The 72,089-nt window shown below is 29.8% G+C and overlaps 3 protein-coding genes and 1 pseudogene across 4 annotated transcripts in view; all 4 read right to left on the bottom strand.

Annotated features, from left to right (window-relative positions):
- Positions 1 to 3,112, bottom strand: part of LOC130975771 (proline-rich receptor-like protein kinase PERK1) — a 12,039-nt gene extending 8,927 nt beyond the window's left edge. The window contains exons 1-3 of the mRNA XM_057900510.1: positions 3,074 to 3,112; positions 647 to 985; positions 88 to 171 (exon numbers count right to left, since the gene is read on the bottom strand). Of these exons, the coding sequence (XP_057756493.1) occupies positions 88 to 171; positions 647 to 971 (409 nt within the window). The 5' untranslated portion in view covers positions 972 to 985; positions 3,074 to 3,112. The remainder of the gene's footprint in view (positions 1 to 87; positions 172 to 646; positions 986 to 3,073) is intronic.
- A 17,941-nt stretch (positions 3,113 to 21,053) lies between these two features.
- On the bottom strand, positions 21,054 to 27,038 carry LOC130976944 (proline-rich receptor-like protein kinase PERK1). 2 transcript variants are annotated; one of them, XM_057901903.1, is made up of 8 exons: positions 26,638 to 27,038; positions 24,082 to 24,420; positions 23,541 to 23,624; positions 22,715 to 22,785; positions 22,569 to 22,645; positions 22,340 to 22,472; positions 22,062 to 22,223; positions 21,054 to 21,308 (listed from the first exon to the last, which is right to left on the bottom strand). In XM_057901903.1, exons 2-8 carry the CDS (start codon positions 24,404 to 24,406, stop codon positions 21,171 to 21,173), a joined length of 990 nt encoding a protein of 329 aa, XP_057757886.1. In that variant the 5' UTR covers positions 24,407 to 24,420; positions 26,638 to 27,038; the 3' UTR covers positions 21,054 to 21,170. The 2 variants fall into 2 exon arrangements, with proteins under 2 accessions (XP_057757886.1, XP_057757887.1); XM_057901904.1 differs by lacking the exon at positions 26,638 to 27,038 and adding an exon at positions 25,747 to 25,785.
- On the bottom strand, positions 25,732 to 25,941 carry LOC130978486 (small nucleolar RNA U3; annotated as a pseudogene).
- Positions 27,039 to 32,825: 5,787 nt separating the features above from the next.
- Positions 32,826 to 38,407, bottom strand: LOC130976849 (proline-rich receptor-like protein kinase PERK3). Its single transcript, XM_057901785.1, has 8 exons — positions 37,981 to 38,407; positions 35,233 to 35,571; positions 34,842 to 34,925; positions 34,417 to 34,487; positions 34,271 to 34,347; positions 34,041 to 34,173; positions 33,759 to 33,920; positions 32,826 to 32,939 (listed from the first exon to the last, which is right to left on the bottom strand). Exons 1-8 carry the CDS (start codon positions 38,294 to 38,296, stop codon positions 32,907 to 32,909), a joined length of 1,215 nt encoding a protein of 404 aa, XP_057757768.1. The 5' UTR covers positions 38,297 to 38,407; the 3' UTR covers positions 32,826 to 32,906.
- Between the last annotated feature and the right edge of the window lie 33,682 nt (positions 38,408 to 72,089).

Here is a 72,089-nt window from a genome sequence, read left to right as displayed (position 1 = left end):
TTAATTAAATATCCATTAATAATGTTGAATGAGTGATATATATATCGAATAAGTAAAATCTTTTAAATTTCATATGAAAGGACATACATTCCTCATGAAGATATGCTAATCCCTTAGCAGCTCCTAGAGCAATCCGCATTCTTGTAGGCCAATCTATAGTAGGATCTTGCCCTGTCGTTCAAATAAGTGAATAGCCATTATAATTTATATCCAATCCATTAAAAAGTTATTAATTCAACCACAAAACAATTTTATTAATATTGTTATTTATTTGTACTATTATAGAAAATCTCTTGGTAATAAAAACCGATAAATTTTTTATACTCGAATATAATTTTTCTATGACCTTTTACTAGTATATTTATGTAATAAAAAAATACTATTTATACATTAAAATCAGTTGTTAAAATCAACTATATATTATATATTTACATAAAAATATATCTATAATTTAACTCATTTTTAATATGTATTTTATATTTTATAATAGTGATTAATTTTAGTGTATATCTAATATGATTGTTCTGTAATATTTTATAATAATTATATTATTAAAAAGATATACATGATAATTTTTTTAATTTATACACATTATTTGCAAATAAAAACTAACATACCATTGTATTATTCAACTTTAAAAAAATACCATGTAGATGGAACTCTAATGTATTGTTTGGAACAAATTCGTAGACGAGAAGCCTACGGTGGCCGGCGATGCAATATCCAAGCAAAGAAACGAGATTCCTGTGATGAAGCCGAGTGATTATGTCTACTTCAGCTTGGAATTCACGCTCTCCCTGCCTACTTCCATCCTTGAGCTGTTTGATGGCAGCCTCCTTGCCGTTTGGAAGAACTCCTTTGTGGACATAACCGAATCCACCTTCTCCAACCAAATTTGCTTTCGAGAACCCATCTGTTGCAACTTCCAACTCCTCGTATCTGAATATTCTGTTCTTTGATGACATTTCCATTATGCCGTTATTGCCTGTACAATAATTAGTAAGAAGCATGATAACTACAATGGAAAGAGCGTGCATTTGCATCATTGCATTTGCATGTAAGCAACGTGCATATACTATTCTATTCTAATTTTCTAAAGTTGCGCAACGATTTCAAAACCAATATATTTATAGGATTCGCAATACTAATTCTATTTATAGATATTCGACCCCAATTTAACCAGTTTGTTTTAATAGTCCAATCCACAGCGAATTGAATTGTTAGATCTAGTGTGGATTTAGAGTAAGTCTTACCCAATCTATTTATACTCCTAATATATCATAGTAAGTTTTTAAAACTATTAGAGAGAAAGAGAGAGTATTATTGCAACAAATTAAGTTAAAGAAGAGTGACAAGAATTTTATTGTTGTTTGTGTTATTATAATTTTAGCAAAGACTTGATGATGAATTGATGACTATGTTATTTGTAATTTTAATATTGATTTTATTATAATTTTATTATTTTTAATTTTAATATAGACTTAATTTTGTATTTTATGTTTTACCAGTATGTTTATGAAATATGAATGTATCGAATAAAATATTGTGTTTAATTGAAAAAAATGATTTTAATTTGTTGCAAGATCAAATAGGGTTGAATGGAGAATTTTAAGTTACAAATGAGGTTAGAGTTAAAAAATTATCAACAGAGAGATAGAAAAAAAGGTTGAATGTTAAAAAGATTTTAAATCTACTAATAGAGTTAGAGTAGTAAAGTTTAAATACTATTCTACCATAATTATTGGCAACACCTTAGTTCTCTTAAGCATAGTTGTCAGAACCGAATCGGTGATCGAACCGGTGAGGTTACTGGGTCACTGGGTCACTGGTTCAACTGTTGGGTCATTGGTCGAACCGGTTAACTCGGTATAATTAAATAATTATATAAAATTTAATTATTTTTTTATTATTAGTATTTTATTTTTTCTTTATAAAAATAATTATCATTTTTAAATTTTAATACTTTATTAATTAGTTTATATTTATTTTATTGTTATATTATTATTGGTGAAAAGTCACATACAATTATTTTTTTGTGAAGTTGATATTTAAGAACCGTTAGATGATTTGACTAGTTTAACTAAATATCATCTAGCGATTTTCAACTATCAACCTCATGAAGATAAAAAATAAAATAATATATTAAAAAAATAAATTGTGGTTAATTAAATTTTTTGTTTATATTTTTAATTTGTATATATTTAATAAAATTTATAGTTAAATAAAATGTAATTGATTTAAAAATGAGTGACTTTGAAATTAAAATAAATTGAATAGAAGTAAAAAAGAAAGAATGCTATATGTATTATAATTTGTCTATTATTTAATGAGAATCACTCTAGCCTGGTGGAAGAAGCTTGGTGGCTTTATGCTGGAAGAATGGGTTCGAGTCCCATTGGAAGCATTTTGGAAAATTTTCCAAAAATCATCACAAGCGACACTTGGCAGCGCTGGAGGGTGTAGAGCATCGTGGAGTTGCATATCGCTAGTCCATTGTAGATTCACCTTCAACGTTGACCAAGTGACTCGAACCAATCCGATTTTCACCGAATTTGACCGGTTTTCACCGGTTCACACCGAGTTTGACCGGTCCATACCGGTTCTCAACCTTATACAATCTAAATATCAGACCGGATCGGTATATGGTCCGGTTTACCAGTTTTTCGGTCGAACCGGCCGATCCGGTCCGGTTCTGACAACTATGCTCTTAAGTAATATTTGTTTTTAGAAACTAAAATTAGAATGAAAGTTTGAAAGTTAATATTATATTTAGTTGCGAGAGATTATAACTAAAATTTTAATTCTTAAATACAATATTTTAATGTCTTCGAAACCACCAAAAAATGAAAATAGACTCAAATTTTTAGATATAGAAAGAAATTTTAAAAATATATTTTTTAATAATTAAAAATATTTTACTAAATATTATTATTTTATATTTATAATTATCTTCAACCAAATAAAATACTAAAACATAATTATGTTCTACACATTTCACATCAAACATAATATAAAGATTTAATTTAATTTCAATCTTTTCGTCTCTCAATTTCTCTGTGTCTTAAATACGTACCTTTAAGTCCGAGGCCTTTATCATGTTCTCTCTTCCTATTTTTCCAATGAAAAATGCCAAAAGTGCAAAGCACCACAATCAAAATGGCAAAAGTGATTGCTGCCGCCATTTCAACAATGAGGCCACTTGACGAAAAAAATGGTGCCGGAGTTGAAGTTGGAGGAGGAAAACGTAGTACCTGGGTTGGTTTAGAGGAAGGTTTCGTCGGCAGAAAAGTTTGAGGAGGCGGAGAGTCGGGAGAGAAAAATCGTGGTGGTGGCGACATTGGTGGAGAAATAGCTAGTGGCGGTGACGGTGACGGTAGCAGTGGCAGTGGCGGTAACAATAATGGAGGAGATGGTAACGGTGGTGGTGGCGACGACGACGGTAAAGACGGTGGATAAAGAAGAGGAGGAGAAACTAGAGAAGCATGAAAACAATCACATCCTACTGCTAGACAAAGGTTGGGATTTATTTGAAAGAATCGACCGTAGTTAGCACAGAGAATAGGATTTGGTGGTCCCAATTTGGATGCCATTGATCTTTCTTTAAAATCAGAGTGTTGTATATCTCATAAATAATCAGCTTAGCGGATATATATATATATATATATATATATATATATATATATATATATATATATATGCGCCTTTCTTTCTGTCTTATTATTATTAGATTTTATAATATATTTAAAAAAGTTTAGAGAATCCATTATAATATATTATAAGTCAATTATTATTTTAATTTATTATTTTTAATTATATTTTAATTATTAATTTAATTTTTTTAAATTTAATAATATATTTTTATTTATTTATATTTTAATATTAATAATAAAAAATAATAAATTTTAATAACCTTTATAACCGAAAAAATAAATGAATCCAAATGGTAAGAAGAGGGGCTAACATAGCCGAACGAGGGACTAATATATACATTCATAATCCATTAATAATAATAATAATAATAATAATAATAATAATAATAATAATGTTAATTATAACTTATTATCATTTTATTCATACTTTTGCCGGCCTCTTTTTTTTTTCTTTATGCATATCTACCACCAGAGCTGCAATATGATTGTGTTATTGTGTATAAATAATAATTTGTCAAAACAAATATTTGTAAATTTTTTTTTGACACAGATCCGTCAAGTTAGATATTGATTTTCTTTTCTATTCTTGCGCATCAATAAATTTTTTTCTACTCCTACTCTATTTTCGTTGTTAGTAAGACTAAAAATATGAGAAAAATAATTACTTTATTTTTGTTGGTAATATGTATAAAAATGAAAAAAATATATTATTTTTATTGACTATATTACGTGAACTGTTTAATTTTTCTTTTTACTTTTAGTAATTACGAAAATATAACATAATGTTTAATTTTGTTGATCTGTTCATCTACTTATTTCAGTTTAAAATGGTGAAAATGTATTTTTTTATTTAAATAAAATAACCGTTATGATTATTCACCTACAAGTAGCAAGTATCATCAACATCAACCGGCTTATAATAATAATACATTCAAGCGAGAGTAAATTATAAAAGATGCCTCCAATTATCTTAGCGCTAAAAAAAACATGTCTATAAATTTTATTATTAATAAAAATATTTTTAAATGATTTTAAAATATATCAAAAATATTTAGTTGTGATAAAAAATCTGCACTATTAATAAAAAAACGTTATGTGACTTACTAATATTAGAATCTCACTTATCACACATACATAAAAAGTTCTTTTTGCCAAATCACTCTTTCCAGTTAATATAGAAACTCTTTGTTCACACGTGTAATTTTACCATGTTTTTAAATAGTTTAAATATATTTTTGTTGATAACAAAATTTGAGAATATTTGTATCAATAATAAAATATTTCAAATGTATTTTTTGTGATTTATCTTTCAAACAACTTAAAAATTGACATGAGCTAACTATTAAAATATTAATGAAAAATATTTCTGATGCACTTTAATTTCAACTCTCATCGAAATCGTTTAACCTTTTGAAACTAAATAAAACCCAAAAAAAGGAAGAGTTTTGACTTATGGAAGAGTGATTATCCTTGATAATTATGCTGAAGGGGATTAATTAATTGAATATAAATTATATCATGAATCATTCCCTCCAATCCGTATGGATCGATCTTTTACTTAAATTATCGGAAAAAAAGGAACTAACAGAACTCGTGCGTCCTTTTCTATTTCTTCAAACTTCAAAGAAAGACATACGGGTGGTCGCAATTTTAAAATATTTTTGTTCTAATACATTCCTAAATGTCTTTTCGAAATTCAAAGTAGTAGAGAATGTGAGGAATGGATTTTGAACTTCGAAAGGTTAAACATGTTATTTTATTCTTTTTCAACGTAACTTTAATGTAATTTCCTTTAGTGAAGCCTTGAAAACTAAAAGAAATTAAACCTTCGCAGTCTTTCTTTGTTGGGCCTTGAAAATTTTTCAAACCCCGGGTGTCAGTCCCGATTCTAACTTTTATAGCAAAAACCAACTTTTGCTCGACAAACAAAAAAATTGGATGAATTTACGGTAATGGAATTTGATTATGATTGCAAATTTGTTTTATTATAAATTTTGATTTTTGAGTACTATAATACCATTCCGTATTTCTATTCAAAATGTCTAGTGATCATTATTGCATACTCATTAATCATTACTCATCATGCACATAGGAAATTAAGGAAAAAGGATTACATAATCTAGCTATGTCTCGGACTTGAATGCGCTTATTTTAAGATGGAATATCATCCATCAAACCAACGCCAGGGCTACCTTGTTGATGTGAACAATTTTTCCTCATCCAAACAAACATCTGAGTTCAAGAACTCACTAATAAGAATAGAAATGGTTGGGAAGTTTTTATTTACTGTTCCTTAATCCTTATAATGTTGGAATGATATTTGAAATGAGGATTAGGATTAGGATGTAGAATAAAGGATCAACCGATTTCAGAGAGATGAGAGAAGGAGTGAACTAGAGGGTGAAAAATACAGGGTGGATTACAACTAGGAAACATGCAAAAGATTTCAGGATTTGGAATCGAGAAGAGTACCAACGGTTGGAAAATGAGTCTTTCTCTATTTTTTTTTGATAATCTCCTTAAAGACATTTTGAAGAATGAATTATTCCATCTGTTTAATTGTACTGGATGCATTAACGACATCTATGTATCACGAAAACAAAAAGGTGTGGTAATATGTATGTTTTTGCGTTCATCCGATATACAAAGAAAGATGGAGCTCTGAAGGCTATAGCAGAAATGAATCGTATGAGATTGAGAGGGAATATTGTATACATGGGAGAAGCAAAGCATAGATGAACAACTGAGACAAAGGTCCGAAAGACAGCTCAGGAAGGAGGTGATAATCGGAACAAGACAAATTCTCAACCTTAGGGAGAAGATAACCAAAGGCAGATAGAGAAACTAATAAGACACCAAAAAGAATCAGACCCGCATGGAAATGGGTGGACGAAAAAAGTGGAAGTACTGGTAGTGAAAGAAAATCTGGACAAGCTACAGAGAAGTCTGGTCAGCGGTACGACGAAGGCAATTGATTTTAGTTCATTGAAGAAGATGATTGGAAAAAAATGTCCTCAAGTTGTCCTGTAATATCCGGTCTAACCGAAATTAATTAAATAATAAGTTAAGTAGGAGCGAATATGGTTGGAAGATTTGGCAATTGGAATTTGATGATTTAAATATGATATTTGGATTCAGTGAATTTTTCCGAGTCGGAAAACATAGTTTTCTGCGTAAAAGCGCGCAGTGAAATTTTGACCGGCAGTACCAGCTGAGACCTATCTGGTACTGCAGTTGAGAAAATTGATTATGAGTAAATAAGATTAAGAAATGAGGAATTATAATTAAGGGAGGTAGAAATATTTGAAGTGCGATTTAAAGCGCTAATCTTAAAGGTTTTGGTCCAAAATTGGGCCAACGGACAAAAATAAGTGAACTGGGCCTAAGTGGGCCCAAGACCCAACATATATAAACATTAGTTATGAGTATTTCAGCTCATTTTGCCCTAAAGAAGGGGTGTTGGGCGCTGAATTGAGAAGAGAGAAGAGAAGAGAGAAAACCTAACTCTCTTTGATCTTCAAACCACCATAATTTGAGCTACGGAGTTTCGATTGACGAGCCGTTTGTGGCCACGCATCACTCTTCTCATCCTCTACAATTATATCTAAGTCTTGTGGTCAGTATTTCATTCATCTATGCCCAGTTTTCAAAATTCTCCACTGTTATACATTTTTGGGGAGTTAGTGTTGAAATCTTGTGATTTTGGGTGTTTAGGGATACTCCAACATGGATTCCAAGTGGGTTCTATCCCTACTTCATATGGGCTGAGGTAAGAAGTTCTCAAACCCTTGTGATTTGTCATTTTTATGAGCCCTAGGTTGATGTATGTATGTGATATTGGTTATGTTAGTGTATTTGGTGATTTTGATGCACAATTGGGAGGTTGGTGTTGCTTGTGGAGCTTTGGTGCGGCTTGGAGCTAAGGGTTGGTGGAGACTTCCATAGAATAAGCTCAATTGGTTTGGCTACAAGAGGTACGGTTTAAGTTTCATTTAAGTACCGTGTGGTGTGATGAGAATTCCTAGGCTAGATGCCCCTAGGATTAAGTTTTGATTGTGTAAATGGTTGGTGCTAATATGCATAGTTGGTATGTAATGTGAATTAATGATTGGGTTGAGAATTGTGTGGCCTTGTATGCTTGGTGTATTGAGAATTTGATGTATTGGGTAATGAGTATTGATTTATGGTTTATGCATTTAAATTGTGAAATTGGGCCAGAGGCCGTGAATTTCGGGCCGGAGGCCGGAAAGAGGTAAGGAAGGTAAGTTGATGTGTGCATTGTATGATGACATAAGTGATTGGATGAATTTCAGATAATGAATACATGAATGATTGGGTTGGTTATTGAATAATAAGGTTTGAGGAGTTGAAGTGTGGAATTTGGTAATTTTGGGTGAAATTATGTAGATGAGGTATGTTTGGTTTTGGTTGAGATATATTATGTGGTCATATATGTGATTATGATTATTGATGCCTTGATGGTATGATGATGCATGAGAGATATGTATGTTGTGATACATGCTTGAGAAATGATTAAGGTTGATTTGTGGGTGAAACCATGTGATAGTGAGTATGATATTGATTATGTATAATGATGATTAATTGGAAATAGTATTATTGGAAATTGGGATGAGGAAGGATGTATGACATGTTAATGTGTTTGTAATGTAGCAATTTGTTTGAAATAGGTAGAAATGGTTATATGGCGGTTTTGTGAATTGTGGTAAGGTGTTAATACATGAGTTGAGGAGGTTTGATGTTGATTTTGGTATATTTTGATTGATTTCAAAAAGGGTCGAAATTGGCATGCTTTGGTTGATTTTGAAAAGGGTTGAAAATGACTTATTTTGAAAATGGATGTCCATGCCGTTTGAAGAACGGGTGGAAAACGATTTAAAATGAGAAAGTTATGTCCGTCGGAAGATTGGGGGTTGAATCTGTGAATTCTGCAGCTTTTAACTTAGAAAAATTTTAGCAGAATGACCCCCCGCGCGTAGGCGCACATGGCGCGAGCGCGCCGTTCTTCTAGAAGGTACTATCCACGCGTGCGCGTGCGCGTCGATGCGCTGTACCCAATGCCCAGCCATTTTCCCGAGAGTTGTGCCAGAGTTGTGCCCGTTTTGTGCCTAGGGCGCAAATGCACCCACGCGTACGCATGGCTGACGCGTACGCGTCGTCTGGCTGTGTTTCATTCCGCGCGTCCGCGTGTATGACGTATACGTGTCGATGAGCTTTGTAGCCATCCACGCGTGCGCGTGAAGTACGCGTGCGCGTGGCCCTGTTTTCATGCCAAAGTTGATTTTTGAGTTTTAAAAGCTAAAATCTCATATTTCTAAGCCTCCGATCTCATCCCTTATGTATTAAATCATTATGATATGTCTAGCAATGAAAAAGGAGCTAGGGGATGTGGTAACTTGCGAATGAAGCAAGGGGAAAAGTTATGATCAATGATGATCAAAGATGATTATATGAGATATGGAGGATGACGGTGGAAGTACCGTGTATGCCATGAGCCGAAGGGCTATATTTATTGATAAATGGATGGTTCTTGATTGAACCATGAGTCGGATGGCTGAGTTATTGCCGGACACGGCAGAGCCATGTTGATAAATTGGCTAGTTCTGGATTGAATTGTGAGCCGGATGGCTGAGTTATTGCCGGGTTACGGCAAAGCCATTATGGATTATGGCTGAGTATAAATACATATATGATAAATGAACGAATATGATAAATGAATAATGATGGAAAATGTTGAATGTAAGCATGCTTGTGTTTTCTCTCTGGTTGTAAGGGTGACAGGGCACCGATACCCTCTAATGGCGACAGGGCACAGATACCCTCTAATGGTGACAGGACACATATTCCCTCTAATGATATTAATGCGCAACAGAGAGACTGTGCCCGGGTTAGCAACCGGACACTTCAGGTTGGCTATATAACCGACAGATGATATCATCAGCCATAGGACAGGCATACATCATTTGCATATGTTTGAATTGCTTGGGTTTGCCTATTTGTTTTGGATTTCTACATTATATATGCTATGTTACCTGATTATGTGCTACTTGTTCTACTTGTACCATAATTGTGTACTACTTGCCTGTATTGCTTGTGCTTGTACAACTGAGAGGCCCTTATGCTGGTGTCGGTGGATGTTGGGGGTTGTTTTTGATGAGATGAATTGATAATACGATTGCATGATGATGATGATCATTGAATGAGATAATTTGAGCTCCCTGGGAAGACGCAGTGATGTGATTTCACTAGCTCCAGGTGAGGGTATGATGTATTGATACAAAATTGCTGAGGTGGAACAACTGGTGATGGTTTTGCTTATGATTCTGAGTCTGATTCGTGGAAGAGTCAGCGAGTTGGAAAACATGTGAAACATGAATTAGAGTTACCACTCCCTTATGACAGTTGCCTATTCATGGATTAGCGAGAACCTAGGATGGATAATTGGTGAAGAAGTTTAGGATGCTTAGTGAGTTTTTATTGCAGTGCATTGTATTTATTTGGCACTTTTATCATACTGGAAACCCATGGGCCCGAGATTCTCATTTCGTATATATCTCTTGTTTTTCAGATACAGGTCCAGGTGCTTAGAAGTGAGCTGTGGTTCGTCTGAGAGACGGCGAAGATCTTTATTTTCTCTACTTTGTGTTTTGCTTAGAATCTTTCCACCTTTGTTTCGAAAAGATTATATTATGTATTGAACTCTTTTGAACTTGCCTATAGAGGCTCTCATGTTTCCTTTGGGAGAGAGTAGGATATACTGTTGTCAACTACTTTCATATTGTACCCTAACCGGCCTAAACTTCGCGGGTCGCGATTAGTGGCTATTTACTTATGTTATATATATCTATTTGTTATCTATCTCTTAATTTCTTTTATGCCTTGTCCGTATATCACTTTCGGCTTCACGGTTCATCTTTTTGTTGTCGAAACGTGAGTGATACGTCTTTGTAATTTTATTTCTACTATTTTTAGGCTTCTCGATTAATACTCCTTTCGAATTTACCTATATTTATATATTAAAAATCCACCTGAGAGTCGTACCACCGTAATATCATTGACTTATGACTCGAGCATAAGGATTTGAATATTAGGGTGTTACATGTCCAAGTACGGGAACTAGGAGCCTATAAGGTTCTTTTGACTTTTGATTATGTATTGAATGCAGAAGAACCATATACGTTTAAAATGCATAGTCTCTTGCAATTCTTCCATAGTATATGGAGATAGGATGAGACGGAGCAATGTGAAACTCGAAAAGTGTGATTAGAATGCTACAGAGTTCTGTTACATGCGTGGTCAGCAGATACCTTTAGTATGTTAGGAGGCCAATGGGGGGAAGTAGTCGGTTGTGACAAAGTGACATAATCGTGCATGTCTTTTAGTATGGGATGAGTGCAAATTGATACTTGTATCATGGATATGATTAATGAATGGGTCCATATCACAATAGGTATCAGTAGATTCGATGTGCTAGTGAAAGCAGTGGGACGAGAGGCTTTTGGATTGAATTGTTATGAAGAAATTAATAAAAAATGTGACTATAGCTATGAACAATGAAGAACAGTTGCGAAAAGGAAGTGTGCAGGTACGAGCTTAAGGAGTGCACGGACTACAAAATTGACGATTTTCAAAGACCAAGCAGCCGATGTGGTGATAGAGAAGCTAAGGGAAGACGGAGAAGATAAGGGCAGGTTGGTAATTCTTGAAATTATTTTGAATGAGTGGATTAATGATCATTTAAAACATAATCAGGTATAAACGGTAACAAATCAACCAATTTATGAAGGAATTAAAGGGAGAGCGGATTGTGTGGGATATGATTATATTAATTATGAAGCTGATTCTGAAAATATAATTACATGGATTTATGAATGTAACTTTAATGGACTGGTAAGGAGGGGCAAAAAGAATACGAAAAAGAAGGTTCTTTGTAGACTTGGTGCTAGGCCCAACAATTCAAAGATGTCCCAAAAAGGTAGGAAAGGATCCTTGAGTCCGGGCTCCTCAATCAACCGGTTCGGTGATGTTGGGTTGGGTCTAGAATCCGGATCAGGCTTGATGGAAATGGAGCACGGTTTTCACGATAGGGATGGGCACGCTAGGGAAGGGTCTACGGCAAGTGTGCAGAAAGCTGCATCTGCAAAACTTGCGCTGGAGACCGGCACGGAGATGACTAAGGGAGACCGAATCGGTGTTGAAGGAGGAAAGCTAAAAGCTGGCCAAGGCAGAGGAGGCTCAACGTGTGGCAAGGGAGATGCGCAACCCTGACGCCACCTACGTTGAGTCGTGAGATCGAGGAAGAGTTGGTGGCAGAGAACCAAGCTGCTACTCTCCTGGAGGCGACATTGAATGGAGGGACTGGTGGGTTGGGTGTGTATGTTAATGACGATGGTGCGAAAGACGTTGATGAAGGAATGGGTGATAGGGATGATATTGTGAATGATAGTGGCATGGATTCCTGCACAAAGAGAACAACATTTACAAAGGGACTAGAGGAGCTATCGGAACACGATAAAGAAGTGGCCGGGAAGAGGATTGTTGATGATGGTGGTTCGGATATGAATGAAGGAAATAAGGCGAACCGAGATAGTATTTTGGAGAAGCAGATGCTTAAAAATAGAAAAACTTGGGACCTTGCATTGAAATCAGGTATAATTTTATACAATGAAGATGATATTATGTCTATTCTCCAAGCACAGAATGAAAAAATTGCTCAGAAAAGAAGATTGGCAAAATAGAAAGAGAAAGCAAGGTGCTGCATGCCCAAAAATAAAAAATAAAAATGGTGTGTAACAATTTTTAAAATAATTTTGTTCTTGGATGTTAGGGGGTTGATGGGTGATAGAAATTTGAGCATGGTCAAAATCTCAAGAAACAAATTAAAATTGAATATGTTAAGCTTGTTTGAGACTAAGTTGCAGGTAGTAACGAAGTTTGATGTAATAAAAATTTGGGAGAGTGATGCTGCGGGATGAGAATATGTTGAGTCAAAGGGTGCCTCAAGTGGTTTACTGTTAATTTAGGATGAAATAATATTTAAAATGAGTTACTGTCATAAAGGGGAGCTTTGGTTGTGTGTTTTGGTTATATGTTGACAGGGTCTTACTAAAAATAATTTCAATTATTCTTTCTTTGGTGCATGGGGCTCATACAAGAGAAGAGAAATTTGTTGTGTGAGAAGAATTGAGTTATAATTGCAAGGTTATGTCAGTCTCTATGAAAGACTTCAACGAGATTGTGCAGGTGGGGGGAAGGATATTGTCAGATTAACAGAATTTTGGTAAGAATTGGATACAAGAAGATATGCAACTGGTGGACTTTCGCTTAGCAATCTTGCAATTGGATTGACAGGATTTTAGTAAGATTGGAGTGGTTGACAGAGTTTTAGTAAGATTGGAGTGGTTGGAGATGTTTCCACGAGTACACAATTAGGGGTACAAAGTTAGGAGTACATTATAGAAAGGAGGAGCTCCAAAAATAGTTGATGAGTTTTTTTGCAATTTTTTCTTTTCTTTTTTAACTTCTTTATTTGTTTGTGGTTGTTCTTGCTCCACTTATTGTGTTGAGCTCTCTTGTTCAAAAAAAAAAAAAAAGAAATGGTTAAAAGGAGTTTTTCGGCTTATAAAAAGCTCAATCTAGGGATGGCAAAACTCCCCGAGACATGGAGATCCTTATGGGGACCGTCCCGAATGGAGATCCGACTGTGGTGAATTTTTCCCGCGGGAATGGGGATGGGGGATAAAATTCTCCCAAGACAAGCGCGGGGACCCGAGCGGGGATCCTCGTCCCATCCCCGCTAATCCCCGAAATTATTCATAAATTTACTAAATTGTCTTTAATAGTTTATTTCTCATATATGTGTTTTAGTCATTTCACACACACACACACACATACACACACACACACACACACAACACACATATATATAAACTCAAAACTTCTAATTCTCATTTGTATAACCCTTCTTCAATTTAGAGATCCCTAACATTGTTCATACTCCATCCAACCTCTCTGTAGCCACTCCCTCGCCACTCTCCCTTCTCACTGCATCGTCACACCTCACGGTGCCATCACCCTCACTACATCGTGCTCTCTATTTGCGGCGTCCCTTTCCATAACTATGTCGTTGTGTCCATTTTCCTCTCTGTTGTCGCGTCTCCCACCTCGTCTACTGCTCTATCCTCTGACTCGCCGTTACGTCCCCCTACCTCATCATCTTTTTGTTTAAACTTTTTGTATAAAATCTTACTATTTTTGTATAGGATGGATACTTACAGCTCTATTCATATGGAAAATAATAATTAGTTAGAACTATCAGATAAATGGAGAATGGGGTCCCCGTGGGGAATGGGGCCCTGTGGAAAATGGGAATGGGGAGCAATATTCCCCCACGGCAGAAAAGGGGGACGGAGACGGGGAGCAAATCTGGGGGCGGGGATGGGGAGCAAGGAGGCATCCCCCGCCCTCGCCCTACCCCGTTGACATCCCTACTTTGATCAGAGGATATAGAGAAGAAAAGGTGTGATCTAGATGGCTAGTTGTAGAGGAATTCCTCTTTGCATATAGGTCGAATGTTTTAATAATGAGAGGGGTCGAAAAAACAGGGTCAAAACCAAAAAAACATCACGTGATAAATATGAACACATTGTCAGAACGTGGAGCTTGAAGGACAAAGTAAGATAGAATGTCGGGAGTCACCATGAGGATCCTTCTCCAGGGTCAAGGCAAGGTTGTGGCCTTAGAAAAAAGAAGAATCAGATCATGGTCAAGATTATTCAGAAGTTAGTCCATTCTTGTAATCTATAAATATGAGAAACCTAGAAAGGTTGGGGAATTTCAACCAAGAACGCTAGATCATCACGTAAAGTCATAAAATTCTCAATCTCAGTGACATAACAGAAGAACATAGAGTGCAAGTGCATATGAGTGTTAGAAGTCAACTTTTAATTTGTTTTCTTTTGGTTATTTGATTCATTTTCTTTCATTTCTTTGCACTTTTGTTGTTATTTTGCTTTCATTAAACTTTTGATACTTTCATTTATTAAATTTTCTTTATTTAAATAATTTATTCCTTTACTTTATTCATTATAAATCATTAAATCTACCACTAGTAATTTCGACACAAGTCACCTTATACATACAATTACTAAGTAATTTTCGGGTTGAGCTTACTCTTTTTTAGAGGAGTTGTATCTGCTCTCTGAACTGAGATCTTGATACAAGCTCGATTCGATACCCTGTCGAACTATACCAAAATCGAGTGAAACAAAAACATATGCTAACTGAAAGGTTCTTGAATATGATTCAAAACAAAACACAATCAAGAAGATAAAGAGATGATAGAATATATAGACAATGAATTGAATGAATTTGAGAATTGTACATAGTATAGAGAATGCTAAGGTTTATATACATCAATGATATGAGCTAGGCTGCATTCTCTAACAAGCCAGCGAATAACTAGAAACTAATAAGCGAAATATCCCTTAATTTATAGTAATTACCATAACTAACTTTCATATTTTGCCTAATTATAATATTTTGTGGGAAGGACCTTTTAGAGTCGAAAAGATATTTAATGCCAATGCTTATGAATTAAAAGATATAACAACTGCTCGACAAATAGGGTATGTAAATGGTAAATATCTAAAGTTATATCATTGTCGTTAATCAAAAGTATAAAAGGTGCATACAAAAAAAAAAGTTCATATTCAAAGTTCCAATAAATACGATAATTCAAAACAATGTTCTAAATTTAAGCTTAGGATCTTTCTGCTTTCGACCTAAGGCAACAGCTTCTTCGACAGTGTCCTATTTGGCCTTGGTTGTTTGATTGACATTTTCCATAAGGACAGTACGACCTGAAGTTTTGGATGCATGAACCTGATTTATTTTCTGAATTCGCCGATCAAGGTCATTTGTAACTTCATCTTTGATTTTGCTTGCTTTCAGCTCAGCCAATTCTTTTTCAAAAATCTCGACTTTAGTGGCTATAATCTTCTCCTTGACCCGACCTTCTGATAATACTTCTTCAAATTGAGACTAGGCTGTTTTGCATTTCTTTAACTGTCTATCATGGGTAGCCAAAGTCTCAATTGCTTTGTTGAAGTTTTTCCAACAGAGTCGACCTTGGCAATGTGATTGTGAATATATTCCATGAAAGTTTCCAAGGCTGTCAAGGCATCGGTTAAAATTTTCTGGTTCAGAAAATTGAGGGCGGCTAATAGTTGAGCTCTCAAGTTAGCATTATTATTGAACTCTTCCAAGGGATGGTTGAGGCATTCAAGAACAATGCTGACCCTTTGACAACTGAAGAGTCAGGGCCTGGTGAAAGTTGCAGCTAAGGAGAAGTGACTTTTTCTTCACGAGTCAGAATAATTTTTGCTGTGTCTTACATTGGGGGACTCTAGGTTCTTGACCAAAAGAGGACAAAATTCTTGTCCCTTTGAAAGAGTACACATGTCGAGCTTTCAAAAGGATGTTGGCAAGGTTGAAGTCAAAGTCTTTAAAGTTTAGATCTTCGGCCTCAGGAGTAAGGACATTGATAGGAAACTCGTCACGTTCGACATCACTTGGCTTTTGGATAGGAAAAATGGTCGAAGTAGCCGCAACTGATGTCGAAACAGGACCAGATTTCTGCTATATATATATATATATATATATATATATGTTACATAAAGCAAAAAATGTGACTGTAATAAAAGAAAGAAAAAAAGGCAAGTACAATTACCATTGGGGAGTTAGTAGAAGCCTGGGAAGCTACAGTCGATGGTGTAGGCTGAATTGGATTTAAGAAAGGAAGAGAGATAGTAACCTTTGGATGAGGTTAGGCAACTTCAACCTTGACACTTGATGGGTTGACACCTGGCTCAGAGTAGCTTTGCGTTTTAGCTGAGATTTTGAGCTACACTTGGCAGGTTTCGACTAAAAAAATATGCATAACTAAAGTTGACTATCAAAGGTGAAGAGTACGAAAAGTATCTTGACAAGAGGAGATGGATCATATTTTTGTACTTTTTGGGTTTATCCCCCATGAGGATGTCAACAGCTCCCCATTTTTTCGAAGGCAAAGTGGCCTCACTCGATCGTCCTCTGCCTCAACCCCTTTTAGACTTTGTTTTCTTGGGGGCAGATTCCTCATTCGATTTCCAGTTTTCCTTTACCAGTTTAGGGTCGGGAGCAATGCCCGCTAGGATCATTGGTCAAGCAGCTGGAACATGAAGAAATTATGAGGGAAGTGAGGACTTAAAAAGATTATACATTTAAGAAAACATGGTACCTGGAGGATATCCAACAATTCTCATCTGACCATGAATTTTATCCCTGGCGCCTGTGTAATAGTCTAATAGATGGCAACAGTTGTGTTTATCCCTAAGGTACGAGGATCCTTCTTTCGGAGTCGATAATCTACTCCCAAGGCTCCTTTAGGTGGGTCGAGAAGTGGATCAGCAAGACCAAAAGGGCATTAGGAAAAGGAGAAAACTTGAACGTTTTTATAAAATATTTTTTATGAACATAAGGATCTCAAGATAATGCTTTAACATAATGATCAAGTCATCTATGAAAATGTGCCTCTTTTTTCTTTTTTCATATCTCTGAGGCCTCGATGAAGACGTACCTTACATTCATGAAGTGTCATTTTACCTTATAATACTTTTCAAAGGCAATGATTTTGTCGATGTGCCCAACTTCGATTTTCTTCAATGCAGCAGCAACCTGTGCAGGAGGAAGAACCAGGTTACAAAGTACTTGCTCGACTGAGAGGCAATGAGCAAGATTCATAATACTTGACCACCGTTTGTGAAAATCGGGGGTTGAAAGGAAGCAGAATTTGAGGTCATATTGTTGGTATTGGGTAGTTACTCTTTGATGGTTCAAGTCCAAAATCTGGTCGAATTCTTTCAAATTCAATACTTCATAGTGAAATATTTAGGCTCCAATTTCAAGAGAGAGAGAGAGAGGAGAAGGTAATGCCTGTGTAAGGCCAAATTACCTCAACACATATTGTAGGAAATAAGTGATAATTTTCTTTTCAAAGCCATGGTCGACTCATGAGGATGTTCGACAGGAAGGACTTGAGGAGTTAAAGCTTTTGACCATAGCTCATCAATGGCTTCTTGATTTTTTGGTTTGAGGCTGGTGAGAGAATGGAGGTAACCCACAGTACTCTTTCAACGTGACAGTGGGTTAGGATGATATGAAGAATCATTGTTGTCTTTTATGTTGAGGAGTTGCATAATAAAATAGACAAAAGAATCAATAGAAGATATACTCTTTGGTTTCGACTATGAGAGAGTAGACAATCGAACGCCTTCAAGGGGAGTTCTTGGGAATTCAGAGGGGACAGTGAGTTGAGGTTCGAACACCGATTTAAGCCATAAATTAACGATCTAAAGAGGACCAAATGGATTAATTGAAGATTCTCCTCGTTAAATTTTGCTAACTACTAAAGAAAGTGTCTCATATAATTGACCTAAGATAAGAGAGGGAAGATTGATGTATTTTTTGTAGTGAAGCACGATGGCTAAAAAAATATAGTTAATCTTCTGAATTTGGATTGATTTTGGACAAAAGACAAAGGCATTGAGTCACAAGAGGAGGAAGGCTACATGTTCACTATCTGTAACAGGGAGGAATCAGGTCATGGTCAAGATTATTCAGGAGCTAGTCCATTCTTGTAATCTATAAATTAAGGGCTATGCTATGTCTATATTAAAATCAGCCACTAAAGTTAGCCACCAATACAAAATATATCTTAAAATACAAATACACATTGAAAATAAATTAAACTATACATGTATTTATGCACAAATACATTGGTGGCTGATTTTAGTAGCTAATTTTGGTGTACAAATAATATTTTTGATAAATTAAATATGAAGAACCTAGAAAGGTTGGGAGTATTTCGATTAAGAACACTAGATCATCACATAAAATCATAAAATTCTCAATTTCAGTGACGTAACAGAAGAACATGGAGGACAAGTGCATGTGACTGTTAGAAGTTAACTTTTAATTTGTTTTATTTTATTTATTTGATTCATTTTCTTTCATTTCTTTACACTTTTATTGTTATTCTGCTTTCATTGAAATTTTTACACTTTCATTTGTTGAGTTTTTTATTTAATTAATTTATTCCTTTATTTATTTATTATAAATCTGCCACTAGTAATTTCGATTCAAGTCACTTCAACACGATTACTAAGTGATTTTCATGTCGAACTCATTCTTTTTCAGAGGAGTCGTATCTATTCCTCAAACTAAGATCTTGATACAAGCTCGATTCAATATCCTGTCGAAACATACCAAAAATCAAATAAAATAAAAACATATGCTAACTGAAAGGTTCTTGAATATGTTTCAAAACAAAACACAATCAAAAAGATAAAGAGATGATAGAATATATAGTACAGAGAACGCTAAGGTTTATATGCATCAATGATATGAGTTAGGCTGCATTCTCTAACAAGCCAGTGAATAACTGGAAACTGAAAAATGAAATATCCCTTAATTTACAGTAGTAATTACCATAACTAACTTTCTTCTTTTGCCTAACTGTATTATTATCCTCTATACTAACCATATATACAAGATGAAGACATAATATTTTTATATAGAGCATGTATAAGTTGATTGATTGTCCCATATAAACTAATTAAAAGCTAATTAAAAAACTTGATTATATGACTTCAAAATTAGCTGTTAGATTAAGTGTCTATTTTAATGAAAAGGATTTAGCATTGTTTTTTTAATTTAAGATATTTCGTATTATATTATTGATCTTTTACACAACTCCTACTTATTCTATTTGCTTTGGGTTCTCTCCACTTTAACAATCAAATTGTTATTTAAAATGGGTGATGTGAGATTGTCTACTAAGAGATAACAGAGATATTTATCACAACAAAGTTAAAATGCTACAAAATGAATTGTTAGAAAGTTAGAGTATATCATGTTTGTATTTTATCAGGCGAATTATCAATAAAACAAAAATAATATTATACATTTAAGTATTTTTGTTAATCAAGTCCAACTAAATTGATTTAACATCAATAAAAATCAGTTATAGATAATATTATTTTAAGTCTTATTGTTTAATTTAATTGTACTTGGTTTATAAAAAGATTTAAACGTATAGTATTACTAGGGGTGGCAACGGGGCGGGTAGGGGCGGGTTTTTGCTCTACCCGACCCCGTCCCGCTGTACAAAAACCCGCATCGAACCTGCTCCGCTTCTACCCGCGGGTAGTAAAATGTTAAACCCTAACCCGTTCCGCCCCTACCCGCCCTTATAATTATTAAATCCAACAAATAAAATTAAATTTTAAAAATTATATAACCATCATTTACATACATAACATAAATTAAAGTAAAAATTTAAATATGATACAATATTATTAATTATTTTACTAATTATTTTATATATATTACATATATTATATATTAAAAATATATATTTATATATATATATATTATATATACCGGGGCGGGTTTAACCTAAACCCGACCCCCGCCCGCCCAAGAACTCGCCCCGTTAAAATCTGCCCCGGTGCGGGGGCGGGGTGGGTACCCGCGGGTTCGGGTAGTGTTGCCACCTCTAAGTATTACTCTTTAAACAAATAGACAGATTTCGTCAGACTCTGCCACCACTCGAGCCGTTAAGTCCGAAAAAGGCGTGAATTTGAAGCTGCAGGTTCAAGAGCTCCAACACAACCTTCCCCAGCAGGCTCAAGAGCTGAATGATTATCGGGAGAGGTATCAGGAGATCCTCACCCGCGTGACATCTACGAATGAGCTCAGACTGGAATGGAGGGAGTCGTTGGAGCGACTTCAGCGTATGGAGACTCAGATGGAGGTGTACCAACCCCAGATGCGCGCCGCTCGCATCGACCATGCTGGTGGTATCACCGCTGCTGGTGGCAGTAATCCTGCTAGTGGCACACAGACATCACCGCCTTTTGCGTCGCCGACACAGGGGGCTACGGAACTGACGACAACGACGATGAGGACTACTTGGATTTGTAGTTATTTCTGTTTCATTTTATTGTTTCATTGTATTTATTTAATGTACTTTACTTTTAATTTATTTGAACATTGTATTATTTATTATAAATAACAGGTTTTCAATATTTATGAATTGAACATTAATTGTGTGAAAAATAAATTTAAATTTTAAATAAAAATTGATTATTTATTTCAATTTTTTAAAAAAAAATTGATATTACCGTTGGATTTATTATAGGAATAATCCGATGGTAACAATGCGCGAAACAACATTTTTTAGCGCCAATAATACCGTCAGAAAAATTCACCGGTAACTGATTAGTTTTCGAACTGGTAATTCGTCGTAGAATCCGACGATACGTTAGGTTTTTTTGTAGCAGTAGTAGTAGTATTAGAGTCCATTAGTATTGTATTTGTGTAGATTTCGAAATACTTAAGAAGTAACCCTTGTTCCCGAGACTTCTACTGTTGATCAGATGGGTTTATACCAACTAATAATTAACTCGTGGATCCACTTATGTCATTAATGATTTTGATCATTTCTCGTCTGTATGTAGCAGCCTCAGAATCTAAGCATAATACATTAGAAGTGAACTCAGCTACTTGAGATGGATCTCCTTCCAAAGCACGAACTATCTGCAACACATACATGCAAGGATCATTAAAATAATTAAAAATAGTCTTTTCCTTTTAAAAAAATATTGTAAAAAACTTTTATAACTATATAAATATATTTTTGAATATAAAATAATTTCTTTTTTCGAAAAAGAAACCGTTATAAATAGACCTTTTACATATTTAATTTGAAGAATGTTATATGCACTTCTGTTGTACATTATTTTTAATTTTAGTACTAAAAGTGATAGATAAAATTTAAAAAAGATAAAAAAAATTATTTTATTAATTATAACATAAACAAAATATGTACATGAACAAATTGTGACTTAGACAGAAAGTAAGGAAGAGGAACCAAATATTGCATATTCAACTTTAGAAAAGGAATGAATACTTGAGTAAAATTATTTTGTATAGATGTGACATTTTTGTATTTGTCTTACATTTTTTTTATTTAAAAATAAAAAAAGACACCGTTATATTATTTCTGACAAGATTTCTATAAAGATGTGAAGTATTTATACAAAAATGTAAGCAGATGCCTCAGCTAGCAACAAGTCTAACAGTCATAACAAACTTTTCCTATTTAACAGATTAACCACTAAGGCACTAACTACCATAACAGTTCTCAACTTCCTACACTTTCTAACCTTTATCCTTGATAGTACAAAAGAGATGTGCACATGTAAATATAATTTCTCATTTAATTTGATGTGAAATTATAAGTTAAACCTTTGTTAATAAAAATTAAAATTATGAGTATTTTATTATCACCTGGCTCATCTTTGGTCGAAGCTTTGCTTCATATTGTATAGAAGAAGCTGCAGAAGCCAGCATGGAAATCATTTCGGTTGGTTCATACTGATTTTGGAGATTTTGGTCAGCTACAACTTTAAAATTATTCTCTTTCAAAACCTTTGTTAGCAAAGGCATTGCCTGCGAACAAATATATGAATAATTATATGAAGATTAAACTAATAAGAAAAAATATATGAATAATTATATTTGTACGAATATAATATATAGTGCATTAGTCTTTGTACCAAACTAACCTCCATGAAAGTATGATGTGAATCAATTATTGGTCGGCGGCCAGTAATTAACTCAAGAAGCATGACTCCAAAGGAAAAAACGTCGGCTTTTTCAGTGAGGTTTCCACTGGAAGCATATTCAGGGGCTACATACCTGACCTAACAATTTATGCATGAGCATTTATTGTTATGTTTGAATTGATGAAGAATTGTGAAGAGAGAAAAAGATGGATGTGTTATAATAATGTACCCTAGAGTTCCCATCACTCGAGTGGAAACATGCGTATTCATATCCGGGCAAAATTTTGCAAGTCCAAAATCAGCAACCTGTATACACAATGAAAGGGGTTGTTCATCAAGTTGATCATTAAATGGATAAATTGATCATTTGCTCACCTTCACTTGGAAATTAAAATCGAGGAGAATGTTAGCAGCTTTGATATCACGATGGATGATCTTAGGATAACCTGAAAATAAAAAAATCATTATATATTGACGAAGAAATCACATTCTAATGCATAGAGCATGAAGGTGGATTCTCTCCGAACCACCGAAACTGCATATATTGTAGCAGTTTATTAAAAATAGACTTTTGCTATTTATTAGATTAAAATATTATACATACACTAAAATTAATAGTCATATAATATATATTTATATATATTTTATGATTTTTAAAATTTGGAGTCAAAATTAAAATATATCTAATTTCTTTATTCAAAATGATCGTCAACACCATATGTAATGTTAAAATTATCTTTTTGAAAACAATAATTTTTTAAAAAATAAAAATACCCTACTACACCAGTGTTCACCCTGCAACAAGTTCCAACAACGATGGCAACGGCTTTTCAATAGTTTACGATTTTAATATTAAATGAAATATTGAGAACGATTTAAAAAATGAAGTTACTACTAATAATTGTTTTTTATGGTTATTTTTAATATATATCTAACATAGTTATCATAAGATACACTCAAAATAAATTAAACAATACATATATTCATATATAAATACATAAAAACTAAATTGATTATTGATTTTTTTATATCCACATAATAATTTTAATTTGTTCTTCAACCAATGAAAAAATTTAAACATAACATTGTATTTGAATTTGAATATGAATAATATAATTAAATATCCATTAATAATGTTGAATATGTGAGTCATACATATCAAAGAAGTAAAATCTTTTAAATTTCATATGAAAGGACATACATTCCTCATGAAGATATGCTAATCCCTTAGCAGCTCCTAGAGCAATCCTCATTCTTGTAGGCCAATCTACAGTAGGACCTTGCCCTGTTGTTCAAATAACTGAATAGCCATTATAATTTGTATCCGATCCATTAAAAAGTTATTAATGCAACCACAAAACAATTTTATTAATATTGTTATTTATTTGTACTATTATAGAAAGTTTCTTGGCAAAAACCGATAAGATTTTGATACTTGAATATAATTTTTCGGTGACTTTTTATTAGTTTATTTATGTAATAAAAAATATTATTTATACATTAAAATCAGTTAATAAAATTAAATATACATTATATATTTATATAAAAATACATATATAATTTAATTTATTTTTAATATATATTTTATATTTTATAATAATAATTAATTTTAATATATATCTAATATAATTATTTTGTAATATTTTATAATAATTATATTATTAAAAAATACACATGATAATTTTTATTTGCAAGTAAAAACTAACATACAGTTGTATTATTTTACAACTTTAAAATAATACCATGTAGATGGAACTCTAATGTATTGTTTGGAACAAATTCATAGACGAGAAGCCTACGGTGGCCGGCGATGCAATATCCAAGCAAAGAAACGAGATTCCTGTGATGAAGCCGAGTGATTATGTCTACTTCAGCTTGGAATTCACGCTCTCCCTGCCTACTTCCATCCTTGAGCTGTTTGATGGCAGCCTCCTTGCCGTTTGGAAGAACTCCTTTGTGGACATAACCGAATCCACCCTCTCCAAGCAAATTTGCTTTGGAGAATCCATCTGTTGCAATTGCCAACTCCTCGTATCTGAATATTCTGTTCTTTGATGACATTTCCATTATGCCGCTATTAGCTGTACAATAATTAGTAACAGTAAGAAGCATGGTAAAAAGAATGGAAAGAGCGTGCATCTGCATGAATTGCATCATTGCATGTAAGCAACGTGCATATACTTATTCTATTTTTATTTTCTAAAGTTGCCCAACGATTTTAAAACAATTATTTATATATAAATACATAGTAAATCAATGTGACAAAAAAATATCAATGTACAACGAATAAAATTCTCACAAAAATTATAGTTTATTATTATACTTAAAGTTTATCTTATGGCTCTTTTTAGGTTTCGTAATATTAACTGTATTTATAAGCATCCAATCCGCAGTGAAGTTGTAAGTTGAATCTGATGTGAGTTTAAAGTAATTCATATCCAATCTACTTATACCTCTAATATGTTATAGTATGTAATTAAAAATTATTATATATGTATATATAAAAAAGAGGGATAATATTGTTGCAACAAATTAAAGTTTGAAGAAGAACGTCAATAGTTTTATTGTTGTTTGTGTTTTTATAATTTTAAAAGGACTTATAAATTGATAATTATATTATTTATAATTTTTAAGATTTTATTATAATTTTGTTGTTTTAATTTTAATATAGATTTACTTGTATATTTTATGTTTTACTAGATAGTATGTTTATGAAATATGAATGGATTAAATATTTTGTTTTATTGGAAAAAAGAATTGATTTTAAATTGTTGCAAAATCTATAGGTCCGAATGGAGAATTTTAGGTTACAAGAATGAAGAATTTTTTAGAGATGAAAAAAAAAATTAAATGTTAAAAAGATTTTAAACCTAGTAATAAAATTAAAATATAGTGTAAATTATATTCTACCATAATTATTGACAATTCTAACTCTCTTAAATAATATTTGTTTTTAAAGATTGACACTAAAATTAAAAAATTGAGACTTAATATTATATATGATAATTAGATATTATAATTAAAATTTGGTGAGTTCTACCCAACCCCCTCTATTTCAACATGTAAATTACCCCTCGTGACGTGACATGTTTTAATTGGATGTTTAGTTTTAGTTTGAGTTAATTTAACTCAATAAGAGTTAATATGTTAACTAAAGTAGGGTAATTTTGTAATTAAATATTTTTATAAGAGGGATAAATATATAATTTCTATAAACATTAAAAAATAAAGTTATATTTTTATCATTGTGTAGAAATTCAATTTACCCCGATCCTATTTCTCTCTAAAATTGAAAGAAAAAATCAACTCATTGGGTGTTCCATATTTCGATGAACCATGAAATAAGTATTTAGAGAAAATAACTAATTAAATGGCCATAGAAAAAAGATTTGAGTTTGTCAGAACACCGTGAGACCATCTCGACCACAAGGTTTTAGCGCGAATGATCCTCCACCATTCAGATGGCATGCGCTTTGAAACAATTAATCACGCTCTGACCTCACGGTCATAGTTCATCCGCCAGACTTTGGTTCCTGTCTTCTTAGAACTCAAGGATACAGATGTACGAGCCTATAGAACAGATCCTGTTCAAGTAAGGTCGTGTTCAGTGTTTTGTGTTCTTTGTGTTTAGTTATAAAAACTGCTTTTGTTTTGTGAACCTAGCCCAGGTGAGACTAAGTTTAAGTTTGCGAAATTCAAAAAATCTTAAAATTCAAGAACGTAAAATCGATTATGATGGCTTTTTATGATGATAGTGTAGAAGGGGAAGACGAAAAAGAAGATGAAAATAATGATGATGATAATGATAGTGATGGTGATGATGATATGGGATTTCTGGATGGCATTGAAATTAAATTTGGAGGTATTTAATTACATAATTACCCACTTTGGACTATAATTTAATTACCAATAATTTAACCATAGTTAACATAGCAACCAATTAAAATATGACATGTCACAAAGGGTAAATTACATGTTATTATAAGAAGGGTAGGATAGAATTTACCTTAAAATTTTAATTGAGATATAAAATTTCAATCTCTTTAATATCACTAAAAAAATAAGTACGGACTAAAATTTTTAAAAACAAATATTATTTTTAATAATTAAGAATATTTTACTCAGTATTATTATTTTATATTCATATATATTTGTCATGAATTAAATAGAATAATAAGACATAACTATGTAATATTCATTTTATACCAACTATTATACAAAAATTATTTCAGTCTTTCAATCTCTCAGATCTCTCTGTTTTTATTTGTCTTCCAAATATAAGCTTAAACACTACGTACCTTTAAGTCTGAGCCCCTTATCGTGTTCTCTCTTCCTATTCCTCCAATAAAAAATGGCAAAAGCGCTAAACACCACAATCAAAATGGCGAAAGTGACTGCTGCCACTATTCCAACGATGAGGCCACTTGAAGAAAAAGATGGTGCTGGAGTCGAAGTTGGGGGAGGGAAACGCAGTATCTGGGTTGGTTTAGAGGAAGGCAGGGGAGTTTGAGGAGGTGGAGGGACAGGAGAGAAAAGTCGTGGTGGTGGCGTTGGGTGTGACGATATTGCTATGGAAAGAGTTAGTGAAGGTAGTGAAGGAGGAGGAGGACAATCACATCCTGCTAGTAGACAGAGGTTGGTACCGTGGGGAAAGAACAGACGGTATTGACCACAGAGAATAGGACTTGGTTCCAATCTGGATTTCATTTCTTTCTTTCAAATCAGTGTGTTACTGTATTCTATATCTCACAAATAATCCGCTAAGTGGAGCTATATATATATATAGGCGCCTCTCTTTTTGTCTTATTATTATTAGATTTTATAATATATAAAAAATATTAGAAAATTATTAAAATTTATTATTTTTATTTATTAATCTAATAATATATTTTTTTATATTTTTAAATATTAATAACTAATTAATAAATAAAAATAATAAATTCTAATAATAACTTCTAGAATAAAAAAAATAATCACAAGTAAAACCCAAAGCATAAGAAGAGCGGCTAAAACGGCGAGAACGAAGTACTAATAAATACATCCATTTAAAATGTTAATTATAATTTGTCAAAGCAAATATTTGTAAAAATTTTTTGAGGCAGGTCCGTCAAGTTAGAGATTGATTTTCTTTTCATTTCTTGGGCATCAATAACATTTTTTCTACTCCTACTCTATTTTCGTTGTTAGTAAAACTAAAAATATGAGAAAAATAATTACTTTATTTTTGTTGGTAATATGTGTAAAAATGAAAAAAAAAAATATTTTTTATTTTTGTTGACTATACTTACGTGAACTGTTTGAAATTTGTTTTTACACTTAGTAATTACAAAAATATAACTATAATAATGTTTAATTTTGTAGATCTATTCATCTACTCATTTCAATTTAAAATAGTAAAAAAGTTTTTTTTATTAAATAAAAAACGTTATGATTAACCTAGCAAGTATTAACATCAACCGGCTTACAATAATAATATATTTAAGCGAGGATAAATCATAAAAAATATATTCAAATTATTTTAGCATTAAAAAAAGAGAAAGTTTAGGGGCCAACAATTCTATTAAATTTTGGTCAGCATGTAACTAGCAGAGAAAGGTGAGTTATTTGATGAAATCTCACACCAATCTCACACCATCAAATCATCATTGATAGTTAATTAATGGCTAACAATCACAAAAGTTACTGGTCCTAGCACTGCTCTTAAAAAAATATTTTTAAATTTTGTTATCAACAAGAATATTTTTAAATAATTTAAAAATATGCTAAAAATTATCTAGTCATGATAAAAAAACTTGCACTATTAATGAAAAAGTGTTATGTGGCTCACTTACTGATGTTAGAGTCCCACTTACTACATAAGCTCATTTGCCTTATTTTTTCAGTTACTATAAAAATCTCTTTATTCACAATTCACACAGATATATTTTTGTTATATTTTTAAATAATTTAAATGTATTTTTGTCGATAATAAAATTTAAAAATATTTTTGTTAACAATAAAATATTTTTAATGTATTTTTTGTGATTTACCTTCAAACAACTTAAAAATTGATATGAACTTACTATTAATGAAAAAATATTTCTAATTCACTTTAATTTCAACTCTCATGGAAATCGTCTAACTTTTTTAAGCTAAATAAAATTCAAAAAAAGAAGAATTTTGACTTATGAAAGAGTAATTATCCTTGATAACTATGTTGAAATATTTCTAGTTCACTTTAATAATTTCAACTCTCATGGAAATCGTCTAACTTTTTTAAGCTAAATAAAATTTAAAAAAAGAAGAATTTTGACTTATGAAAGAGTAATTATCCTTGATAACTATGTTGAAGGAGATTAATTAATTGAACATAAATTATATCATGAATTATTCCCTCCATATTGATCGATCTTTTATTCAAATTATTGAAGAAAAAAAAGAACTAATAGAACTCATGCGTCCTTTTCTATTCCTTTAAAAAATGACACTCGAGTGGTTGCAATTTAAAATTATTTTTTTTAATACATTCCTAAATGTCTTTTCAAAATTCAAAGTACCAGAGAATGTGAAGAATGGATTATGAACTTCGAAAGGTTAAACACGTTATTTTATTCTTTTTCAACGTAACTTTAATGTAATTTCCACAAGAAAATTGCAAATTTTTGTATCTTTCTAACTTTTCACCATATCCTCCCAAAAGAAAGAGGGGATAATAAAGAAATTTGAATTCCGGTCCTTTCATTTTATCCAATGTGATTCTTTTTAGGTTTAATTATTTTATTAATTGTTATAGTTTTAAATATTAGTTTCACTATTTAATTAAATTTTTAACACCACTTTTTAATCAATACCATACAATTTAATCATACATGGGTTTCTTTTTTGGCCCAAATTCTACTGATATTTTAATGGTTTATTCTTATTTTTCTCACATATGTTTTTAGCAGAAATTGGTTTAGTTGTGAGTTGTGATTGATTGTATTAATAAATTAATTTTGATGAAAGAACATTATTAGCTAATAGACTGCTGAAAATAATTAAATGTATATTTATTTTACAATATGCTTTTATTTGGGTCCAATGTGTCTAGGTTCATACTCATCGTTACAGTTTGCTTTTTTTCTATAAACATGTATATAAAATTCAGACATGCTTTGACTTATTTTTTCTATTTGATTTATTCTGTTTTGATCTCTTTTATCTTTCCACTTTTATTGCAATTTGAATGCTTATATAATGAGAACAAGTTCTTATTTAACTTATAAGTATTTCAATTCATGCTTCTTTTATTCACTCTATACTACTTTATACCACTCAATATGTTAAAGATATACCTTATTTGATTTATAGAAATGGTTGAATTTATTTACCAATTATTTTTTTAGTTTTCAAACAAGTACACTAAATCTGATCATCCGTGCTATTTTGTGTTTTTTGTGTTTTTGCACTTGAAATGTTTGATAATATGATTTTCTGTGTTGGTATTACTATAATTTATTGTTCATTTGTTGTTCTAAATTTCTGTTAATTAGTATACTATTTGCAGATATGACGATTGATAGAGGTGTTTCGAATCAGGTTGCTGGTCATGGTCGTAGCTGTGCTAGGGGTAGAGGAATGGTTTCTTCCGGTACTCCTGGGACTTTTGGATCCTCTCCCTCTACTCCGACCACCCCGGTTACATCACAGGTTGCAGGTTTAGCAGACCATCCGTTCATCATGGTCCATAACCTCAACCACATGCCTCCATTTACAGGGATGATGTCGCCTCCTACTGCTCAGCATCCCGCTGCCACGGCGACGCCGCCTCTAGTGATGGAAGTCGCTGTCCTGGAGTCCTCTCATGGAACTGAGACAACTGATACTCCTCCACCACCTCCCATTGTACGGTTAACCATTTGGCCTGATGGCGGCACGGGGTAAGTATTACTTTGAGTCTTATATATTTCTTATTATTGTTATTGCTAAAAGTGGCTGAAAATTGATTCTAGTTTAGTGGATTTTGGTTTATTTGGTTGCCTGTTTAGTGTTTCACGTTTAGTGGTTATGGTTATTGCTGAAAGTTCTTGAAAATTGATTCCTATTTAGTGGATTTAGGTTTATTTGGTTGCCTTATTATGGAGTTCCTATTTACTGATTATGGTTATTGTTGAAAGTTCTTGAAAATCGATTCCTGTTTAGTGGATTTAGGTTTATTTGGTTGCCTAGTTAGTGTTTTCTATTTACTGATTATGGTTATTGCTGAAAGTTCTTGAAAATTGATTCATATTTAGTGGATTTAGGTTTATTTGGATTTTTTATTATGAAAATCTTGTTTACTTATTATGGTTATTGCTGAAAGTTCTTGAAAATTGATTCCTATTTAGTGGATTTTTAGGTTTATTTAGTTGTCTAGTTATGATTTCTTATTTACTGATTTTGGTTATTGTTGAAAGTTTGTATAAATTGATTCATGTTTAGCGGATTTAGGTTTATTTGGTTTCTTGGTTATGGAATTGCCATATTATTTTGTTTGTGGGTTGTTGTTAGGTTTGCATCAAACAACAATAAGAGTACTCAGGAGATGACCAATATCATCAAGCTGATGTACAACCATCCCTAGCTAAACTACAAGAAGATCCCCGTTGAGACCAATGAGCGATGGTTTTAGAAATTAACAGTAATTACTTTTCTTTTTTTGTTTCAAACCTTTTTAGCTAGTTTATATCTTCTATCTTGCTTAACTAATTTTAAAGTTTTTTTGTGTTACAGTTGCAGTTTAGATGGGATGATAAGCACAAGTCAACCATAGGAAGATATTCGACCATAGAATGGGTCGGCGGCTCCAGTAGATCCTGGATGATGTTCGTCAAGGGCGGGACCACCTGATGACCTGGCTTCGACCGGATATAAAGAAGACTCTGTTAGTTCATTGGGAGACTGATGAGGGGTCTAGACATTAGCGTCTCACCAATAGAGCTAATAGGGCATCGGTCAGGTCATCCAAGTATATTGGCAGCTCAGCGACCTCCATGAAGACTAAGGCCAGGCTGGTACGTAGTGACTTTAATTTTGTTAATAACGTAGTTATATTCTTTTGCATATCATTACTAGGCATCCTAATCATATTGTTTCAATGCAACATGTGTAATCGAAGTCGTTGGATCACGAGGCGATATTGGCAAAGACATTCAAGTACCCCCACACGCTAAAGGAGAACAAAGAGAGATTTGCTTATCAGCGGTCTCAGGACCATTATGGGAGTAAACATAATGGTCATGAGATTAATTGTCTTCTACTATAAAATTGTTAGAGATTAATTGTCTATCTGTCGGAAAAATTACAATAACTTATGTTAATTACACAAGAGTTCTACATACAGAAACTAGAGGTCGCGACTTAGTAGTCTCAACAAAGGGGGGAGGATGTCGTCGATGGCTCTGCAGCTTAACCAGCTTCAGTCGTCGATCCCAATACGGTTTGGTGCGAGACTGCCTCAGTGCTGTACAAGAACCGCATATACGGGTTGGGTCGTTCTTCGCCAGCAGCATCTGCACTTCCATGTTGAGGTCGTTATCAGGCTCTGCCACCAGTCGAGTCATCGAACCCGAGGAAGGCGTGGATTTGAGGCTGCAGGTGCAGAAGCTCCAACACAACCTTCACCAGCAGGCTCAAGAGTTGAATGATTATTAAGAGAGGTATCAGGAGATTCTCACCCGCGTGACATCTACGAATGAGCTCAGGCTAGAGTAGAGGGAGTTCGCTGGAGTGACTTCAGCGTATGGAGTCTCAGATGGAGGTGTACCAGGCCCAGATACGCGCCGCTGGCATCAACCCTACTGGTAGTATCACCGCTGCTGGTGGTAGCAGTCCTGCTAGCAGTACACGAACATCACCGCCTTCTGCGTCGCCGACATAGCACCACGGGACCGACGACAACAACGATGATGACTCCCTAGATTTGTAGTTATTTCTATTTCGTTTTATTGTTTCATTGTATTTATTTAATGTACTTGACTTTTAATTTAATTGAACATTGTATTATTTATTTTAAATAATAAGTTTTAATATTTTATGAATTTAACATTAATTGTGTAAAAAAATAAATTTAAAGTTAAAATTAAAATTTGCCATTTGTTTCAAATTTTTTTAAAAGAAAATTGACATTATCGTCGGATTTATCATAGAAATAATCCGACGATAATAGTGCGCGAAATAATATTTTTTGTGCCAATAATATCGTCAGAAAAATTTGTCAGTAACTAATTAATTTTTCGAATTGGTAATCCATCATATAATTCAACGATAATTACCAACAAAATTTATATTATTTGATTGTTTCTGGCAATAAATTTACTATCAATTTTTTTTTTCATTTTCTGATGATACTCTGTTTCTTATAATATTAGGTCCATTAGTATTGTATTTGTATAGATTTTGAAATATTTAAGAATTAAGCCTCGTTCCCGAGACTTGTATTGTTGATCAGATGGGTTTATACCAACTAATTAACTCGTGGATCCACTCATGTCACTAATGATTTTGATCATTTCTTGTCTGTACGTAACAGCCTCAGAATCTAAGCATAATACATTAGAAGTGAACTCAGCTACTTGAGATGCATCTCCTTCCAAAGCACGAACTATCTGCAACACATGCAAGGATCACTAAAATAATAAAAAATAGTCTTTTCGTTTTAAAAAAATAATGTAAAAAACTTTTATAATTATATAAAATATATTTTATTGTATATTAAATAATTTCCTTTTTTCAAAAAAAAAACCATTATAAATAGATCTTTTACATATTTAATTTGAAGAATGTTATAGCATTTCTGTTCTACACTTTTTTTTTTAATTTTAGTACTAAAAAATGATAGATAAAATTTAAAAATGATAAAAGAAAATTTATTTTATTATACCATAAACAAAATTTGTATATGAATAAATTGTGACTTACGCAGAAAGTAAGGAAGAGAAACCAAAGATTGCATATTCAAGACTTTAGAAAAGAAATGAATACTTGGACTTATTTAAATGTTTATATTTTTAATATGATTTTTTAAGTGATTTTTTTTGGACTTACTTAAATTATTTTTATATAATTTTTTAAAATTTGTCTTATATTTTTTTATTCAAAAATTTAAACTAACAAAAAAAATCACCGTTATATTATTCTTAACAAGATTTCTATAAAGATATGACGTATTTATACATGAATGCAAGCAGATTCTCCAGCTAGCAACAAGTCTAATAGCCATAACAAACTTTTCCTGTTTAGTAGATTAATCACTAAGACACTAACTACCATAACAGTTATCAATTTCCTACACTTTCTAATTTTTATCCTTAATAGTACAAAAGAGATGTGCATGTGTAAATATAATTTATCATTTAATTTGATATGAACTTACAAATTAAACCTTTGTTAAAAGTCAAAATTATGAGTATTTTATTATTACCTGGCTCATCTTTGGTCGAAGCTTTGCTTCATATCGTATAGAAGCAGCTGCAGAGGCCAGCATGGAAACCATTTCGGTTGCTTCATATTGATTTTGGAGTTTTCGGTCAGCTATAACTTCAAAATTATTCTCTTTCAAAACCTTTGTTAGCAAAGGCATTGCCTGCGAGAATTCACGAAACCACTTCTGTGAAAAGATTAAACTAATATAAAAAGATACATGAATAATAATAATATATGTTCACATATAATAGTACATTATTAGCCTTTGTACCAAACTAACCTCCACGAAAGTATGATGTGAATTAATTACTGGTCGGCGGCCAGTAATTAACTCGAGAAGCATGACTCCGAAAGAAAAAACGTCGGCTTTTTCAGTGAGGTTTCCACTGGAAGCATATTCAGGAGCTACATACCTGAGCTAACATTTCACGCATGAGAATTTTATTGTTATGTTTGAATTGATGAAGAATTGTGAAGAGAAAAAAAGATGGATGTGTTGTAATAATGTACCCTAGAGTTCCCATCACTCGAGTGGAAACATGCGTATTCATATCCGGGCAGAACTTTGCAAGCCCAAAATCGGCAACCTGTAGACACAATGCAAGGGGTTGTTTATCAAGTTGATCATCAAATGGATAAATTGATCATTTGCTCACCTTCGCTTGAAAATTAAAATCGAGAAGAATGTTAGCAGCTTTGATATCACGATGGATGATCTTGGGATAACCTGAAAATACAAAAATCGTTATATGTTGATACTTGATAGGCATTGTAGCAATTAACGAAGAAGTCACATTCTAATGCATAGAGCATGAGGGTGTGGTTCATTTTAATATACACTTAACATAATTGTCACCAAATATACTGAAAACAAATTAAATAATATATATATAAATTAATTATTAATTTTAATTTTTTTTGTGTACATAACAATTTTATTCTTCAACCAATGAAAAAATCTAAACATAACATTGTATTTAAATTTGAATATGAATAATATTCTCATATTTAGTTAAAAAATTAATATGTGAATCATGTATATCGAAATAAAATCTTTTAAATTTCATATGAAAAGACATACATTCCTCATGAAGATATGCTAATCCCTTAGCAGCTCCTAGAGCAATCCTCATTCTTGTAGGCCAATCTACAGTAGGACCTTGCCCTGTTTTGTTCAAATAACTGAATAGCCATTATAACTTGTATCCGATCCATTAAAAAGTTATTAATGCAACCACAAAACAATTTTATTAGTATTATTATTTATTTGTACTATTATAGAAAATCTCTTGGTAAAAACCGATAAGATTGTGTTACTCGAATATAATTTTTCTATGACTTTTTATTAGTATATTGATGTAATAAAAAAAAATACTATTTATACACATGATAATTTTTCTTAATTTGTGCACATTATTTGCAGGAAAAAGACTAACAAACAGTTGTATTATTTTACAACTTTAAAAAAATACCATGTAGATGGAACTCTAATGTATTGTTTGGAACAAATTCGTAGACGAGAAGCCTACGGTGGCCGGCGATGCAATATCCAAGCAAAGAAACGAGATTCCTGTGATGAAGCCGAGTGATTATGTCTACTTCAGCTTGGAATTCACGCTCTCCCTGCCTACTTCCATCCTTGAGCTGTTTGATGGCAGCCTCCTTGCCGTTTGGAAGAACTCCTTTGTGGACATAACCGAATCCACCTTCTCCAACCAAATTTGCTTTCGAGAACCCATCTGTTGCAACTTCCAACTCCTCGTATCTGAATATTCTGTTCTTTGATGACATTTCTATTATTCCGTTATTGCCTGTACAATAATTAGTAAGAAGCATGGTAAAAAGAATGGAAAGAGCGTGCATTTGCATCATCGCATGTAAGCAACGTGCATATACTTATTCTATTTTTATTTTTTAAGTGTGTGTTTGGATTACAGTTTGCAAACTATAGTTTGTATAAAATTGATTTTGCAAACTTGCTTTTGATGAAAAGTAAGTTTGTGTTAACGTGATTTATGTTTGGCAATTTTTATATCAAAATGGATTATAATAAAATAAATGTTGTTTGGATTATACTACTCAAAATCACTTTTAGATGAAAAATTACTAAAAGAGACATCAATTTAAATAATTTTTTATATTATTCTATTATTTTACTTTAGATATTTGAATAGAACTTATTAAGAGACATGATAAAATACTAATAAAATACATAAAAAATAATACGAGATATCATAAAAAATTCATATAATAAAAAAAATTCATATGAACTAGAAAACAATTAAAAATAATAATATACATGAAAAAACAGAACACTAAAAAAATAATATAAAAAATATTTATCATATAAATAAAATAAATACAATAAAAAATAAAAATATGAAAGATAGTATTATACATTTTATAATGTCAAAGAAAAAGAAAATGTTTTATAAATTTTTTAGTACCGTTAGTACTCTTTAATTTAGTATCATTTTAAACTATAAGTTTTTATTATTTATGACTCTTTTGTTACTTATAATTAGTATATAATAAAGACGAAAATAAAGTACAATAGAAGTACAATAAAAACGAAAAAAAACATGTAAATATCGTATATAATAATTACGATCAATAACATATTTATATAAAAAAATATAATAAAAAGTAAATAAAATTCATACGAATAAAACCAAATAAAAAATAAAAAAATTTATACACAACATAAATATAGTACAATAAAGAATAGAAAAAAGAATTTATATAAATAAAAAATAATAAATTTTTTTATCTGGACCGTGATTGAAATAAATTTGTATGAAAAAAAATTGGAATGAAAAACATACATAAAGAACTATTGTAAAAGTTATATGGTTACTTGCATATTTTTTATAGAAGAAAACAAAGGATAAAGTTGGTAGAAAAGGAAAAAAATTCTCATCTAATTTCTTAATGATAACCAAATTTTCCAACGTGAACGCATAAGCTAGAAATTTTTGTTTCTGATAAACGTACGTTTAGAGGTATAAGCACTTCTAGGTTGAGAGTTCTAAAAGATTGCCAAACATAAAAGTGGAAAGTTCAAGACGCTCAAACGAGCTTCTCTCTTCCTCAACGTGAACCCCAAACACAAAGTTGCCCAACGATTTTAAAACAATTATTTATATATAAATATATAATGATATTAAAATTATATTTTATTATTATACTTAAAGTTTGTCTTAGCTCTTTTTAGGGTTCGTAATATTACTTTTATCTATATGCATCTAATCCAATTTAACCTGTTTTTAATAAGATTGGTAATTCAATCCGCCGAAAATTGAGTTGAAAACGAGATAGGTAGAGTTGTGAGTTAGATCCGGTGTGAATTTAAAATAACTCATATTCAATCTACTTATACCTCTAATATGTTATAGTACATAATTAAAAATTATTATATATATAAAAAGAAGAGGGATAATATTGTTGCAACAAATTAAAGTTTGAAGAAGAACGACAATAGTTTTGTTGTTGTTTGTGTTTTTATAATTTTAGCAAGGACTTGATGATAAATTAATAATTATGTTGTTTGTAATTTTAACATTGATTTTATCATGGTTTTGTTGTTTTTAATTTTAATATAAATTTATTTTTGTATTTTGTGTTTTACTAGTATGTATGAAATATTAATGGATTAAATAGTGTTTGATTGAAAAAAAAAAATTGATTTTAGTTTTTTGCAAAATCAATAAGGTCGAATAGAGAATTTTAGGTTATAAGTGAGGTTAGAATTGAAAATTTTTTAACATAGAGATAAAAAAAAGTTAAATGTTACAAAGATTTTAAACTTAATAATAGAATTAGAATAGAGTATAAATCCTACTTTATTATAATCATTGACAATTTTAATTCTCTTAAATAATATTTGTTTTTAAAGACCAAAACTAAAACTAAATTATGAAATTTAATATTATATTTGATGGTCAAATATTAAAATTAAAATTTTAATTTTAAAATATAAAATTTTAATATTTTTAGTATCACCAAAAAATAAAAATAGACTAAATTTTTTAAAAATAAATATCTTTTTAATAACAAAATATTTTACTAAATATTATCATTCTACTTCATATTTATCTTGAATCAGATAAAATAATAAAACATAATTATTCTATATATATTTTAAGCCAAACATAATTCATAAATTATTTCAGTTTTTCAGTTTTTTTATCTTTCTTCCAAACCCAGTCTTATACACGTACCTTTAAATCCAAGATCTTTATCATGTTTTCTCTTCCTATTCTTCCAATAAGAAATACCAAAAGCGCTAAGCACCACAATCAAAATGGCAAAAGTGACTGCTGCCGCCATTCCAACGATGACGCCACTTGACGAAAAAGATGGTGCTGGAGTCGAACTTGGAGGAGGGAAATGCAGTACCTGGGTTGGTTTAGAGGAAGGTTTCATCGGCAGGGGAGTTTGAGGAGGTGGAGGGGCAGGAGAGAAAAGTCGTGGCGGTGGTGGCATTGGTGAGGAAAGAGCTAGTGGTGGTGGCGGTGGCGGTGGCAGTGGCAGCATTGGTGGGGAAATAACTAGTGGGGGTGGCGGTGGAGGTGGCGGCAACAATGGCGGAGGAGGTAACGGTGGTGGTGACAATGAAAAGTGAGAAAGTAGTGGAGAAGGAGGAGGACAGTCACATCCTACAGCTAGACATAGGTTGGTACGTTGGTGAAATAATTGACGGTATTGAGCACAACGAATAGGATTTCGTGGTCCCAATTTGGATTCCATTTCTTTCTTTAAAATCACTCTCTTGTATATCTCACGGATGATCCGCTAGCTGGAGATATATATATATATACATCCGCGCTTTTCATAACGTTAGGAAGACATAAAAAAAAATAGCCATAATTTATTTTAATTAAAAAATATTAAATAAAATAAATTATAATTATTTTTATTAATTTTTTTGGTTATTAAATATTTTTGTTTGTCTTATTATTATTAGATTCTATAACATGTAAAAAATATTAAAAACTATTTAAATTTATTATTTTTAATTATTAATTTAATAAAGAGTTTTAACAAATCAATAACTTTTGTGATTTATAATCAATAAATAATTATTAATAATATTTTTAATTATATAAAATTTTATTCAATAATATAAAATTACTCATTTTTATTTTATTAATTACATGTTAATAAAAATTTGATAAAATTACTAATCCTTAAACTTTTTTATAAAAAAAATCACAAATAAATCCAAAGGATAAGAAGAGCCGCTAAAACGGCGAGAACGAGGGACTAATAAATACATCCCTTAATAATAATAATAATAATAATAATAATAATAATAATAATAATAATAAAATGTTAATTATAATTTATTACCATTTTATTCATATTTGATTAGACACTTTTGCCGGCCTCTTTTTTTTCTCCTTTCTTTATGCATATCTACCACCAGAGCTGCAATATAATTGTGTATAATTGTATAAATAATAATTTGTCAAAGCAAATATTTGTAAATTTTTTTTGACACAGATCCGTCAAGTTAGATATTGATTTTCTTTTCAATTCTTCGGCATCAATAAAATTTTTTCTACTCCTACTCTATTTTCGTTGTTAGTAAAACTACAAATATGAGAAAAATAATTACTTTATTTTTGTTGGTAATATATGTAAATTAAAAATAAAAAATATATATACATTTTATTTTTGTTGACTATACTTACGTGAACTGTTTAAATTTTGTTTTTACACTTAGTAATTACAAAAATATAACATAATGTTTAATTTCGTAGATCTATTCATCTACTTATTTAAGTTTAAAATAGTAAAAAAATATTTTTTATTTAAATAAAAAAACGTTATAGTTAACCTACTAGTAGCAAGTATCAACATCAACGGGCTTACAATAATAATACTTTTAAGTATGGGTAAATTATAAAAAAATACATTCGAATTATTTAAGCATTGAGAAAATTGTCCTTAAATTTTGTTATTAATAAAAATATTTTTAAATAATTTAAAATGTGTCAAAAATGTGGCTCATATATTAATATTAGATTCTTACCTATCACATGAAATATTCTTTTTATCATATTACTCTTTTTAGTTAATATAAAAAACTCTTTGTTCACACAGGTGTATTTTTGTTATATTTTTAAATAATTTAAATGTATTTTTATCAATAATAAAATTTAAAAATATCTTTATCGTAATAATAAAATATTTTGAGTGTGTTTTTTGTGATTTGCTCTTCGAGTAACCTAAAAATTGACATGACCCAACTATCGTTGGAAAATATTTCTGATGCACTTTAAATTTCAACTCTCATCGAAATCATCTAACGTTGATGCTAAATAATAAAAAAAAAGGGTTTTGGCTTATGAAATAGTGATTATCCTTGATAACTATGTTGAAGGGAATTAATTAATTAAACATAAATTATAGGTGAAAATTCAGGTGCAATTGACTTCATATGAAGTTGATATTTGAGAGTTGTTAAATAATTTAATTGATTTGAATAAATTTTTATCTAACACTCTCAAAAATCAATTTCACATAAAATCGATTTCACCTGAATTTTTACCTATTATATCATGAATTTTTGTCTCCGTATGGATCGATCTTTTACTTAAACTATCGAAAAAAAAAAGAAATAATAGAAGTCGTGCGTCCTTTTCTATTTCTTAAAAGAAAGACACATGAGAGGTCGCAATTTAAAAATATTTTTGTTTTAATACTGTTACCTAGATTATTTTTTTATCAATAATAGGTTTATCATTGTAATTAATTTTTAGTGAGAGTACATAAAAAAAAAGTACATAGTATATAAGGTGTAATAACTCAACAAATATTTTCTAAGAAGGATTTTTCATTCTCTCCAACAATGAGAAGAACCTATCTCTTTTCCTCTCTTAATCCCTTCTGATTCATCAAACCATCAACATCACAGCTTGAACAGCTTAGGGCATGAGATTTTCTTCATGGTGCGGTGAGCGTGGAAAAGCAACCAAGCTGTGAATCAAAAAAAAAGTTGTGAATTGAGATCAATCCAATTTTGCCATTCTCTTTCTATCCCTAATTTTTCTTTCGACATTTTCTTTCCCCCATTCTTACCTCTTCCTTCAAACTCATCCAATAGAGTTTGATGAGAGGCTATTTCGCAAGATTCTTTCTTGGTGAACATAGCTGTTCCGATCAACGAGTTGGAAGGAAGAAGATCTGAATCCCTATTACTCTGTGATTATTTCTCAAAATGGCAAACATGGCAAACAGATCCTCCCATTGCAGAGGTCGTGGAGCTACATTGGCTTGCTCTCATTGCAACAAGCAAGGCCACACAGAAGATGTATGCTATAAGAAGCATGGGTACTCCTCCCACTTCTACCAATGGCAGCAACATAACACCACCATCAATCACGTGATCACTGAGGGGCATGATGATATACTCAGTGACAAACAATTCCAGCTCAATTGTCTCCAAGAGAACATTGGAATATCAAGATCTGGATTCACTCCAGAGCAAAGATTTGCCTTGTTAGAGTTGATCAAAGACAAAAGTGTGCAGCAACAACCTCATAATGCAAATCAAATTTTGACTAATTCCATTCACACTTCCACTCCAGGTAAAACCATTGCATTACATTTTAATGCGAGAATTATGAGCATTATCACTCCAAAATCTGCACTATGGGTCATTGATTCCGGTGCAACAGATCATGTGACTTTTGACTTAAAAGATTTTGCAAGTTTTCAAAATATTGATCCAATAAATGTGATATTGCCAAATGGAACCAAAACTGTTAGCACCATCATTGGCACAATCACATTCTCTAAAAATTTTTTCTCAAAAATGTTTTATACATTCCTTCTTTTGATTTTAAATTGATATCTGTGTCAAAGTTAACCTCAAACTTACATTGTCAATTGTTAATCAATGATAAGTGTTGTGAGATACAAGATAGATCCACATCAAAAATGATTGGCATTGCTGAGTGTATAGAAGGGTTATATACAATGAGTAGAGAACCAGAATTCTCTCATTTTTCCCCTCTTCCAACAAAGCAAGCTTCATTGGCGGTAACTACTACTACTACTCATTCCACCACACCTTCACACAGTGAGCACAACAACATTTGGCATCTTAGATTAGGACACATACCCATGCATAAATTGATTTTTCTGAAGAAGTATTATCCTTTTATAGATAGTATTGCTTCAAAATTTCCTTGTGATTCATGTCATTTTGCAAAACAAAAGAAATTATCTTTTAATCTTAGTACAACTAAAATAAAAGATTGTTTTGATTTAGTTCATATGGATATCTGGGGTCCTATTTCTGTCCCTTCCAATGAAGGACATAGGTATTTTTTGACTGTGGTGGATGGTAAGAGTAAATTCACTTGGATTTTTTTTATGAAAACCAAATCTGAAGCATCACAATTGGTTATTAATTTTGTGAATTTTGTCAGAGTATATTTTGAAAAACAAGTTAAGTGTATAAGGACCGACAATGGGCCAGAATTCACTCTAAAATCCTTTTTTGCATCAACTGGAATTTTACACCAAACTTCTTGTGTAGAAACACCAGAGCAAAACGGGATTGTAGAGAGAAAACACCAGCATATTTTAGGTGTTGCTAGAGCACTGCTATTTCAATCAGGAATTCCACATTGTTTTTGGTAATACGCAGTTGCTCACGCCATTCACCTAATTAATAGGCTGCCCAGCACTAACCTGAATAATGTTAGTCCTTATAAGCTTTTGTATAGCAACTTACCTGACCTTTCATATTTAAGAGTATTTGGTTCTCTTGCATATGCCTCCACATTAACAAATTCAAGAACAAAATTAGACCCAAGAGCCAGAAAAATAGCTTTTCTTGGTTTTAAATTAGGAACAAAGGGTTTTCGACTTATTGATTTAAAATCAAAGGAAATTTTCATATCCAGAAATGTAATTTTTTATGAAACTCATTTTCCATTTTTACATTCCACTAGCACTGACATTTCTGTAGTGCCCATTCGTACTCCACAATGCATTGATCTTTTTCAATATGATACACCATCCACACATCATTTGCAATCACCCACACATACCACACTCATAGATTCAAATGAACATTTCTCAAGCTCAATGCACTCACCAATTTCCTCACACACCATTGCACCCATTACCACACCACACACTAATAATGCACCTGCATCACAACATTCTGACATCACACATGACTGCATTACTAGAAAGTCTGAAAGAGTCAAGAAACCGCCTGCTTATTTGAAGGACTATCATTGTATGACAACCCACACAGCTCACTCTAGCAATGTTTCCAACTCTAACTCTTTATATCCTATCTCACAACACTTGTCATATGATAAACTAACCCCGAAATATAAGTCACTTTCTCTAGCCATCACCTCAAATCAAGAACCTAGCACTTATGAGGAAGCGGCTGCACATGAATGTTGGAGAAAGGCAATACAAGATGAATTGACAGCTCTAGATCAGAACAGAACTTGGTGTCTCACTGAACTCCCAAAAGACAAGAAGGCTGTGGGTTGCAAATGGGTTTTTCGGGTAAAATTCAATCCCGATGGCACCATAGAAAGGCACAAAGCGAGGCTAGTTGCAAAAGGATTCACTCAAGTGCAAGGAGTAGATTATGGTGATACTTTTAGTCCAGTTGTCAAAATGACTACCCTACGAGTAATGTTAGCATTAGCAGCGGCAAAGAAATGGCATTTGAAACAGTTGGATGTCAACACTGCCTTCCTTCATGGAGATTTGGACAAAGAAGTTTATATGAAGATACCACCCGGTTTGGCTGTGTCACAACCAGGTTTGGTTTGTAAATTGCAAAAATCTCTATATGGGCTTAAGCAAGCAAGCAGGCAATGGAACATTAAACTCACTCAGACTCTTGTGGATGCTGGTTATAAGCAGTTTTTTTATGATCATTCACTCTTCATTAAGAAACAATCTGAAAGCTTCACTGCCATTCTAGTATATGTTGATGCCTTGATTTTAACCGGGAATGACATTGGTGAAATCAATTCCATCAAGCAAGATTTGGATGACAAATTCAAAATAAAAGATCTTGGTGATCTCAAATACTTCTTGGGAATGGAAGTAGCACGCTCTAACTCTGGAATTCATATTTATCAGCGGAAGTACACCATGGACCTTCTCAGAGATTTTGGTTATCTAGATTGCAAGCCTCTATCTACTCCATTTGATTATAGTCAGAAACTTTCAAAGGAATCAGGTACCATTTTAACAGACAACACTGTTTACAGACAGCTCATCGGCCGACTCCTTTACCTCACAAATACTAGACCCGATATCTCTTATGCTGTGGGACGTTTGAGCCAATTTTTGGATTGTGCAACAACTTCTCACCTACAGGCTGCTTTTCGTGTACTCCGATATTTAAAAGGCCGACCTGCAACTGGTCTCTTCTTCTCCTCTACTTCTAATCTGCATCTCACTGGATTTGCCGATGCTGACTGGACTACCTGTGCCGATACTCGTCGCTCCGTTTCCGGTTATTGCTTCATGCTTGGGAACTCGCTCATTAGCTGGAAGAGTAAAAAGCAAACCACAGTTGCCAAGTCCTCTGCAGAAGCTGAATATAGGTCTCTTGCTATTGCCACTTGTGAAGCTAGTTGGTTATCTTTCTTAATGGATTTCATTGGCTTGCCGCTTCAAAAGTCTATCACTCTATTCTGTGACAACCAGTCAGCCATTCACATTGCCAATAATCCCATTTTTCATGAAAGAACTAAACACATTGAAGTGGACTGCCACATTGTTCGTGAAAAGCATTTGTCTGGTCTCATTCATCTTATGCCAGTTCGTTCCAAGGATCAACTTGCTGATTTTCTTACCAAAGCTCTGCCACCGGGTCCTTTTCTTGCCAATGTTTCCAAGCTAGGATTGTTAGATTTACACAATTCTAGCTTGCGGGAGGGTGTTACCTAGATTATTTTTTTATCAATAATAGGTTTACCATTGTAATTATTTTTTAGTGAGAGTACATAAAAAAAGGTACATAGTATATAAGGTGTAATAACTCAACAAATATTTTCTAAGAAGGATTTTTCATTCTCTCCAACAATGAGAAGAACCTATCTCTTTTCCTCTCTTAATCCCTTCTGATTCATCAAACCATCAACATCACAGCTTGAACAGCTTAGGGCATGAGATTTTCTTCAAATACACATTCCTAAATGTCTTTTCGAAATTCAAAGTAATAGAGAATGTGAGGAAGGGATTATGAACTTCCAAAGGTAAAACATGTTATTTTATTCATTTTCAAATTTCCACAAGAATCATTTTATATTAATGGACTAATCTATGCTCTATTTAAATATTTGTTGTTGGTTAATGATCTGTTATATGTATAAGATAAATTTTTCAACTTCTAATAACACTTATATAAATAGATAAATAAATTAATTATTTAGCTAATTTAAGTTGATTAATTTTCACTCTATTTTATTTTATTTAAAAAAATATCGATAAACAATATAAATATTGAACAACGTGAACAATAAATTTTAAAAAAATTAAATTAATTATTTAAATCAAATTTTTAATTTATTAAAATAATCAAATTTTGAATTTAAATTATTAGAGTTAGGCAACGTAACCTCCTCTTAATATACCGTCACATCATGTTCTCATTCCATTTCAACCCTCCTCCCCTCTTCCATTCACACCGTCTTTCATCCCGGCGGTCCTCCCTTCCACCACTCAGTCTGACACGCCTCCACCTCCGCCGGTCAGCCCAACGCGTCTCCCCCTCCGATGATCAGCCTAACGCGCCTCCCACCTGCCCATCCGCTGCTGTTGCTGTTTTCACGCCACTCTTTCCTGGTGGCTTTGTTGTGGTGTATGCCGTGTCACCTTTTCGTGGATTTGCTTCTGCGTCGTGCTGGTTTGTCGTTCCGAGATGCCGTAATTTTCGGTAAAAGTCGTTGGAGAGTAAACCATCGATGGAGCCATCAATCCCTTCATCCCGTCGTTCAGGTTGTCGCTGCCAGCTGCTGCCACTCGAGGGATACCATCGCGCGCGTTCCCCATACGCCACTGCAGCTATCTCGCGTTCCACGAGCGTTATTGCTGCTGCCTCATGATTTTTGGGCGGCGTTGCTGCTGTCTCGTTGCTATTCTCTCTCTACCGCCGTGGTTCTTCTCCTGTTCTTCTTCCTCTTCTTCCTCTCTTTTTTCGGATGTGGTTCACATTAAGAACAAACATCCCATTTACATGAAATATAAACATCTTGTTTGTAGAAAAAATAAACATTTGGATTTAATTTAAATAGATACAATGAAATTTGCTTAATATTTATTTTACTAGGTATGTGAATGGTTATTTTTATTCTAAAATAAATATTTATTTTCATTCTAAATCGATATTCTTGATTGAGAAGAATTGAAGCTCGATGGCGCTGAGACTGACCGATGAAAGAGTAACGATGGCGCAAAAAGGATTTGGGGAGGAGGTATGCAGCAGTAAAAAGGTTAAAAAATGTATGGTTAAAATGTAAAGGATGAAAGTAGAATTTTTTAAAAAACAATTTGCGATGGACTATTTTTTTTTGCCTTTCTATAAATTGAGAGTGCAGCTTATTATTCACGTTATTCACAATTTCCGTTGTCTATCTAGCGAAACCAATTTTTTTTTTTTGTTAACGTTTTATTACAGTTTTTATGCAGTTTTGTGGGTTTATTTTGCTACTGTTCATTTTCTTATTTTACTTACTCTAATTTAATGGGCTCCTATTTTAGGCTTTTTTTTTTTTGTACAAGCACTCTTATTTTAGGCTAACTACATATATATATATATATATATATATATGGATTTAGATCCTCTAAAGTTTGAATTTCACTTTAAAGAATAAAGTGTGATTTTTTTACCCTTAAATGGTTTCTCTTTTATATTTATTCTTAGTTCCATATATAAAATAAATAGTTAAATATCACACTTTATTTTTTAAAGTAAAATTCAAACTTTAGAGGATCAAAATCTTATTTTCTTATTTGGGCCCTCTAAACTACGGATTTAAAGTTTACTTGCGTTTTTTGTCTTTTTCCATAGACCCATACTACAGCTCGACAAAAAAAAAAAAAAAAAGAAGATTGAATGAATTTACAGCAATGGACTTTGATTATAATCATAAGTTTGTTTTATTATAAATATAAATTTGATTTATAGTTTTTGAGTGTTGTAATACCATTCTGTATTTATATTCAAAATGTCTAATGATAATTGATGATGTACTTATGTAGCATTGCATACTCATTGTCGTTGATACTCAACTACTCATGCACATAGCCACATAGGGAATTGAGCAAGATTACGGGAATGATCATCTCAATTTTTTTTAATCATTAAAGGAATAAAGTATAATTTTTTTTATTAATTTTATAAGTAAAATAAAAAAATATTTAAAAAAATAATAAAAAATTAAAGATCACATTTTATTCTTTTAATTTTTTTTAACAATTAAAAAAATCTATTTCTCAAAAATTACTTCTAGCTATGTCTCAAACTAAACAAATACAAAAAGATTATTTGTTTTAAAATTAATTATTAATATATTTATGTATAAATATATATATTATTTAATTTATTTTTAATGTATATTTATATTTTAATTTATCTTTTATATTAATAATTGATTTTAGTATATATTTAATATAGTTAAAACAAATATTAGTGCTTTTAAGATACTGCATCCGGGTTTAAAATTTGACAGAAGCCAAATAGTGATGAGAACTTTTTAAATCTTGCATGTGTGAGTATATAGTGTGTATGAATAATTGTGATATTGTAATGACTAAAATGAAAAGTTGTCTAATCTATAAGAAAAAGAAACTAATCAATCAATTCTATTATATAAAAATCGGAAATCGGTACTTAATGATGAAATTAACGTGGCATATTTCGGAGAGTGTTTTTCGATTTAATTATTTTAATTCATTCAATAAAATTTATTGCACTGAATTAATTATATTAACTAATTAATTTGATTAGATATTTAAATATTTTTTTCTTAATATAATTTATTATAATTTATGTTACTTAATTAATTATACTACATTAATTATAATTCGTTATATTAGTGAATTAGTCTTTTCATTTATAAAGTCTAAAATAAAATAAATAAATTGTTATTTATTCTAATTAAATTTATTTATATACTATATATGAATTAACGTATATTCGATTATATTATATAAAAATCGAATTTCTACACTTAATAATGGAGCTGACGTGGCATGCTTCTGAGAGTGTTTCTCGATTTATTTCTTTTAACTCATTAAATACAATTTATTATGAGATTAATTATATCAACTAACTGATTTGATTAAATATTTAAATATTACATAATAATTATAATTTATATCAATTTGTTTTAATAGTATTTCTTAATTTATTTCTTTTAATATTCTGGTAGTATTTTTTAATTTATTAAATCAAACTAGGTATAAATTATGTATATTAATTAATTACTTTGATTAAATTATTAATAATTAAAATAATAAATCTATAAATAAAATAAACAATTGAGATATTTTTAACTAATAATTAAATTAAATTAAATTATATGTATTAAGTCAAATTCAAATCATGTGAATTAAATACTAAACTAAAATATGATAATTTCTTGCTTATTCAAATTAAATACAATAAATACAAATTAATTTTGTAAGATAATGATGATTTTCTGGTCTTCTATATATAGACGGCTAAACAAAATGATAAGAATCATCATTTTTATCGCTCTTGCTATTTTAACTCTTCTTTTCTTTTTTTTTTATGTAAAATTTCTTTTATGGATAAATGAAAAGGTATGGATAAATAGTATTTCGTTAATTTTTTGTTTATAACTCGAAAATGTCTTAATTTAGGCATTATCGTTGCTGATGGAATTGGACGACAATGTGCTCGGCATACTTGCAGCTTAAGAAATCAGGTTATGTGTTCGAGGTGCATCGATGCAAACTTTTGGAGCTGCTGACTGCCGCTGAATTCATCGTATAGCTGGAACAAATTATGATATAGTAAAAAAACGTTTATGCATGCATGCTATTCTTCTTTATATATGTATCCCTCTATTTTTACAATTCACATCTTTATATATTATATTCTTTTTGACATTATTTAAATTTAATATTTTTTTCTATTTTTACGCTTCTAATCATTTTTTGTCTTAATATTTTGTTCTCATCAATTTCTATATTTTATTTTAGGTTAACTTTGTGGTTCAAATATAATCATTTATGTTATTATTGAATGTTATGAAATTGACCTGATATTAACAATAAATAATTCGAAAAAGGTGTGTTTTGGAACAATTCTCCTAAATTTAAATTGTTACGTTAAACAGATGATTGATAAATATTTTTGTATTAAATCTCTTATAAAAGAAACTTATAGAAATGTTATGTTATATGATATAATTTGATTATATATTTTTTTATCTTCAATCTAAATTATTTGAATTGGCATACCATTTATTTTTAAATTTAATTAAATATCTAAATATCTTACAATTTAATATAATTTAATTTATATAAATACATGGCTTTTAATATTTATTTAATAAATTTTAGAGATATTTTTGCAAGCTGTAATTTTTTATCTGTATATTTAATTTTTAATAATATCTTTTATTTATTAATATATTATTTTTATTATTTGAGTATCAATAATGCGTTAAGAATTTTTTATTGTATAAGTTATTTCGAGGAAAAAATGATAAAATTTGATTTATAAAAATTTAAATTTGAGCGTTTATTATGATTAAGCTCAAATTTTAATTTATTTTTTATATTGTATAAATATTAAATTCTTTGATTAAACATTTATTTGTTTATGATAGAATATTATATATAATTTTTATATTGGCAATTAAATTTCAATTTCTACATAAAAATAATATATTTTAGGTAATTGTACATTTTTTGTTATTTTAAAAATCATTATATATTTTTAAAATTATTTAATTATGTTTATTCTTTTAAAAGGATTACTATTATTAGAGAATAATGAATATTTATAATAGTTTAAAATTGAAAAAATAAAAAATACAAAATATTAATATTCTAAATTTTTTAAGTATAAATCTTAAAATAAATATATATGATTATGATTAATGGTTATAATTGGAGTTTTTATTTTATTCTAATTTTTTTTAGAACATATTTGCCTTATTTAAGTTTTATTTTTGTATTGATTGCTTTTTTTTGATAAAATATCAATTAAAATTTATATCTTGAATAAAATAGTTACGTGTTTAAAAAAAAATGAACAAAAAAATATTTTTATTTTTAGTAAAAATTTATGTCGCTTTAGCTTTTTTTCTATATCACATCTTATATTTTTACTATATTTATAAGAGAGTTTTTATTCAAATTAAGAAAATTTTATTTTTAGTTATTTTTTTTCTTTTAGTTTTAAATATTATTTACTAATATAATAAAAAATTAAAAATAACAATAATTATTCACATAATTAAAATAGATATCCTAATATATACATGATCCGATCCTATGTATACCAAGAATTATTATATATAATAAATAATTATTTATTTTTTATAATTACTATTTATAAAATTTATTATATATTTTTCTCATCTTAATATCAATATTTAATGAATATAAGATACAAAATATTATTTATATTATTTAACATACAAAACAAATATCTTAAGTTATCATATAGAACAAGAAGTATAATAGTGCAAATACGTACTTACTTATTTATTCTATTTTTTTATTCTATTATATAAATATTGAGTTTCTGCATTTAATGATGGAGCTGACGTAGCATGCTCCAGATAGTGTTTCTCGATTTAATTATTTTAACTCATTAAATATAATTTATTACAATGACTTAATTATATTAACTAATTGATTTGATTGGATATTTAAATATTAATATAATTTATTAAAATTTATATTATTTAATTAATTAGACTACATTAATTGTAATTCATTATATCAGTGAATTGGTTTTTCATTTATGAAATCTAAAATAAAATAAATAATTTATTATTTATTCTAATTAAATTCATTAAATTGGATGACGCATAACAACGCACACGGCGACAGAGCAGACACGACAACAATAGTAACTGGACAGGTGGAATAACGGCGACGAGATGGAAGTTGCATATTCTTCTCTATTGCATTCGAAAGTAAGTCAAGCAATATTCTACTCTCCTGGGGTTTTGGGAGTGATATCATAGAATTAAGGGCAAGAAAAGTTAGGTGGCTATTTAGTTTTTCAAGACTTTTTTTTTTCAGATTTCTAAATACCTAAAAGAGCACCGTGTTAAAGATTATATATCCTTCATTTTTTTCTTTTTTTCTTAATGTAGATGAATATAAAATATATTAGGAATTGTCTACGAAAAAATTAAATTAAGTTAGACAAATATATTATTATTGAATAAATTAAAAAACATCGTTATTCTTGAATTTAACTCTACCTATTATACAAAATCTCTATTTATATGATTTATTTCTCATTATATATAGATGATATCTTATTAATAATTATAGATAAAAAAATTTTATTAATTACATTTTAATTTTCAATTATTCGTCAGAACTAATTTTTTTTATCTAAAGTTAATGTAAAATATAAAAAAAATTCACATCAAGTTATCTAGATTCTAGAGTCATTAATAAGTATTTTGACCAATAAGATGTCATTAATAATCTTTTCTAAAAGTTTAAGTTGCATAAATATAATTAGATAATTTTAATAAGAATAATATTACGCATTTAAATTTATCTATTCTATTATATAAAAATCGAATTTTTGTACTTAATGATGAACTTGACGTAGCATGCTTTGAGAATGTTTTCTGATTCATTTCTTTTAACTCATTAACTATAAGTTATTACGATAAATTAACTATATCAACTAATTAATTTGATTAAATATTTAAATATTATATAATTTATTGTAATTTACATCAATTTGATTTGGTAGTATTTTTTAATTTATTTATTTTAATATTCTGTTAGTATTTTTAATTTATTTTTTTAAATTTATTAACCCAAGTTTATTGTGTGTACTAATTAATTAATTTGATTAATTTATTAGTCATTAAAATAATAAATCTATGAATAAAATATGTAACTGAGATACTTTCAACTAATAATTAAATCAAATCAAATCATATATATTGAGCTAAATTCAAATCATGTGAATTATGAACCAAATTAAAATAGAATAATTTCTTACTTATTCAATACACTTTTTGTATTTACAAATAAATCATTGTCTACTTCAATATATGAAACTTTTATGAATTCTTTATTGCGCAATTCATTTTAACACAAATAAATTAATTTATAAAAATTTAAACTTGAACACTTGCTATGATTAAACTTAAATTTTAATTTATTTTGTCATATTATTATATAAATATTAAATTCTTCGATTAAACACTTATTTGATTATGAAATGATATTATATATTACTTTATATTGACAATTAAATTCCAGTTACTACACAAATATTATATTTTAGGTAATTATATATTATTTTTGTTATGTTAAAAATTATTATATAATTCTAAGATAATTTAGTTATGTTTATTTTTTTAAAAGTATTGTCATTATTGGAGAGTAACTAATGTTTGTGATAGTATAAAATTAAAAAATAAAAATACAAAATATTAATATACTGTGTTTTCGAAGTATAAATCTTGAAGTAAATATATGTAATTATAATTAATGATCATAATTAAAAGTCTTTATTTTATTTCAATTTATTCAGGACATGTTTATCTTAAATTTTATTCCTTTATTAATTAGTATTTTTTACATTTAATTATCATTAATTTATATAAATCAAAATGTATAATTTAAAAAGATAGATACGTGTCTAAAAAATAAAAAAAAATTCTTTTTGTTAGTAAAAAATTTATGACGCTTTAGTTTTTTTTTTTTTTTGCATCATATCTTACATTTTTACCATAAGTTAGAGGTAAATTATTAAATATAAATTAGATTTATTACTTATTATCCTAATTTGAATTCATTAAATTCGATTTAAATGGAGACAACTAGGCAACGTTATTGAATTTAGGGGATTCAAGTAATTTTAGGGTGACTTTGATTTATCAATGTAAATTAGCCTAATATGTGATATTAGTTATTGTTATATATATATAAAATGTGACATATTTATGAATTGTTTAGATTAGAAGAATTTGTAGAGAAATAACATGCTGGGGAAGAAAATGAATGGAAAAATCAATTTTTTATTATTTGGTTCAACAAAGAAATTGAATGATGAAAAACATAAAAGTGTATATAAAGCTCACGTAAATTTTTTCTCTTCAAAGTTGCGAAGAAAACTGATTCAAAAGTGCAAACATGGATAAAAATACAGAGTTATCATTTGAAATATAATTTATATATAATATATAAAAACATTAATATAATTTTTCTCTATTATAATTTTTTCTCTTCTTACTTTTTCTTCCATTCAAGCAAAAGAAATTTTTTCCTCTATTTTCTTTTCATTCATTTTTTTTCATCTAAACAGCACACAAAAAAATATACTTTTCTTTCTATTTTTTTCCTCTTATTTTTTATCTTATATCCAAACAATAGTTTAGTGTTTATCCATTTATCTTTTATTAATATTGTTATAACAAGGATACATGTAACTTTATAAAAATGATATAACCTAAACTTTGATTATCTAAGAATTTATTGAGTGGCTAGAATAGCTCAACATCACGAATCAATGAATGCTAGCAATAAGGATGATCACAAAAACAGCCAAAACGGATATTTGCAGGGATTACTCGCGTTTTGAAGCTAGATGGGGACTCCTGAAATCCTCACGATCTGCCATGCGAAAATGAATGGGGACTAGGGGTAGCAAACGGGTCGAAATCTGTCGAGCTGGTCGTATAACCTGCCAAAAAATGCGGGTTGGGCTGGAAATTTATGGCCACCAAACTTAAAAATTCCGCCTACCCTGCACCGCCTAATCCACGGGATTTGGCGGGTTTCGGCGGAGCGGGGCATACTTTCCCGTTGGGCCAAGTTTTTATTTTGGTAGAGCCATTTTTACAAATTTCTATGCTGTTATTGATCTACAAAATGATGAAGATGATAATTGAAGAAGTTTTAAGTTATATTTTGGATAATATTTGTTTTGCTTTGGACAATACTAGTTTTATTATTTTGTTTTTAAAAAAATATTTATAATTATATTTATTACACATTTATAATTATAAAGACGTTAATGTACATGAATTTAAAAATTATAATTTTTTATGTTTTAGAAATTATAAATTTATTGAAATTGTTGTGAAATTATATATATTGTTTAATATTTAATGACTTATAAAAAAAGGAGATCCCACCAGCCTACCATTAGGCGGGCGGGGGAAAAATTCAGGACCGTCTTACTAGGCGGGGCGGGCTTTTGGCGAGACAGGGCAGACTTTCCCGTTTGCCACTCCTAATAGGAGGACGGACATAAGTACCCACCCCATGAAACTTATTAAATATACGCGAATATAAAATTATTAATTTATCTTAATTTATATATATATAAATCCATTTCTTAAATTTAGTAATCCTAATTTCTGCCTCCAATTCGAATTTTTTCTTTTTCTTCGAGACTCATTCTCAGCCTTGATCCTCTCTCTCTCTCTAACTCAATTTCTCTACCTCTCATCAAGTCCGTCTCTATGTCGCTCAGTATCGTTCTAAAATATTATGTTATGTTATTATGTTGGATTATTTTTTTATGTTTTCTCCTTTTGAAATGTTATTTTTCATAACGAATATGTTATAAATTGTATTGAATTATATTGAATTGATTATTTTATGATTTATTATATTATGTCTTTTTGTGTTAATTTTTTTAAAAATTTTCAAAAAATATTCATAGATACCCGAAGAGATCTACGTTCTCTAAGAGGTAATTAAACAGGAACTTGCAATGACGGAAAAAGAATGGAGACATTTTTTTAAATAGGAATGAGGGATGGAAAGTGGGTTTCTCACGCTCTCCTGAGTCCTCATTACCATATTAATTTATTTTTCAATAGAATAAATTATATATTGAATAACAAAAGTTGCTATCGGTTTCTTTTCACACTAACTAATACTCAACGATGGTGTTTCGATACACCATATTACCAAAAAATATTAATCGATCTAATAACTTTTGTAATGACATAAGTTTATGAATTTGAAAATTTAAAAATTATTTCATAAAATGTGAAATTTTAACAAGTAATAATGTTGATCATATTATTTTAATTTCAAGAATGAATACGATAGTAATAAATAAAATTGTCCCAAGTAAATTTTAACAAAAACAAAAATTCATAAGTATTTTTATTAATGAAAAATTAATCTATTTTAAAGACAAATACAATTTTTTCTATGGATTTTCTAAGTTGGCAAGTCGAGAATTAATCTTCCACATATTGATGCTCTATTTATTAAGGGTTTAGGGTTTAGGGTTTATTAAGGGTCTGTCGCTAACAAATAGATTGTGATACACATAAGGCAAGATTCAAACTCCAAATACTTACTTAAGCGGGCAAATAAAATGACTATTTAATAAATTTAAATTAATTAAAATAAATATTAATTATTTTTAATATTTTTAAGTTGTAAAATATTTATAATAATAATTACTATGTATATTTTTTATTTAAATTTAATAAAAAAATTTATATAATTTTATTTCGTATAGAACACGGGAACATATACTAGTATATAATAAAAAATGCATAGAAACAGGACGAGAAAATAACATTTGTTGATACAGGGCAAGTATAAGTTGATTAATTCCCCCATTCAAATTAATTAAAACTTAATTAAGAAACTTGATTATATATGACTTTAAAATTATTCTAGATTAAGTGTGTATTAATAATGAGAAGGGTTTCGCATTATTTTCTTTAGTTATGATATTCTTGTAATTTGTATTATAACTATATATTAAATGTATATAAAAATCATTCACAAAATCAATTATTTATATAAAAAATATATTAAAATATAAAATATATATTAAATATATATAAAATAATATATATATTTATATACAAATAAATAATAATTTATTATAAAATTTTTATTTTTAAAATTTATAGTTAATTTTTGTTTAAGTACTCATTTGTCCTGTTTTCCTTCTACAGGAAAAAGATTATATGCTCATGGAATTTGTTTAGTCAAATCAAATATATTTCGAGTAAGGTTTGATTACAGAATAGGCCTTGAGTATCCTTAAATAATTTTTATAAGATATTTTTTTCATTTTAATTATGTATAAAGTGCAGATTAATTGTGATTAAGCTCCTTTTTTTCTTGTAAATATTTAAATATAAACTTAATATTGATATCTGTTTTAGTCTAGTGTGAATATTCTTCATAACGTCTTAAAATTTGTAATGCAGGAAGGGAAGCTAAAGATATAGTGGTTCCAAACATCAAATAGGATTAGAATTTGTAATGCAGGAAGAGAAGCCAAAGATACAGTGGTTCCAAACATCAAATAGGATGTATTTGAATTGATGAAGAGGTGCAATTTCAACAATTTATATATGATGCAATTTTATTCTACAATGATGTGCTGTTATATTTAACAGATGCTAACAGTCTCAAACTCTAAATTAATATTTTTATTGGAACTTTTGAGCAGTCACTATTAGAAAATTAGTTATTACAGACGGATATTTTCAATGGATTTTATCCCACGGAAATACAGAGAAAATTTTAGAGGAATTTTTTGTCGGAAAACAAAAAAATGAATTAGCATAAATTACAGACGAAAAAGAGAATCCGTCGATAATTCCATCGGAAAAATTAATTTTTTTCCGTGAGAAATGGTTACAGACAGAAAATCCATCTGTAATTAAATAGACAAAACGCTGTGTTTTATTAAATTATTACAGATAAAAATCCGTCTGTAATTTAAAATTTTCTGTTGGAAATATTGAATTAAACCTAAGTGAAACACAGCTTCTTCCAAATGAAACACAAGCTTCTTCGTCACTCCGTAGCACGAGTTACTTTTCTCTCCGTGGCTGCTACTTCTGCTTCTTCCGCCGCTGTCGCTGCCGCCGTTGCATCGCCCAAGCTCTCTCTGTCATCCCTTGCGTCGAACGAGATCCCTCCGCCGCTGCTCTCTTCGCATCTACTCCCATCGTCGCAGAGCTCTCTCTGCCGCCGCTCTCATTGCATCTGCTCCCTCTAGCGCCTTTTCCATCTAATCTCAACTCGCTCTCTCAGTTCTTCTCGTAACCTTCTCAAATTTCAGGTATATATTTCATGATTTTGTGATTCTGTTCTTCGTCATAAATCTTAGGACTCAATTTTTCTGTGCCAATTTTAGGTTTATCATACTCTACTTTTGTGCTTTGTTTGAATATGCGGGTTTACTATAATTTTGATGAATTATTTTCTATAATCGAAACTTTTTTGACCTAAAATTCATGGTAGACCATTGCTTTCTATAGTTTTTAACTTTCATAGTTTGATATTGATTTTGATGAATTTTGCAGGTTTTCTCTGAAGAAAAGTAGAAGGGATGGCTTTGGTAATTGGCATCACAAGTACACTAGATTCTGAAAGCCTTTTAAGGTGTCCCTCTTTCACAACTCATTTACCTGTTTTTTGTCCCTCCAATATTCTTAAATTATCAGCCAAATTATATGGATTCTTCTATTTTTTTTTTTTGCTTTTTTTTTTACAATAATATTTATTCTTCAATTTTTCTTTTTATCTTTTTTATTTCTCCCTGAGATTGGATATCCATTATCAAATATGACTAATCTTTTTTCAATTATACTATATCTACACAAAAAAAAAATTTGCTATCAAGCCTATCCTTCACTTCATCAAAGTAGTATAGTATGGCTAAAATGACAGTACTTGAATATTTTTTATGCAGGAAAGAATGACTCTGCTAAAGCTCCTAGCTGAGAAAAAGTATCCTCTCATGTAATCTAAGGAAATATATAATTAGAAAGAATTTGCTTTTTTTTTTCCTTAATTAAAATTGGAAACAGTAAAATAATTGAATAGACTAAAGCTGAGATGCAGATGTTAAGAGACAATATTCAAAAACTGCAACTACAAAATTGGAATCTTGCTCAATCAAACACACACATGCTAGCAGTACATTTTACATCTTATACATTCATATTAATATCATTATTTTTACAGGGATAATAATTCTATCTAATTGCTCTTGCAGGAGCTTAATTTAGGAAGGGAAAGGTATATACTGCAAATTTAAATTTTATTATCTTGCAATGATATAAACCTTTTGATGAAACTCATTTTCAGATAAAAGCATTGCAACATGAATTTTATTTATAGAATAACTTCAAGAAATAATTTGCTAATTTGCTCAATAAAACATGTATCTATATTTCAACACGAAGTTGTATTGATTGTGTGTACAGTATGGTAAGCTTCAATGAAAATATTTGACAATAGCAACTTTGTCTGGCATGCCTTTTTGCTGCCAATATTGTGCATTGTCTGGTAGTTTCTTAGTTTTTTGTTGATATATCTTTGTTGACTATTACACTTTTTGTTTCAACAATGTTGAATTTGTAGTTAGATTGCTTCCAGTAATACTTCTCTTTTTGTTATTTGAAGGAAGAGCTGCAATTGGCACTATTAAAGACCCCAGTTGGCGAAAATCTTTTCCTTGATAGGGTAATTCATCTCTAATGTCATTTTCATTTTTCTTTCCCTCTCCCAATCCCCCCTTCTCTTAAATATGGTTTCTTACTCTTAGTCTTATCCCTATTTGTTGTATTAAAAGGAAGGAAAATATAAGTTGCATGGAAAAGATCTTTCAAGGAATCAGATTTTTCACAAGTATTTCATTGAATAAAAATGGAGAATGTATTTTTCCACCATATGATAATGTTTTATGGTTCACACAATGCACTTCTATATCACTTCCGAACTGATACTTTTTTACCAATGTAACCCTTGAACTAAAACGATAACTTGAAATCCTTTCGCCACTTTGTATCTGAGAAAAACTCTTTGAAAGATGTGTTTTCTTTTCTTTTCTTTTCTTTTCTGAGTTTTTATATTTGAATTGTCTAATCTGAACGCGCCCTTTTGATTTATGACCTTTCCTAGGTGTTTGATCTCTTCGATGGAAAAAGAAACGGTGTTATAGAATTTGAGGAATTTATGCATGCTCTCAGTATCTTTCATCCATATGCTTCTTTAAAAAAGAAAATTGATTGTAAGACTTCAGTAAGCATTTTTAAGACGTGAGTATCTTGGCATGTCTAGGTTATGAAATTGTTATTGGCCTAAATTTGTTTGTGTCAGCATAGGATAATAGTACGTTGATATTTTTGAATTATTTGATTTTCTTTTGCTGCAGTTATTGTCACGGTGGTAACCGGTGCTAAAATATTGAAAAATAATGGACTTGCTATCAAAAGGAGTAAGACATTTTACGCTTGCTGATTTTAAATTATGTTTATGGTCTTAATAATCCTTATTATTTTCTGCATTGATTTCTGACTGCTATATGTGGTAAATGGTGTTTAGATTGAAATATTACTTGGGAGTTGAAAAAACTGTAAACTTTGATGAGTTGATGGCTGCTGTAGCTAACGACGGTGGCAAAAATGGAGACATCGAAGAAAACAATGCAAGAGGGTTATGAAAATTACTCGTGAATTGGGTGACGACATTTTGTACTATTTAAAGAATTTCATTTTTGTTGTTAGTTGGTAGAGGACAAGCATAAATTAAAATTCATTATATATAATGTACTTGCAATTTAAACTCTTGAATTCCTTCCGTTCTTTTATCCATATAAAAAGAGTGCTCTAGTGTTTTCGTTCTTGGTGGGACTAATATATGAAGATGATGCATTTGACCATTTGATTATTTCTATGCTTTTATGCTCAACTTGAGAACTTTATTGAGAAATTAGAGTTTTGAATTCGAGATTTATTTTGTGGTCGTAACTCTCGCATACGACCACACTTTTTTAAGCGTGACAATCTACAAAAGCGTGGCAAAAAATAAAGCATGGTTATAAGTCACCAAAAGAGTGGCAATAGAGTAACTACAACACTAGCAGATGTGGCCCTTTTAAAAACGTGCCAATAATTTAAAAAGCGTGACGAAAAATTATTATCACGCATTTTTACTTTTCGTCACACTTAAAAAACGTGACAATATGGCTATTTTCTTGTAGCGTACTCTATTTTCGTTGTTAGTAAAACTAAAAATATGAAAAAAATAATTACTTTATTTTTGTTGGTAACATGTGTAAAAATGAAAAAAAATGTTTTGTTGACTATACTTATTACGTGAACGGTTTAAAATTTGTTTTTACACTTACTAATTACAAAAATATAACATAATGTTTAATTTTTAGATCTATTCATCTACTTATTTCAGTTTAAAATAGTAAAAAAGTATTTTTTTATTTAAATAAAAAAACGTTATGATTAACTTATTAGTAGCAAGTATCAATATCAACCTTCTTACAATAATAATACATTCAAGCAAGGGTAAATTACAAAAATATATATTCAAATTATCTTAATACTGAAATAAATATCTCTAAATTTTGTTATTAATAAAAATAATTAAAAATGTGCCAAAAATGCCTAGTCATTATCAGAAACTTGCGCTGCTAACGAAAAAGTGTTATGTAACTCACTCACTAATATTAGAGTCTCACTTATTATATAAAAAGCTTCTTTTACCGTATTACTTTTTTCAGTTAATATAAAAAACTCTTTGTTTACATATATGTATTTTTGTCACATTTTTAAATAATTTAACTATATTTTTATCGATGACAAAGTTTGAGAATATTTTTATCAACGATAAAATATTTTAAGTATAATTTTTGTAATTTACCCTTCAAACATCCTAAAAAATTGACATGAGCTAGCTATCAATGGAAAATATTTCTGATGCACTTTAATTTCAACTCTCATCGAAATCGTCTAACGTTGAAGCTAAATAAAACCAAATAAAAAAAAAAGAAAAGTTTTGGCTTATGGAAGAGTGATTAATTTATCCTTGATCACTATGTTGAAGGAGATTAATTAATTGAACAAAATTATATCATGAATTCTTCTCTCCGTATGGATCGATGTTTTACTTAAACTATCGGGAAAAGAAAAAGAACTAATAGAAGTCGTGCGTCCTTTTATATTCCTTCAAAGAAAGACACGAGAGGTCGCAATTTAAAAATATTTGTGTTCGAACTCATTCCTAAATGTCTTTTCGAAATTCGAAGTAATAGAGAATGTGAGGAATGGATTATGAACTTCGAAAGGTTAAACATGCTATTTTATTCTTTTTTTCAACGTAACTTTAATATAATTTCCACAAGAAAATTGCAAATTTTTGTATCTTTCTAATTAACTTTTCACCATATCCACCGACCCAAAAGAAGGGAAGGGGAAGGGAGGAATATTAAAGAAATCTGAACTCCGTTCCTTTCATTTTATCCAATATGGTTCTTTTTATATCCTGCGCATGCAGATCAGACGTTCACGGTTCACTCTATTTTATTTTATTTTTTTATCACAGTTTATATTTTTGGTTAACGTTTTATTACAGTTTTTATCTAGTTTTGTGGGTTTATTTTTCTACTGTTCATTTTCTTATTTTACTTTCTCTAATTTAATGGGCTCCTATTTTAGGTTTTTTATTTTTTTTGTACAAGCACTCCTATTTTAGGCTAACTACCGTCATATATATTTTTTCTTAGTTGGGCCCTTCTAACCGACAGATTTAAAGTTTACTTGAGTTTTCGGCTTTGCCATCAGACCCATACCATTGCTCGACAAAAAGAAATAACATTGGATTGGATGAAGAGTATATACCCATTTTGGTTCTCAAAAAATTTTAGATCATATTTTAATTTCTAACTAAAATTAATTACTCGATTGATTTCTAATAATTAACTCCGTTAGACACTTGGGTCTTTTGCTCCGTCATCTCTAACGGAGGATAAAATGGTCCCTGATAACTCTAACAGAAGACAAAATAGTCTATGGCAACTCTAACAGAAGACAAAATGATTCCTGGCTCCCTCTGTTCGGAAATGACACTGTTCTCCCCTAATTTCCATCATATCTCGTATAAACTTAATATTCATACTCTCATTCTTCACCTTCATAGATAGTCTTCTTCTCCATCTTTTCCTTCCTCCTCTTCAACTCAAAGATCAAGCCATGGTGTAACTGTATGTCACGCGTGTCACACTTATCTCAACATGTCATGGACCACACATTTTCTAACTATCTGTGATTAGTATACCCACCTCCTCCCCACTTCGCCCACCAAAAACATACACCTCCACATCCTCAATAACAACATCACTTTCAACCCCGACAACGTCCACCACATCCTCAAGATTAAGCTCTACAACTATCCTAAGAGCACGTCTTTTTTCACTATCTGCCAAGCAATATAGATTGTTGGACACTAGGACATCACGAGAAGATTCTCCTTCGACATCATATGTAAATTCTCATTTAGAATGGACCCCAAGTGCTTCATTATTTCTCTTCCCGGATCCAAACTGGTAGACAACTTCAACCATGCATCCAAGCTATCAGTATAGTAAGCAATGTCACCATCACCGCTCGTATAAAAACTGAAGCGATTACTAAACATTAATTTAGAGAAGAAGATGAAAGAAGCGATCGGAGTGGTGGACAATGTGGCCATGGAAATAATAGGGCAGAGGAGGAGGGAGATGGCGACGACAACGACGGGTCTTAACAAATCAGACTTGCTATCTAGATTCATGGGATCTATCGAAGACGATAAGTACTTGAGAGATATAATCATTAGTTTCCTAAGTATGAATTGGTTGAAAATAAGTTGAGAATTTTTCTTCTTGTGAACATTGAAGTTGTAGAGTGTGCATATGTAGCTTGAATTGCAATATTAGACTGTTAGGGTTATGCGAGATATGATAGAAATTGGGAGAGAACAATATTGTTTCTGCACAGAGGTTACCAGGGACCATTTTGTTCTCGGTTAGAGTTGACAGAGTAAAAGACCTAAGTGTCTGATGGAATTAATTATTAGGGACCAATCGAATAATTAATTTTAGTTAAAGACTAAAGTGTCTGGTCCAAAATTTTTTGAAGATCAAAATGAGTATATATTCTTGGATAAATTTATGGCAATGGAATTTGATTATAATTATAAATTTGTTTTATTATAAATTTGTTTTATTATAAATATAAATTTGATTTTTGGTCTTTGAGTGTTATAATACCATTCTGTATTTATATTCAAAATGTCTAATGATAACTGATGTTGTTGTTGATACTCAATTACTCATGCACATAGGGAATTGAGGAAAATGAATTCCCTCTAGCTATGTCTCAGCTGGGACTTGAGTTCACTTATTTTCAGATGGAAAATCATCCATAAAAATCAAATTGTTTTAACGAATTTCGACTTATGAAAAATTCGACTATAATTCGTATGAATTGAGAAGATACAGTTTTTGACAGTTCATAATGTATACTTGACTATAAAAAAATTTACTTTTGTGACTATAAAAAGAGTTAGAACAAAGATAATTAAAGTCAAAGACATAATAATTACATGACAAGTTGAGAATGATTAGTATCAAAATCAGATAAACTACACGTGCTTTAAATTTGAGCACAATACAAGAACGTGAAAATTAAAAACCAAGGCATAAATATAAGACGTGGGGAGTCTACTACCGAGAGTAAAATTCTTCAGAGTCAAAGAAAGGTCATGGTTTGAAAAAAAAAAAAAAGATAGTGGTCAAAGATACTTCAGTATCAAGTTTATCCTTATAAACTATAAATAGGAAAAATTTAAAACAATCAAAGGAACTTCAATGGGATACACTACACTATCAAACAAAATTCTATAAATTTTCAGTCTCAGTGACATAACGAAAAATTATGGAGTGTAAATGTACTGTAAGTATTTGAAGTCAATCTTTTACTTTATTTTCTTGCTTTGTTTTTTCTTTTACTTCTAATTTGTTTTATCATTTTACTTGGCTTCATTTTTGTTTCAAGTACGTTAAATTTCTTTTGCTTTATTTTAAACTTCAAGTTATTTATTGTTTACTTGTTTTGTCAATTATTTTGCTTTCCTTTATATTTTGTTTTATATCTTCCTTGTCTTTTCAAGTAATTTTTATTTTTAGTATTTTTTTTCTAAGTTTTTATCCATTCTTGCTTTCTGTTCGACATTATTCACATCTATTTTATTTAGTTTTGATACAAACACTAAGTATTTTTCGGGTCGAATTCACTCTTTTTTAAAGAAGTCTTCGCATCTGCTCTCCAAATTGAGATCTTGATACAAGTGTGAGTCGATATCTTGTTGAAATTATCAAATAAAAATTAGGCGAAACACAAATAAATACAAAAATGCTATTTACTTTTAAATTAGTCATTAATATATTTGTGTATAAATATATATATTATATTTATATTTTAACTTATCTTTTATTAATTAGCTGATTTTAGTGTATATTTAACATAATTGAAACAAATATTAGTGCGATAATGTCTTTTAAGATGTTGCATCCAGATTTGAAACTTGACGGAAACCAAATAACGGATAACAGAAGCCAAGTAATAAATGAAAACTTTTAAATATTACATGTATGAATGTATAGTGTGTGAAAGTTTATTGTGATATTGTAATAACTAGAATTAAAAATGGTCCAATCTATCTATCTAAAAAAAGAACTAATAATATATAATAAGGAATGAAATATGTCCCAACCATAAAAACAAGACGAGGAATAACATTTGTTTATATAGAACAAGTATAAGTTGATTAATTCCCCCATTCAAATTAATTAAAACTTAATTAAGAAACTTGATCATATATGACTTCAAAAGTATTTGCTAGATTATTAAGTGTGTATTAATTAATGTGAGCTCAAGAATGAGCTCGCATTGCATTCTCAAAGTAAGGCTCAACTACTAGCTTTGAAATTAAAACAAGGTACTATACATGATATGAATTTGTGAATTCTAAACTTTGACATAATGAACACACAAAATGAATATTAAGACTTGAAATATCAAATCATAAATTGAAGTCAAATAATTAATCCTATAACAGAATTGTCTCCAACCAAATTGAAACGCATAAAAAAACGAAAATTCTGTTCATATTTTAAGAGTGCGAGTTTATATTGATTAGCCAGTTAGATTTTATCATATTTTGACCTTCTACATATATGTAGATATGTTGTATGTATTTGGTTGGCAAGAAAAAATGCATGTAAAAGAGGGGTTTTTCAGAATATTAAGTACATATTTTCGCCTCTTTTTGAACATATTTGCATATTTATTTGTTCATCATCAAATTAAAGAAAAGGAATATTTTTGGTGCCACAGATATTTGACTTTGCAACGAACTATATTTACAGCTCATACGTACTACTGACTACTAAACTCAAGACACCAAAATCTACTTACCACACTTTTGGGGGGTTCTTTAATTAAATATTATTATTAGAATAACGCGTTGTTGGTGAACAAAATGACAATGTAATGACACTACTAGCTGTAAACAAGTACATGATTTAATTTGTACATTCTGTTTTTATTTATTTATTTTATTTCTTTCTAAAGCCAAATATGCATGTATTTGTATTTTGCTTTTCACTTTTCGAAATTCTAATACTTGTTTAAGCAAATGAAATTAATTCCTCAACTAATTTAAATTGATTATTGTATTCATATTCTTTACATGTAAACTAAAAAAGAAAAAAAAGGCTGAAATTTTATACTTCTCTAAAATTATTCTTAAATTTGAACGGTTAAAACCTTGTTAACCCATCGCCATGCGAATGATTATAGGCTGTATTTGAATTTGCGTTGGAAAAGAAAGAAGCGCGTTTGAGCTTTTTGAACGCTCTATTTTTGTGTTTGGCAACATTTTTATCCTCTAAATGTAGAAGTGATTTCTATCTTCAACTCACGTTTATTAAAATCTATAAATTATAGTTTTTCCGTTTAGCTTCTCATGTTGAATTAAAATTTATGTTCTATGTATCAATGATATCCTTCATTATTCATATGTTTGTTTTTTTATAATATTTTTTTCTAATACTCTCTTATACATATTATTGTTTTTTATAAAATTTCTGTTTTTTTTATATGAATTTTTTTACCGTTATTATTTTTTTTATATGGAATTTTTTTTACTTTGTATTATGATTCTATTAATCCTATTAGACAATTAAAGAATATTGAGAATACTAAAAAAATATTAAAATTTATTTAAATATTTAAAATTTTAATATTGAGAGTACTAAAAAAATTATTAAAATTTATTTAAATATTTAAAATAAAATTTTAAGATAACATAAAATAATTATTTAAATTCGTGTCATTTTCTGTAATTTTTCATCTAAAAGTGATTTTAAATAATGTAATCTAAATAATATTTAGTTTACTATAATCCATTTTAAATAAAAATTGACAAACATAAATCACGTTAATACTAACTTACTTTTGATCAATATCAATTTTATAAAATCAATTTTATACAAACCTTCGTTTACAAACGATAATCCAAACACATACTATAACTAATATGCTGAATAGAAGATGGCGTCACTCTGCCTCTACCACTTCTTCTGCCAGCACAAGTGTGCAATGCTTTGATAAGATTCTGTTGTTGATATGCAAATAATGCAATCCATTCTTTCATTCATTTGAAAAATAAAAAAAAATAAAAAGGACAAATAAATTCTGAGGATTTATATTTTGGATATATTAATTTTTAAAAAAAGTATCAATATAATTTTTTAGTATAGATGTGGATATATTATCTCTAAATTTACTTTTATGATTAGGATAAAAGATTTTAATTTAAGCTAATTTGTTTGTATTTGTTATGTGAAGACTTTTTTATTATGTTTTTTATCTTCAGAAATTAATCTATCTAAAATCTAAATTTTCAAGAGTTTATTTGTTACTTTACTCTTTAAAAAATTATATAAATAGTAAAATTATTTGGTAATATTTAGAGATATACTAGTATTTTTACCCGTAATAACATTACGGGAATATAAATATTTTAAAATTATGTCGGTTTTATCTTGACATTATAGATTATGGCACAAAAATTTATAGAATCAAACTACTTTTAAAAAAATATCGTAAGGGACAAAAGTATCCGTCGTAGATAAAAAAATTCAAATAAAAAGATTTTTACTTATTATTTTCATGTAAAAGAGTTTAATTTTTTTACTAGTAATTAATTTTAACATTCTTTAATTAAAATTTGAAAGAATTTAACATGTATACTTTTACATTTGATTAAGTGTTAAGTCTGTTGTACAAATAAAATAATTAATTTTTATGCTTGCTATTTAAAAATAATATTTTTTCTCTCCATGTATATAAAAATATAATTAGATATTAGCATAAAAAATTATATTGATAATTATAAAATTAACTCAAAATTAATTTTTTTTAAATAACTTAATCTTGATTCTAAATTTTAATCACAATATTAGTATTATCTCCAAATTATATGTAATAAATATAGATTAAAAAGACAAGCAGTAAAAATTTAAAACTAAATAAAAAATTAAAAAAGTTATGCATATATAATAATAATAATTTTTATTTGAATTATATTATTTTATTAATTTTATTTTTTGTAGAACAGAAAGACAAAAAAAATAAAAAAATGAGAAAAAAGAGAGAGAAATATAAAGAAGAAGAACGAGAGAGGAAGTTTGTTAATTTTAAAAAGAAAATTTTATTTTAATTGTAATAAAAATATCTCACGACATATTTTAATTTGTCAAATTACTAATATAAAATATAAATTATAAATTATAAATAGAGTGAAAAGGGTAGCGAGAAATGGAAAAAGGGAGAGGTAGATAAGAGAATGCAGGAAAAAAATTTATTTATTTTGAAGAGAAATATTTTCTCTTAATCTGACACATTTTGATTATTAAATTAGTTAGTAATATTAATATATAACAGTTATATTTTAACTTTAATTTCAATATTTTAATTTTAATTTTAATTTTAATACAATTAGAGAATGTCATGTTGTATATTTTTATTGTCAAATTCGTAATTAGTCATTAATAATAATATATAAGAGAGATAGAGTGGATGCTGAAATGAGATAGATAAAAAAAAGGAGAGAAAAGAAGAAAAAACTTTTAAATTTTGGAAGAAAATATTCTATTTTATTTGTAATGAAAAAGTGAAATATAGCACATTTTAGTTAAAAAAGTAATAATATATAATAAATTCATCCATATAATTTCTTTTGTCAATTTAATTTTTTAGAATTTAATTTCATATATAATATGATATTAGAATTTTTATATATACCTAAAAAGTCTAGAATTTAATAATTGTTAATAAAAAATCATTCATATTAAATAAAAAATATTGCGTGAGAAGACCTGTTAAAAATATACATCTTCTTATCTAAAATGTTGGGACAGGCAGTTTCAACACAGCAGTGATCCATGTTACATGATTTGTGATTTAAATGAAAAACAAAAAACGAAAGAATATTTTATCTAGATTAGTAACATTCTCTTCATCCGCCACGAAGAGCAAAAGAAAAAGAAAAAGTTGAGACTTTAGGATGCCATAATAATGGCACTATATATCGTACACCAAGCCCGGCCCACCCATACTCATTAATCAAGCGTTGCATGTAACTTGTAAAATTAATTTCGAATTTAGGTTAATATCATTATGTGTTTCTTATTTAATAGTTAAACTATTGTATAAAAAATAGTCAAATTTTTTAATTCGATACTAGTATAATATTAACTTTTTTATTAGAAGCACATATACGAAATAAAATTACACTTTATTCCAAAAATGATACACAAAATGAAATTTTTAACTCACTTGCATTATCTCCTACGAAATGGAGTTACTATGCAGCTAGGACAGACACGAAATGAAACGTGTCACACTGTGCCCTCATTTCGTGGATAATGCAAGTGAATTGGAAGTTCCATTTCGTATGCACCATTTTTAGAATGGAGTATAATCCAATTTTTCATCTATGTCTATTTTAAAAAATAATAAATTTTTTATACATATTTAAATAAAAAAGCCAAATAATAGGTATTAAAAAATTTTCCCATTTTCAAACAAACGACAAAATCTTTCTTTTTCCTTTTATTTTTTTCACCTATTTTTTTATTTAAAAATATTATTTAAATAAAAAAAATCACTCATTATATATTTATATATATTGATTTATATATTTTTAATAAAACATAATCATCTATCAGAGTAACATATTAAAATAATCAAATTTTTTACATTAATATAACCAAAATTTTTTATTATGAACTAAATATGTATTCATATATATATAACGATTACTTAATAACTAATTTTTAATATCCAATATAACATGATTGTTTTATTTCTTTCAAACATATATACTTCTAAAAATTAAATTAAAAAATATATTCAACCTCCTTCTTTTACCTAAAGAAGTATAATTAATTGATGACACAAGCTTTAATTAATTTGACTTGACAAACATACAATGATACAAATAAATAATCATCATTCATGATTTTTTAGACAGCAAAATTCATGCACGTGTTGTGGGCCAACAGCCATGCATGTAATGATCCATATATGTTTCATGTATGGCCATATAAGATAATATACATAGTCTAATTTTAGGGTAAGGTTTAATTTGTTTCTGTTTTGAATTTTTATTTTTGTTTTTAATTTTTTTTGTTATTAGAATTTTGTAAAAAACAAAAAACAGAAGTTTATTATTTTTATTTTTTTTACAAATTTTTAAAAACAAAAATGACTAAAATCGATAAAAATAAAAAACACAAATCAACATAAATTTTTGGATATATACACCTGACATGTAAAATACCCAAATGATCATTCATAGAAATATATCCAAATTAAAGGATATGCTATATAATTATAGATTATAGAAAGACCACCGACTAGGGACCACCATTTCTGTATACAGGTAGGGGCATGGGGGCATCAAACTTTTTACCCTATATGTTTCTTATTCAAATTAAATCTCCACCATAATTGGAAGTTCCCACCGTCCCTGTTCTCTCTATCTATCTATCTAACCCCGTTATGTCGTGTAGCTATAAATTAAAATAACACAATTCTAATTTCTAAGTGTGGGTTTAATTTGAATACGTCAAGAGTAATCTTTTTTTTATCTTAAATTATATCGAATTGTAAATTAATTTTTATATTTTAAAAGTTTGTAATTAAATTTTTATACAAAATATAATTTTACAATTAGATCTTTAATGATATTTACCGTAAAAAAAAACACATATTTATCGTAATATTTTTTTTCTTTTCTTCTTCCTCCTCTAGTCTTCTATTCAATGTTTCTGTTCCTCTTCTTTGATTACTACCCTAAGCCATCACCGTCAAAGTCCGCTCTCGTTCTCTTTTTCCATTATCATCATTTCTCTTTCCCTTTTCCTTTTCTTTCTTCAATTTCTTCCATAAATTAACATAAAAATAATAGCTCAATTTATCACAATCATATAAAAATAACAATAAATTAATATATTATAATCCAATAACTAAATAACTATTTTCTGATAATATAAAGGCAAAACGCAGAAAAAGGAGAGAGAGAAGAAGCACGGCAATACAGAGACTAGCGAGGGGGTAGCAGCAACGTGAGTCCCGCCGAATGAGAGAGGTGAGACAAAACTCGTGAGCACAGATGCGATAGACAAAAGTGAGAGATAGAGAGCACTGAGGTGGATTTCTGTTTTAAAAAGTGAAAAAATAAGAGTGAGAGAGCTGGAGAAGGGTGGGATGGGTGGATTCAAATAGTTTAAAGAGTTTTTAGTTATTTTTAAATGGTTAAATTATACCGTTGGTTCTTATATTTTTACTAAAATTATAAATTAGTTCTTAGTGTTAAATACGTGTAACTCACATATTTAAAATAGCGAATATGCTAATGGATACTCTATTAAATCAAATATTGTTTAAATGGTGGAATTAAATTACAAAATTTAATTTTGTTTAGAAACTCAATTACAAATTTTTAAAATGTAAAAACCGATTTATAATTTCAATAAAAATATAAGAACCAACTGTATAATTTAATTTCTTTTTAAATAAACTCTTAAATGTTCATAATATTAATTCCTTCAGAGAAAATTTTTTATTCAATAAATATTTTTCTTTTTATATTTTAGTTAATAAGATATTTATAATAAAAGCTAACATTTACTTTCCACAAAGTTTTAAGTAGAATTAACATTAAACTATACTACACTCTGGTCAGTAAATATTATATAGTTTTTGCCATCAAGAAATATTAATTTTTCAGTAATAGCTAGTCCAATCGTGATTAATATTCTATTGCAAATCAAATTGATTTAATTTCATAAATTTTAAACTCTTGTGATTTAAAAAATGAAAACAAAAAGAAAACATCAATATTTTAGAATACTGACATAATCATTCGTGATATTTGGTCACCAATAATTTGCGTTGATGCAGTCTAAATCTTTCAAAAGCCAATTTCTTTAACATGTAGATGAATATTGACATACATAAGAATTTTTGAGGTATTTGTGGACTTTTTTCTTTTATGGTCTGTGGTTTAACTAAGAAAAAATTGTCTTGCTGCGGATTAGATGAGTTTTTTTATTTTTTATTTTTTTTTGCGGTCATAAATATGTCTAGCTAGGCTTGTCTATTTTGGTGAGTTTAGGGGTGAACGCAAATTGGATATGACCAAAATTTCGATCCGATCCGCACTAAAATTATTGGATCGGATTCAATATCCGCAGTTTTTAAGGTTGGATCCGATCCGGTCCGATTTGCACATTTGTGGATCGGATCGGATATCGGATATATCCGCAAATTAAAACACAAAAATATTTTTAAAAGCTTATTTTTATTAAAAACATATCAATAAAATTTGTTTTTTCTATTCTTTTAAATATATTTACTCTTAAAATAACATTAAACATACTTTTCTTAAATAATAAATTAAAATAATACAACATATATGATAATTATTAGTTGAAATAAAACATACAAAGAATATTTACTTATTTATTTTTTTATTTTTACGAATACGCGGATATGCGGATACCAACACAAAATTCGCAATCCGATCTGATTAGTGTGCGGATCTGATCTGATCCGATTCGAAAGTCTTGCAGATGAGATCCATATCTACAATTTTCAGATCAAATTCAAATAAACACCGCAAATATACAAATCGGATCCAATCCATAAACAACCCTAGGTGAGTTAAGCAGAAT

This window comes from Arachis stenosperma, chromosome 4 (assembly GCF_014773155.1).
Source record: "Arachis stenosperma cultivar V10309 chromosome 4, arast.V10309.gnm1.PFL2, whole genome shotgun sequence".
Taxonomy (NCBI): domain Eukaryota; kingdom Viridiplantae; phylum Streptophyta; class Magnoliopsida; order Fabales; family Fabaceae; genus Arachis; species Arachis stenosperma.
Note: the sequence above shows the minus strand (reverse complement) of the source record. Positions and strands in the feature narration are given on the sequence as shown.

Excerpts from the sequence above, each read along its gene's own strand:
- LOC130976944 (XM_057901903.1), bottom strand. The coding sequence starts at position 24,406 with ATGGAAATGTCATCAAAGAACAGAATATTCAGATACGAGGAGTTGGCA. Across the intron at positions 22,646-22,714 it reads ATTTTAATTTCCAAGTGAAG|GTTGCTGATTTTGGACTTGC; the intron begins GTGAGCAAATGA and ends TTGTGTATACAG. Across the intron at positions 22,473-22,568 it reads CGAGTGATGGGAACTCTAGG|GTATGTAGCCCCTGAATATG; the intron begins GTACATTATTAT and ends TTGTTAGGTCAG.
- LOC130976849 (XM_057901785.1), bottom strand. The coding sequence starts at position 38,296 with ATGCTGCCACTGCCACCGCCACCGCCACCACCACTAGCTCTTTCCTCA. Across the intron at positions 34,926-35,232 it reads ATTAGAGTTCCATCTACATG|GGCAAGGTCCTACTGTAGAT; the intron begins GTATTTTTTTAA and ends TGAACAAAACAG. Across the intron at positions 32,940-33,758 it reads TTCGACCAAAGATGAGCCAG|TTCGTGCTTTGGAAGGAGAT; the intron begins GTAATAATAAAA and ends TGTTGCAGATAG.